The sequence below is a fragment of the Alnus glutinosa genome, chromosome 14, assembly GCF_958979055.1.
Source record: "Alnus glutinosa chromosome 14, dhAlnGlut1.1, whole genome shotgun sequence".
Classification (NCBI taxonomy): Eukaryota; Viridiplantae; Streptophyta; class Magnoliopsida; order Fagales; family Betulaceae; genus Alnus; species Alnus glutinosa.
In genome coordinates, this window is record NC_084899.1 from 25,327,882 (window position 1) to 25,384,321 (window position 56,440).

The 56,440-nt window shown below is 39.0% G+C and overlaps 3 protein-coding genes and 1 pseudogene across 3 annotated transcripts; 1 reads left to right on the forward strand and 3 right to left on the reverse strand.

Moving 5' to 3' along the window:
• Positions 1-11,552: 11,552 nt before the first annotated feature.
• LOC133858078 (uncharacterized) lies at positions 11,553-13,866 on the reverse strand. Its single transcript, XM_062293515.1, has 3 exons — positions 12,898-13,866; positions 12,635-12,827; positions 11,553-12,255 (listed from the first exon to the last, which is right to left on the reverse strand). The coding sequence occupies exons 1-3, from the start codon at positions 13,288-13,290 to the stop codon at positions 11,705-11,707; spliced, it is 1,137 nt and encodes a 378-aa protein (XP_062149499.1). The 5' UTR covers positions 13,291-13,866; the 3' UTR covers positions 11,553-11,704.
• Positions 13,867-38,997: 25,131 nt separating this feature from the next.
• LOC133857928 (pyruvate kinase isozyme A, chloroplastic-like) lies at positions 38,998-43,329 on the reverse strand (annotated as a pseudogene).
• A 240-nt stretch (positions 43,330-43,569) lies between these two features.
• Positions 43,570-44,229, reverse strand: LOC133856866 (uncharacterized). The gene has a single exon (XM_062291904.1). The coding sequence runs from the start codon at positions 44,227-44,229 to the stop codon at positions 43,570-43,572; it is 660 nt and encodes a 219-aa protein (XP_062147888.1).
• A 6,128-nt stretch (positions 44,230-50,357) lies between these two features.
• LOC133857289 (histone H2A variant 1) lies at positions 50,358-52,652 on the forward strand. The gene is made up of 3 exons (XM_062292497.1): positions 50,358-50,499; positions 50,953-51,079; positions 52,051-52,652. The coding sequence occupies exons 2-3, from the start codon at positions 50,960-50,962 to the stop codon at positions 52,345-52,347; spliced, it is 417 nt and encodes a 138-aa protein (XP_062148481.1). The 5' UTR covers positions 50,358-50,499; positions 50,953-50,959; the 3' UTR covers positions 52,348-52,652.
• Positions 52,653-56,440: the final 3,788 nt, after the last annotated feature.

A 56,440-nucleotide genomic window follows, 5' to 3' on the forward strand; every position in this document is an offset into this window, starting at 1 on the left:
TTTCATATAAATTATTTATACTTTATATTACATCAATCACATTTTACAACCATTCAAAAAAAATTTCCTCATACTTGGGAGGGAGGGGGTTACCAAACAGAGTAATGTTTCTTACACAACTTTAGCACAATTTTTACATAACTTTAACAACTCTTTTTGAAGATTAATTATTGAATATTTATGATTCAACGGTAGAAAAATAAATTCAATAATTAACCACTAAAAAAAATAGTTACAATCGTAAAAAAGTTATGAAAATAAATAAATAAATAAAACATTACTCTACTAAACGGGGGCCTTGACATGGCAATCTGGCAAGGTGTCATGTACGTCGGTACGTGTTTGGATCATCGGACGACGGACATGAAACGCAACTCTCTTGTCGTTTGCACCGACAACGGCAAAAAAACATGAAGGCAAAGCAAAGCAAAGCATTGAAAGTAGGATGTCAGCTGCCATATATGAGTGGTCCCCCTCTCCTCCTAGGTCGGGGTCCAGCCGTCCAGGGATCGATCATCGATCTGATAGTAAAACAATAATCATAAATGACAGATTTCATAGGCCAGGGTGGATTTATTATTATAGTTCTCCATCATATCCCTGCACATTTTGTCATATATATTAAAAAGCTTAAATTCTGTTTGCCTTTCAAATTATTATTATTATTATTATTTTTAGCTTTACTTTATTATTACCCAAGCAAGCATGATATTAATGTAAATATAAATACAGTATCGATATTATTTTTGGTGAAGTCAGAAAGAATTTTCAAGAACTAACCTTATTAAATTGAGAAGGCAAAAAAAATAAAATAAAATAAAATAAAGATGTTAATACGATAATTAAATTGATCGAGTACTCAAAAGCTGATAAAAAGATTTGTGTTTAATTAAGTAATGATGTTGGGGTGTGGCCTGCCAAAATAGCAGAATCCCAATGCATGGCAATTGAGCAACCCACTAAGTTAAAAAGCTGACTATTTTATAAAAGCCACTCTACAATATTTTAAAGAGACTCTTCTTTGTGAAAGTTAATTATTCCTTTCTTATTGAATCTCAGGTTTATGGAACATGTGATTAAACATGGAAAACATTCTTTAATACAACCAAAAATAAGCTTCTTCAATCTCGAGTTAACTTGAGGAGATAGATTTTACTGTCTTTTACCCTATGTTCTTCGCCAGGGTGTTTGCATATTCACTAATTAATGATATTACGTACGTTCTTGTCTCATTTTTATTTTTTTACGAAATATTTTGTTAGTGTCCATCAATTTTTAAATTTTTTTTTTATTTTTTTTAATATATAATATTACATACTACGCCCTCGTATTACTCTCATTTTATTGGGAGTACCCAATTAATCAACCCTAACTAGATCAATTGTTGTTATTAAAAAGATTAAAAAAAAAAAAAAGTGAGTAGTTAAAATGAGATAATATAAACAGTTTACTAAACTAGAGAACAAGATGTATAAGTGCTTTAAAAAAGTAAATAGTTAACATAGAGAAATATGATTTTTTTTTTTTAATTTTTTTTTTTAATAGTTAAAATGGACAATAAATTTGTTAGGCCGAACATCTCTTTCTTGGTTTCAAAAATTGCGGCAAAAATTTACTTTATTTTTTTAGATGATTTTTTAGTTAGAATCATCCACGTAATTTATTTGGAATGAAAAAGCTTGCTGAATTATAAAAGCTTCAAATATTTAAAAGAACCTAATTTTAATCTTAATCTTAACTTGTAAGGTTAGCAATACTGAATGTCCAATTTATATTTGCAAGTATTTGAAGAGTGTCATGGACAATTCCAAAGGGGAGAGAGATAGAGGGGCAAAGAGGGTTAATCAAAGTAGGTGGATCATGGATGGTCCCATTGGGAAAGTAGGTGGATGTTAATCTCATGCTTCTGGTACAGCTTAACATGTTTCCTGCTATAATATGATGAAGGCTGCCTCCCAAAACCGATTTTATTATCAACTCTGACCCCACCTTCTTTTTTTTCCTTTTTCAGAGGAGTAAATTAAAGGGAATTGGATATAACTGTAGCTCAGGATTTATTTAATAGATAATTATTTATAAATGCAATCATTGTAATGTGGACTAACAACAAATCTGCAATAAAGTAAGGAGAGCATCTATTTCACAATGTCCGAGATATCATGTGGACCCGGTTTGGTCCGAGGCGCAGAAACGACAATTCTGGCGCATGTTAGCAGGAACTAAATTTTTTTTTTTTTTTTTTTTTTTTTTTTTTAGGTACGTTAAGAAGAAATTACATTAAATTAGGGCTGGGCAACCCATAACGTTAAGAAAAAAACATTAAAACCTATGAATGAAAGTACGCTATTGGACCTTGACACGGATGCCAAGAACCTGGGCCACCATTAAAGGTGGTAAAGGGTGGTTGCAGAATCACAAGGATCCAAACACCACTGGGGTAACCATTACAGAGATTACAGTAGAATATACAACAGAAAATCCTACATAACAAAGAAATACAAAAAACACACCTAAACAAAACTGCCCAGAAATACAAAAAGAAAAAAAACACAACAACACAGCAGCAACCGGTCAGCAGAGGGGCGTGGGCTGGGAGTCCCCTGAGACAGCGCGTGGAGTCCACGCGCCTACACCAGAGGACCTCTCGCCATCGGCTAACACCACGCACGGCGCGAGACCACCAACAGAGGCGGGGGAAGGGGGAAAACCGGTTTAGTCCCTGGCGGCGCGTGCAAATCACGCTCCGGTTCGCGGGAGGCCGGTGGAACCGCTTCTGATGTCGATGGAGTCGGATGGTGGCGGCGAAGCTGATGGAGAGGCGCGTGCCCTGCAAATCATGGTGGAGGATCATAGATCTGGAAACAAAATTTCTAATCCAAGAACCCAACCAAAAGACACAGTGAGCACTATGGATGGAGGAAAAGACCGGTAGATGAGGAGTTGAGGAGCAGAGAAGCAAGAAACATAAGGCAAAATCAAGATCCAGCAAGAGAAAGGCTAGAGCATGTTGATGCAGGATAAAGGCTTCTTCAGAGGAAGAAGCAAGAGCCACAACGGAGGCGGCGGTAGAGGGGGATAAGGGGGAAAAAGGAAGAGGGGAAATAGTAAAGGGAGAGAAGAGGGAGGGAAGCCCAGAGAGCTTCCCTCCCTCAAGTTTACACCAATTTATAATCCTGGTATCAATGTTTCGATTGCGTCAATTGCACTCTAAAAAATTTTAAAAATTTGCAATTCACCCTATTCCGTCCAATTACTCCGTCTGAAGTGACGGAAGTCACACCACGTGCACGGCATGTGCATCTTTTGGTCAAAACTTATCAAAAATACCCTTATTTAAACGGCAACGTTTCTCATTCAAATTATTTTATGTTGAAAAAAAGGCACTACCAAAAATTGCCAAAAATAAAAAACAAAAAACTCAACTCCACGTCGTCGTCTTCTTCGTCGAGGACCGCCATGCGCTCCTGCGCATGCTTCACGTCTGCTCATCTCTCAGTCTCTTGAAATGATGCCCCTTCGCTTGAGATGAGCTAGTGAGGCTCTATTTAGGAGATGGGGACGTGGAAAAAGTTGACTCTATGTTGCACAAGGTAGCTCAGCAGAACCAGACCAGACCGCTGTTCAACACATACGTGGTTGTCATGGAACTCCATTTTGGCCTTCTGTATTTGTTTTTCACTTCATCTTTTTCCCGCTTGTTCTGTCTATATTGGGCGAGTGTCATGATATTACTGAGCAATCTGGACATGCTTTACTAAGGCTGTCCTTAAATGGCTTGAATATTCACTGATTACATATTTCGGAGTGTGTATGAATGATTAAAGAAAACTTGGTGAGTGTTGACAAATGTTTTCCCCAGACTGTAAACAAACCCGGTTGAAATTGATGTTGTACACCAAAAGGTTAATGAGATTTTTAGACGCTTCCTTATGGCTTTGTTCACCTCTGTTTTAGAACATGAAAACAGAGGTGAACAGAGGAGAGTGTCCCGATGAACCAAAAAAAAAAAAACTTTTGTTCTCTTTCATTTATAATAGTTCACACTCTATATTTTTGGCCTTGAATTTTTGTGGGGATTCTAATTACTCTCTTGACGGCTTGCCGGACTTGCGGTTTGAAACCATCCCAGATCGTCATTCTGTAGACAGTAATGCATCTTTTTGATCTCTTGTCATTCTGTAATATTTGTTTTTGTCACTTGGCGTACGGCTTAGCATTGTCCTCTTGTTTTACGTAAACACTTGACGGCCATGTGGAGCCCATTCTTACAAGGTACCTCTCTAGGGCCATATATTGCAACAATGACTTTAGTGTTGCCCATCTCAAACACAGCAAAACTGAAATTGAAAGGAAGAGTAAATTTAATTAAAAACATAACAAATTAAAATTAATTTGAAGAATTACTCATATATATGATTAGTACCCGACAGCTTTGGCCCGGGACCAATCTCTGCTCGAATTTGCAAACAGATAAAGCAGATCATAAGAGAATAGGTAAACAAAGAGACCATCTAAGCGAAGGCCTTTAGAGCTCACGTACTCCATATCTGCAAAAATCTGTCTATGGCGTGTGTTAAGACTAAGAGACACAGCAATGAATGACAGCGACACTGATGAATGCCTCACGGCGCCGTTTTGGTGCAACTGGATGGGAACACTCTGCACACCAAATTTCAAAACACTTTATTACCAACCCAAAAACAAAAATGAGAAGACGGTCTTGCACCCTGTGCTTGTCCTTTGGTGAGAAGATGGTCAACAGTCCATATCCATATACAAGAGGAAGCACGTAATTGAGAACATGGTCAACTTTTGTCATTCATTTCCCTCCCTAAAGATGAATGAGCCTGTAGTTCTTGCCCTTAACGTGACCAGTCTTTGAGCCCAGTACAGACCCGTGAGTCCCACACAGGCTAAGACAGAACTTCTCGACAGCTACATTTGAGGCTGTGAGAACGACGTTAATAGTGTTGCTTCCGCATGGCTTTAGCGCACAATCTTCACCCTCTGCACTGCCTCTCGCCGGATCGAAGCCGCCCTCTTGCAATCACCCAGCTTCGTTTCCAGCGAGTACAATGGCGTCTTCCCCACCCTCTTGCAACAGAGACGTGTATGTAAAGAACCAACCTAAACGCAGCGTTTTAAATTAGGGCATTTCAGTCCATTTTTGTTTCAAAACGAACGTGCCGTGCATGTGTCTGAGTTTCGTCGATTGAGAGGAGCAATTTGACGGAAGGGGGTGGATTGCAAATTTTTGGAACTTTCTAGAGTGCAATTAATACAATCGAAACATTGGTACCAATATTGTAAATTGGTGTAAATATTATGGGGTAAATTGTAGTTTTTCCTATTTTTAAATTAAATTTTAAAATAAAATGATGAAAAAAAAAGGAGACAAATATAGTAAATAGCATGGCCTTTAACTTACAAGTCTTGTCCCTTTTGGTCTTTCCTTACTTTAGGCGGTCATTTTCTGATCACATGGACATGGCCTTGCATGTTGTCTTCCAATTGGGTTGTGCATGAGTTGCCCATGATGTTTGGTCACTAACTTTGACATTCATAGTAGTCCTTTTGATGGTATGCAAAGTTCGTGTGACATTAAATGTCTCCTGTTATTGTGCTAGAAGGGGCATGATGCCTCTTTCAAAGGCTCCGTCGAACGGATTCGGATTTTCTCCGGTTTATTAAAACTAGAGAAGAGTCAGTACATGGTTGGAATTTGTTTTAAAAAAATCGAAGGTGTAAAATCTGCCACGTCAAAAGCAAAAAGAAAATTCTTTTTTCTTCTTCCGTTCTTCCATTGCTCAGACCAAAAAAAAAAATAAAAAAAAATAATCCCTTCTTCTATTCAAAGTTTCAGACCCAAATTCCCTCTTCCATACCCACTTCTTCAATCGGCTGCTCTGCCCATGTTAGGTTTCTCCACCGGTGGAGAGAGGGCGGCTCACCGACGGGAAGGGCGGATGCGTGGTGGCCGGAAGCTGGCCGCTGCGGCTGTGACGAAGAGGGAGAGAGAGAGAGAGAGAGAGAGAGAGAGGGAGAGAGAGAGAGACCGAGAACCGAGAACTGAGCAGAGAAAGGTGGAGAGAGGGCGTCTCACCGGCGGGAAGGGCTGATGCGCGGTGGCCGGAAGCTGGCCGGCGCGGCTGTGACGGAGAGGGAGAGAGAGAGAGAGAGAGAGAGAGGGAGAGAGAGAGAGAGAATTCAGATCGGAAATGGGTTTCTGCTACCCATTTCCGATCTATATATATATATATATATATATATATATATATATATATATATATATATACACACATATATAAGCGGGAAAAAACACATATAACCGGGAGAAAACACATATACACGTTCTGGCCAAACAATTGGGCACGTGTACTCAGTACACGTCCCCAATTGTTAAAATTCTATTTAATAAAAAAATTATATTTGAAAAAAATAACAATTTGACACGCGTATTTAATACGCGTGTCTAATTGTTGAAATTCTATTTAATAAAAAAAAAATTATATTTGGAAAAAAATAACAGTTTGACACGTGTATTGAATACACGTGTCCAACTGGACACGTGTATTAATACGCGTGTCTAATTGTTGAAATTCTATTTAATTAAAAAAAATTATATTTGGAAAAAAAATAACAGTTTGACACGTGTATTTAATACACGTGTCCAATTGGACACGTGTATTAAATACACGTGTCAAATTGGACGCGTGTATTTAATACGCGTGTCCAATTGTTGAAATTCTATTTAATTAAAAAAAAATTATATTTGAAAAAAACAGTTTCACACGTGTATTTAATACACGTGTCAATTTGTGACGGCTGTACAATTAGACACGTGTCTCCAAAGACACGTGTCAAATTGGACGCGTGTCTACAGTAACGGGTACTGTAGACACGCATCAAAATGCTTGTTTTTTTGGTGGTACCACCCCCTTTGTTGTTGTTGGCTTTTGGTGTTCCTCGTCAATGATCAAAGAACAAAGAAGAAGGCTCTCTTTGTGTTTTTATAAAAGTTATATAAATTAGAAAAAGTTAATGAAATCGGGAGTTTCAAACCCAAACCCTCTCTTCCATATCCTCTTCATCAAATCAAATGGGTTTGGACCGGTGGACCCTCATGAGAGACTATTGGAAAAGGTTGCTTTCTAGAAATACTGTGATTATGCAGGCAATTGGGCAGCTTGCAATATCATCAATAAGGAGTGTAAATAAACCAATATACTGAGAATGTTTTTTGCCTTGCTTAATCAAGCTTAGGCTCGTTGTATTTATAGAGAAGAATATGTTAAAGTATTTTCAAAATTAATATGTATATATATTTATTTTGTGTCTTGGGAATGATTTAAAAGGAAGGTGTTAAAGAGCATTAAATAAAGATAGTCTCACATGGGAAAAAGAGAAAATGAAGTTGGCATTTATAAGGACCAACACACTTTAAGAATTTAAAGTAATGCTTGGGTGTATACTCTAGTACGGTGCGAAGCACCGGACGCACACGCACACGCACACGCGCGCGTGGCAGTGGGCTGTAGGGCGCTAGTAACGTTTTGATGGCGCACTTGGAGCTCGGAGCGATCTAATCATGACCTTTCGATTTTGGATGGTCCTGATCAATCGATCTAGTGGTTTAATCTAAACCATAGGATGCTTCTTAGGTAAATCCAGTGGTTGGATTTACTGGACAATCAAATAAATAAACTGTAAGGTCAAATCACATTTGATCTAATGGTTAAGATTAATTAATAACGATCCAATGGTTATTATTAATCAATCATAAACAGTTATTTTGATCTAATGGTCAGATTTAAGTGTCTGTTAAAACAACAGTTTATGACTATTACTTAAGCAGTTATGGACGGTTGGATTAGCAGTTATTTCAATATTATACAGAAGTAACTGTTGTCCAGTTATCAGAAATATACAGAAATAACTGTTGTACAGTGTTTAATAAAAGAAATAACAAAATTTCTTTTATCTTCAATGCTTTTTCTGATACCTTCTGTATTTAAAATTAAAAAAGTCATTGTCTGTCTCTTGCTATAATAGAAAAATCTGAAAGTGTTCGGATTTAATTTTTCGTTAGTACAAAACGCAATTAAACAAACAGAGGTTTCTGGGCTCCATTGTATCCTGGAGAAATATTTGCTGTAACCTTTTTGCATACCTTTCTGGTGAGGGCAAATAATTTCTTAAGGAAAGCGACGTTGTAACGCGCCTTAGGAGTATTTCGTTTTTCTGCTTTCGTTTATCTTTTCTAACAGAATATAACAACTTAGAAACAATATACAAAGAGAAAGAGTTACACTTGAACTCTACTACTTAACCTAGATAGCTATGAATTTGAATGTGCATTATCTAGACTGATTTGATATACAGGATAATTCAAATAACATTTAGAGGCATATCATAGGCTATCTAGTGTTGCTGTTTAAATTCAAAACTTTAGGATAATAGTTATCCTTTATACGCCCCCTCAAGCTCGGAGGGGGTTAAACAACTCGGAGCTTGTCCCTTAGTGTAGCAAATCTAGAACAGGATAACGGTTTTGTGAATACATCTACAACTTGATCTTTGGTAGAAATGAACCGGATGTTTAGAGATTTAGAGGCAACCATTTCACGAACAAAGTGAAAGTCAATTGCTACAATAGCCCCTGGTTGAGCTGCAATCATCCCAAGAACTGGCCCAATTTGCATTGGAGAAAGCCTGCAATGAACAAGATGATGATTTCTGAATAAAAAGACCAAAGTTGATTGTCTGTTTAAAGTACCGCAACAGACGCTTAGCAGCCTGCCAATGTGGTAAAAGAGGTTTTTGCATGAACTGAGATAGTCGATTGACAGTAAATGCAATATCTGGGCGGGTGAGCTGCAGATATTGAAATGCCCCAATTGTACTTCAGTATAAAGTTGGATCATCAAAAATTTCACCATCAATAACTGATAGGGGAACAGAGGTTGCCATTGGAGTGCTAATTGGCTCAGCATCAGTCAGTTTGGTGCGCTGTAAAATATCAAGAATATACTTGCGTTGGCGAAGATTAATTCCATCTGATTGTTTGGATACTTCAACACCCAAGAAAAAGTTCAAATCACCGAGTTGCTTTACTGCAAACTCAGATTCCATCCTGTTAAGCAATTCAGTGATGGCAGCTGGTTGTGAACTGGTGATTATTATATCATCCACATATATTAAAATATATATGATGGCAGCTGCAGATTTGTATATAAATAATGAAGAATCCGACTGTGAAGCAGTGAAGCCAAAATCTAACAACTTGGAGCTCAACCGAGAGAACCATACACGGGGAGCTTGTTTCAAGCCATACAAAGCCTTTTGGAGGCGGCAGACATGGTTTGGAAATTGAGGGGAGTGAACCCCGGGGGTTGAGACATATAGACTTCCTCAGATAACAAACCATGTAAAAAGTCATTTTGAATATCTATTTGCTTAATAGACCAATGTTAAGAAAGAGCAATTGAGATGACCAAACGTACTGTGGTTGGCTTAATAACCGGACTATAAGTCTCTGAGTAATCAATGCCGGCTTGTTGGTGAAATCCCTTGGCTACCAAACGAGCTTTGCAGCAATCTATAGAACCGTATGGAGAAGAATTCTTTAAAAAAACATGCAGTTTGAAATGCATCATCATTGTTAAGATCACAGGACGATCTCTATTATATTCATTGTTAAGAAAGTTGGTATCAATGAAAAAGAAAGTTGTTTACTCTTGGACATGTGGCAGTTAGAGCAGCTCACAGGAGCTTTATTTCTAAAAACTGGTAAATTAAACCTAGATAGAACTTGAGAACAGACACATAGGGCTGGATGACCCAGTCGTGAATGCCAATTGCTGAGACTGGTGCGTTCTCCTACGAAGGCAAAGGATGCACGGGAAACAGGCGACACAGAGGAGCACGAAGGGCGAAGTGAATGAGGCGGAGATGAGCTACAAATTGGAGTGGATGGACTGGGCGACACGGAGGAAGGGAGCTTGTACAACCCATTGTCATTCAGGCCGTGAAGAAGAACTCTCCCCGAGCCCTGTTCCTTTAACTCAATGTAAGTGTTGGTTTCCAAAGTGAATTTATGAACGGAAATAAGATTTTTGGTGATTAATGGAACATGTAACACATTTTGTAGAAGAAATGATGTAGTGGGTGAGGAAAATTTTGTGGTACCAATGTGTTCAATAGGTAACCCATTACCATTACCCATGCGGATTTGATCACACCTGAGTAAGGAGGGGCACTGAGGTTGAGGTTGGCAAGGTCGGATGTCACAACAAAACTTTAGGATAATAGTGTTATCCTTTATAAGGAGCAACAAATACCCTCACAACTAATGCTCATCTTGCCTCTCTAGGTCTTGCATTTCAACCTGTTCATGGAAAATTTCACTCGATAACCTTGTAGTTGAAGATGAGAATTCTTGTCCACCACTTCCATGAGAGTGTACTCTCCCCGAATGTTTTAAGCCACTGACATCAGTATGGCCTGGAATGGTGGCACCTTCTGATGAGCTTTGCTGCCAGCTACCAAAGTATGCAGCACTTCAAGATCTCCTAGATGACGTTGTTCGCAAAAGATCCAAACCCAAAAGCTAAAATTCGTAGAAGGAGAAGGAACAAACCTGGGAGAACGAAAGGATTTTTTTTTTTTTTGTCTGAGCAATGGAAGAACCGAAGGAGGAGGGATTTTTTTTTGCTTTTGACGTGGCAGTTTTTACACTTTCGATTTTTTTAAAACAAATCCCAATCATGTACCGTCTCAGAACTGGAGAGGATCCGGATCCAAACATAGAGATTGAGATTTGATTCGAGCAAAAGAGGTGATACGAGGCTTTGCGGGTTTACTGATTTGCAGAGGGGGGGGGGGGGGGGGGGGGGGGGGGGGGGGGGGGGTCATTTCAGAACGGATTTGGGCCTCGATTAATTAGCCTTTCAATCCGCCAACCAGCCCAAATACTGAGGAGTGAAAAAAAAAAAATAATAAAATAAAAAATGAAATGCTATTGCCTATTGTGATACGTTTCTTGAAATTTGAATTGTGCGCTGTTTTTGGGCCAAGACAACCCACCCATATAAAACACGAAGAGAACCAGATATACACCTGGTTCAAGATACGTATCCGGCCATTTCTATATACAAAGAAATTAACTACACATAAACTGAACTCATTTTTTAATTCTCTTAAAAACATTTTCAAAGCATTTAGAGGAAACTTGCTTAGCCCACACCTCACGGCGATCGAGGCTGCACAAAGTCTGTTCTCCTTCATCATGAAATTCTGTTCTCCTCTCCCCCCTTGAAGCAAAGAATATTAATAAAACCAGCAACAAGATGATAAAAAAGTACGCCATTCATGCACCAGAATACTAAAGCAGATGCAGTACCACCTTCACCTTTTTCCCTTTCATCTGATTCCCCACTCTTTTTTACCGAGTGAAAAAATTGAATTTGAACTTCAAACGAAATTGGCGAGAAAGAATAATAAAATCAGATTACTGTCTCATATAAATCAAGAACAAAAAACTTCTGAGGAGGTTCTTCTAACTAACTATATTCCTTTAGAATTTTATTGATATTAGTAAAATCCGTCCCTTACATAAAAAAACAGAAAGGGATCAAGCGGTTATAACCATATACGATCTGTAAATCTCTCTGATAGTCCAAAAAAAAAAAAAAAACTCAAAATTTCACGGCCAGTCATCTTCGATAACTGAAGCCAAGCCAGTGACGATCCTAACCCCAACCAGTGCACCTTTTGGCTTGACCTCCGGAGGCTTCCATTCTTTCCCCACCGTCGCCTTATCTTCCTCTCCAGAACTTTCGCTCAGAGCGAAAACGGGCTCGGCCAACTCGGTCTCATCTGCAGAGTCTTCCTCTCCGCGACTCTGTCCGAACTCGTGGCTGGTCCCGATCATCAAAGGCTTTTCACGTTTGGCAGCCGTCCCTGAGGTGGGCGTGGAGCGCGGGTGTGGAGTGAGCCACTTGGCCTTGACGTACTCGGCTTTTCTCCACGGTGGAATGTGCATATCCTTCATTTTGAGACTCTGCTTTGCGGCCTCCGCTACGATGGTGATGATCCTCTGGAGACGATCGGCCTTGCCGACAAAGAGCTGCGGAAGGCTCTGGAGGATCGCCTTGTAGGCCTTGGTTGATCGAGCGATTTCGAATTCTGATCTGAAGTCGATATCGATCAGAAATCTGTCCCCTTCCATTATCACGTCTATGTATTCGTACTCTCCTAAATAAATACATTAGGATATATTATATCAATTTTCTCAGGAAATTGTAGAATGAAAGATTCTTAATTGAATAGACTAGGATGTTGGTGCTCGTTTGGATTTCCTTTCCTTTGATGATCTTTGATTTCTCGGCGAGCAAACGGAGAATAAACAGAAACATGCACCAAAAACTTAAAAATAGAAAGTCTTTCCCAGCGGAACACAGGTTTAATTGGCTCTCTTGTCATTTCCGAAATATTTTCGGTAGCGAAACAGAAGAATTAGATATTTTTGTTTTCCTTTTCGAGAATTTCAACATGTTTCCAGCAACCAAACAGAAGAGACAGATGTTTTGGGGACACAAAGAGGCAAAATTTCAGAGAGAGAGCGAGAGAGTACCGGCGGGATAGGAGGGAGATTTTTCCCAGTGAGATTTGCAGATAGAGGAGTCGTATCCCAGAGCCGACAGTCCATCAGTGACAACCTTCCTGCAAAACTCGTCTTTACGCTTACAGATCTTGTTCTTCTCTACGATCTTCGCCGTGTCCGCGAGCAGATTCCTCTCACATACACTCGCGCACGGCACCAGACCCTGCGTACACAAACAAAAACATTTTTCAAAACGCGTAAAACAAAAATTAGAAGTTAAATTATCTTTTTACCTTTAGTATTTCACAAGCTTCCGTGCAACAAGAATAATTAGAGTCGTTGTGAGAATCAAAATCGTCTTCGGAGCTATCGGTGCAGTTCCGATTGAAGCAGTTGCAGCGGTTACGGCCGCACCTCGACGCACCGGATTGCTTCTCATTGTTCTCTTCGATGAAGCTTTGCACCATCTTGGCCAAGCACGCGGAGCTCGGCTCAAACTCGACCGACGAGCCATTACAGCCGTCCTTGAAAAAATGCGGCTCCTCGACACCGACCTTCTCCGCGGCGGAATTCCTAAGAACATTCAGGAACTGGCGCTCGAAGAGCCGCTTGAGCCGCGACTTCACCACTGGCTTCACCGGCTTGCAGTCTTCAGGAGTGTGAGAATTGATCGGCTGGATCCTCATTGGGAAAGGCGTGATCAGCGTGATCAATATCACGAGAAAGTTCTCAGCAGTACCTCCGATGTTCAATTTTCCATTTTGTGCTCCATTTCCAAAAGTTTAACGGCCTACCTATACCTAAGTCTCTAACTCCTACAACTCATCGATCGAGCTCGGATCTTCGCCTTCGATTTCAAAATTTGAGGACGAAGAAACTTATAATATGGCCAAAAATCAAAGCGCTTTTTTACCAAATTTTGAGGCGTTTAAGCTAAAGCGGTTATTATATAGTTTTTAGGCTCTGATTGCGAGACAAAGCATGGAATAACTTCGAAACTCTGCTATGTTAAAAAAAAGAAAAGAAAAAAAAAAGTCGCTTTTGCTTAGGAGTTCCAAAATACGGTTATGGCTCCCGAAATACGCGACCGCACGTGACGTTTGTGCTTAGGCAACAAGGAGAACGATCGATCGTCGGAGCCACCATTTCCCGGCGACGAAGATGAATTTCCCAGCGAGGTGATCGCCGGCAACGGAACTGAGAGAGAGAGAGGGAAGAGTTACGATTGTTTGTGGTATTGCTTCTAGGCTACAAGGAGCGGAGAGGGCGGATGGTGTGGGGAATTTAAAGGGTAGGGTAAGGGGTGCTGACTATGACTGATTTGACACGTGGATATCCGACGTGGCGGGAGGTTGCGAGGTGCAGATGAGGGTACGTGTCGAGAAGTGAAGCTCGGTTGGTTTCGTGGTGCCGGTTAGACGATGCCACGTTATGGCTGGTGACAATAAGGGCGAGTTTCGAATGTCGAAAATGGCCCTCTACCTTTTACATGCCCCCCCTCCTCCGCTCTTGATACGGACGTTGTCAGAGCCACCACCTCGTGAGGAGGCATAGGGTAAAGTTTAGATAAGTGTGTTAGTTTCATCTTCTGGTTCTTATTGGACGAAATTGCCCTCGTCGAGGTGGATGGTGAGACTTTTAATTAGAGCGAACATCTTGTCCAGAAAGCTAGTGGACAATAAGGGTTGTATGGTCATTTGGTGCGCTCTAACTTCCAAGCTTCGAGTGGTGTGAGTGGAAATTCCCTGGGGCAATGAGGCAGTTGGAGTGGCCGGTTGGACGAAAATGTCCCTTTGTAGACCCAACAAATGAAGACGAGAGTATCGTGTTGGAGAAGCTAGAATGGACATAGCGTCGCGTCGACCTATCACTCGTATTGCTTTTTCGGTAAGCATCACCATCTGAGAACCGGCCCGGAATTCACTTTCCTGTACAAAAGCGCTGTTTGGCAAAAACATGAACGGAATAGAATAGTGCCTTTTATTGTTTTTGTATTTTTTTTTTTTTTTTTTTCACTTTTTCATATAAAATATTGTCATTTTTTTTTTATATCACATCAATAATTTTTTTATTACTATTCAAATAAAAAAATTTATTACAATACAAAATTTTTTCACTTTTCTATACAAATTATTTTTACTTTATATTACACCATCACTTTTTACTAATTTGAAAATTAGTAACTCACTACTCTGTTATGTATATTTCTTTGCCAAACAAGATCAAAGATTTGTTTGGGGTGCGATTTTTAAAAAATATTTAAAATTATGAATATTGAAAAAAATTATTTTTTTAAAATTATATTTGAATTGTTTAAAAAATCTGATATAAAATTAAAAAAAGTTAGATAAAATTTAAGTAGAATTTAAATTCTGAAGGCAGTGTTTGAAAAGTATTTGAAAAGCAAAAATCACCCAAATATGTTCTTAAACTTTGTTGCATACCACACAAATATTTTACTAAGGGTCCGTTAGGGTTTGCGATTTCAAAAAGTGCGATTTAAAATAACGATTTTAAAATGTGCGATTTGAAAAAAGTGATTTTTAAAAACGCAGTTAAGCGTTTGGCAAAATAGCAATTTAGCCTTTAAAATCGCGAATTTACCTTTAAAATTCTGCGTTTTCAAAAAAGAACCATCTTATTTGCGATTTGAAAAAGCAGATTTTCTGCGTTTTCAAATCGCAATTTTTAAAAATGCAGTTCCCAAACGATCTATGTTCTGCGATTTGGTTTAAAATCGCACTTATTGTTTACGAAATCGCAATCCCAAACGCACCCTAAATTGATGTGGTTTAAAAAATAAAACTCAATAATTATTAGATTTTGACGCATTAATTTTTTGATATATTTATGTAATATAAATTCAGGAGCAGTGGCTATATGGTAATTTAAAGAGTAGGACGTGGTGGAGGTTCCAAGTTTTATGAACGTTGAGTTGAATCGTGAGAAATCTTTCATTTTCTTCTAGTGGAATGCTACTTTACACGTGTATTTATTATGCTTATTTTATAGCAGTTAACCTGAGTTATCTTTTATTTTTTTAAATGACTAACCGTTGACGATAGTTTTCTCGGTGGGTACTGATTTGAGGCAGAAAGGAACGGAGGGCTATTTGGGAAAGTATGATATTTTCATTTTTTGAAGTGAAAGCGGTTGATTGTGTCGTTTAGCAAAGGCACGCGGCGCCAAGTTGACAGGGACGTTATGTCCTTGGGGTGATGCGATCAAGACACCTGTCAAGTACGTGGTGAGGGAAACCGTTGGATTGGGTAAAGAAGAATTATGTAGGGACAAATGAGAAATGATTATTTTAAGGGAATAACTTCAATTCGGTTGTGACAAAAACTAGGCTTTGTTTGCTCGCCAAGAAGAAGTTGACACATAAGCCTAGAGCAAGAAAATCAAATACAAGCAAAACACCCGATTTGTTTTGCTTTCTTTGCAGAGATCAAGGGAGAGAGATGGGTGTCTTCACACCGGAAACCAAGCCCCGACCATCGACCACCGACCCCAACCTAGATAAACAAAGCGGCGTAGCCAATGGAAGCCGCGCCACCACGTGGCAGACCCGAGTCCGACCCCGACCACATCGCCGTTCACCATCTCCAGTTGAACCAGAATGCTGAGAGCACCAAATCACCATACCAGATGTGATCACCGACCAAATTTGATCACCGAAAACCACCAGAAGGGGCGAGAGGGGAGAACGGCTGGCGAGAAGGAGAGATCTTGGGAGAGGACTAGGCTCAGGTCGGATCTATGTCGACGGTGTCAGGAGGTCGTGGAGAAGAGGATCTAGAAGCTAGCCAGTGGTCGTCGAGACTCTGTCGCCGGATCTCTGTGGTTGGAAGACCAACCGTTCGGTGACAAGGAAGAGGCAGTCGGCTGACGGGTTGGGTTGAGGAGCTTTAGTTTTTTTTAAAAAAAAAAAAAAATTTGTCATGAATTTGGTGTGATCAAGTGTTTTCAGCCTATATTGTTTTGATGTGTTCTGGTGTACTAAAGTGAATTGGCATGTTATTATTGGTGGGCATAAACCCCTTGTTCTCTACCATGACCGTATAGAAGGGGCACTCTTCTTTTAAATCTCTTGTAAATCTTTTTTCTAAATTAACCATTGGATTTATATGACTTACAAAAACATATAGAGTCCTGCAGATCTAATAGTTAATTTAGAAAAGAGATATACATAAAATGTATATGTAACATGTCTCAGAACAAAGTCCCATTAATAAGGGCAAATGATATTTGTACACAGTTTTTTATATATATTTTGTACACACATTCACATTTTGTGTGGAACCCATACATGTGGGACTCATCTCACTTGCATGGGTCCTACACCAAATGTGAGTATGTACAAATAACACATTTCTTAGTAAGGATAAGTAATGTTTGTTTGAGTAATGTTACATACACTATCACTTCTCTACACCCATTTCTCAACACTCTTATGTTACTTTTAAAACCACAATTGGATTAAAATTCAATAAAGCTAATTTTTTTTTTTTCTTGATTCAAAGATCCTTCCAATATATATAAAGGAGACCAAACGGCCAAATGTCCAGGATTACTAAGATTCCCTGATAAACCAAGTCAGAAGCACATGAATAAAGTTTCTTCTACCTATGTAAAGTCAGACTCAGACTATTACAAACCACAACTGCTACAAATTCTACCTAGACAATAGAATTGTGCCTCTACGTGACATAAACCTTTACTTGATCTAGGAGATAACACACATTCAGAGCTAAAAAACAGCTTTTACAAACCAGGTGATTTATAAAGATACTCATAGGTGCTAAGTCTCACATTACCTAGTTACTAGGTGAAATTGAGTTTTATAAGTGATTCGAGGGAAAGTTCCAAATTGACTAGTCATTTTGGGGTGATAGCGCAGCTGCGTAGATGTAGCTAACATTTTTTCTTAGGTCATTACATTACTATCAAACACAAACACAAAAATAGAAAAAACTACAACATCACGGGCCGGAACAAATGGAAGGGACCATAAACAATTTCCCCCACAAATAAATTACCACATGCGTCGAAAGCATGTAACGTCCAACTCCACATCGAAAACATGTAAATTGCCACAGGAACTCTGCGAATAGGAAGTTGACGGAAGACGTAAAAATTGGACTAACAAACACGGACCGACAATGCAGCAAACTGCTTTTGATGCAATCAACACGGACCAACAATGCATGCCTCTGGAAACCACAAAGCATGTAACCGTTCCTTCATAATCACCCCCACGTCATCATCCGAAACTGCTGGCCTGGAACCCAGATCCGTCCAAAATTGCTCCCTGCACAACCACTAGAGACCACCATCTGCAGTGACGCTTCCTGTCCAACCTCGGCCAGAGCCAGAGCGTTTGAAACGCTGGCTTAATCGTGGACCATTAAACTCCTTTGCACTCATTCTCGAAGAGCACCCTGCCACCCCGTGATAAAAACCACAGTAAAACATAAAACTACATCTCAATCCCAAAAAAGGATGATACAAAAGACTACCATCTCCACTAAGGGAACATGGCTTGCAACACCACCCTGGAACAAAAAACTAATTTCACATAGGACTGTGAATACATTCGTCTCAAATGTGGTGACCATCCCCAGAGAAAAGCCACAAAAGAAATAGAAAAACTACATCTCCATCCCATAAAAAGGATGAGAAAAAACTACCATAACTAAAAATACAAACACAAAGCACCATGGGAGGACAACAAACAAGGCTAATATCGTTGCTCTCTCTTCTGGAAATAACCGTTGCATTATATCCCTAAAAAAAAGATGTTGGAGCTAATTGTGGTTTTAATAGCCATATAAGGGTATAGAGAAATGATTGTAAAGAAGTGAGAGTGTGTGTAGCATTTTTTTTTTTTTTACATGTCCATACAAGAGCGGGGAGGGGGGTTCCCCTCCGCCTCCAGAGGTAGACAACGAGGGGGTGGAGACAATTTTGAGGACCACCTCGGCCTCACCCCAAACTGCCCAAGCCCAACAATTTTCTGGAGAAGGGATTTCGAGAGGTAGTCTGCTTATCCCCGAAGTAACCGTTAGAGATGTTGTTGGGGCTGAAGAGCCTCAAAGGTCCGAGCGCCCTCCAAATGTTGAAGCCAAAAGTGTTCCGGAAGCAAGTACAAGACATTCCGGGGTTGAGGCTGTTTCTTCTGAGGAGCAAATTGCAAATACCAAGGACCCCAGTACTTCAAGGCCGAGGTCGCCTTTTGAAATTCTTGGGCGAGGGCTTCGGGGATGTCCGATGGAGGCCATGCAAAATTTGATCCCCGAAGACTTTCTGGGTGATGCTTGGGTGACTTCGCCCGAAAAAATTGCACAGGATATCATGATTTCCCATTATCAAATAGTTTCCTCTTGCTTTAGGAATTTTCCACTAACTCGTACATTTATAAATTCTCACTTTATCTCTCTCTCTCTCTCTTTTTTTAGCTCTTGGTAAAAATGACTGCCCTATAGCGGAATTTCTAGAAGCATCGTGATGCTCAACAAGAAGCCTCCAATACCGCGGCACAAGCTCAAATCTCAATGCTTGAGAGGGAAGTGGCCGAGAAAAATGTCCTTCTTCAGGCCTAGGGTGAGGAAATAGCTTCGAAGGATCTCACTGCTTCACAAATGCAAAATCGAATTTCGGAGCTTGAGAAAGAAGTCGCTAATCATAAGGTTCTCCTCCAAACCCCGAGACAGTGACATTGCTTCTAAGGATTCCGCCATCTTCGAGAGCAGGTCGACCATCCTTAGACTAGAGAGAGAACTTAGGGCGGCTAATGAACAATGCACGCAATCGGTCGCAAGTCTATCCGCCGAGCTAAATGCCCGAGAAGCACTGGACGTCAGACTTCGGGCCGTTACAACTGAATCCTACGAGGCCAACAAGAATGCGATAGCTGCTGTGGCAGAGAAGGAAAAGCTTGCGGCTGAAGTGGAGAAGCTCGAGTCTGAAAAGTCGAAAGCCTTGAAAGCATAAGACCATGCCGAAAACCTTTTAATTATAATTCGGGGGCGTTATGACGCTAATCAAGAGAGAATCAAAAGACTTCTGAAATAGCTGAGTAACGTCCCCTATATCCAAGACTTTGGTTTTGGCCGGGGCTTCAACTGGGGTTTCGAAAACTTTCGAGCTCTCGTCTTAGACTTTCCTTCTGGCTTCGACCCTCGCACAGTTCAGTATGTTCCCAAAAGAATTCCCAAGGATGCAATGAGGGAGATGTCTGGGTTTGGTCCGTCATTCATGCCTGATGTACCTAATTGGACCGATTCTGCCCCGAGTCCTTTTGATGGTGATGAAAACCCCGAGGGTAATCAATAGGTCTTGAGATTCAAGATTGGGCTCGGGGTTCCGACCTGTAAATACTTCAAATTTTTGTTTCAAAATGTATCTTTTTGTACCAATTTTTGTAATGGAGAAGTTTTTAATGGTAAAAGAAACTCTTCGGATACTTTGACTTTTATCCTTCTTCTCTTACTAATTCTTAAATATTAGTTTCGAACAAGAGGAACTAATACTAGTAAAACGTGTATCCCCTTGGGGTTTTTGAACTATACCCCCAAGAGTTAAAAACTTGTAAAACTTAACTTCAAACTTGTACCCCCGAGGTTTATTGAACTTTACCCCCGAGGGACTTGAAATTTACTTGATGATTTTATATCTTGTTCCGAGACGCTTTCTTTAAGATTTGAGTCCGAGAGTTTGGTCTTTGTCTTGGTCCTATCCTTATCTTTATCCGTATCTTTATCCCTATCTTTTGCTGAGCTGCCACATTTAACTTAGGTGGGTAGTCAGGTACCCTGGGTATCCTTCCAATACTCGACCGAGTTTTTTGGGGAGGAAGTCGGGCAAATAGTCCCTTGGGTATCCCTCCAATACTCGACCGAATTTTTTAGGGAGAGAGTCAGGCAGATAGTCCCCTGGGTATTCCTCCAATACTCAACCGAGTTTTTTGGGGAGGAAGTCGGGTGAATAGTTGGTGCAGCACAATAAATTGAGAAGAAGATTTCTTTATTGATGATATGATTGCCGAGCTACAATGACTACATATAATACTTTTTCAAGTGCTCGCCGTTCCATGCTCTTGGGAGCATCTTTCCCGTTTCGGACTTCAAATGATAAGCCCCCTTTCCTTGACACTTTACTATCTGATAGGGGCCCTACCACTTTGGTGCCAGTTTCCCTTTAGTAGCCTCTTTGGTCATCAAGCTTACTTTCCTGAGGACCCAATCACCGATTTGAAACTTCCTGAGGTTTACTGCTTTGTTAAAGTACTGAACCGTTCTATCCTGATAGGCTGCCCAGGTGACTTGAGCATCGTCTCTTTTCTCCTGCAAGAGATCCAAGTTCAAGCTGATACCTTTATCGTTAAGCCCTGGGTTGTAGTATGCTACCCTGAAGCTAGGAGACCCCACTTCTACCGGGATGACCGCCTAAGTCCCATAAGTGAGGGAGAAGGGGGTATCGCTAGTTGGGGTTCTGACAATTGTCCGATATGACCAGAGCACTTCGAGGACGTACTCTACCTAGGCTCCTTTCTTCTTCTAGAGCTTCTTCTTCAACGTTCGCATCAAGGGTTTTGTTCGTTGCCTCTACTTGCCCATTTGCCTTGGGACGTAGTACACTGGAATAATAGTTCCGAATACGGAGCTCGAAGCACCACTTTTGGAACTGTTGGCAATCAAACTGTGTCCCATTATCGGTTACCAAAGCGTGTGGTATTCCGAATTGACATACCACGGATCTCCAGAGGAAGCTAATTACGTTTATAGTCATTATGGTCGCCATTGCCTCCGCCTCGGCCCATTTCGTAAAATAATCGACAGCCACAACAAAAAAATTTATGCTGCCTTTACCAGGGGGCATTGGCCCAATAATGTCTACCTCCCATTTTGCAAAGGGCCACAGAGACGTAATGGCTGTGAACTTCTCGAGGTACGAATTTACTACTCTGAAAAATCTCTAGCATTCATCACAATACTTCACGATTTGGGTTGCGTCCTTGCTCATCGAAGGTGATGAATGCCAAATATTGTGTATTTGGACCCCTTGATTTACATTAGTTAGACCTTTAGCCTTGTTATTTTCTGATGCTTTGGTTAGTTTTTGTGTTTTTATGTTTTATAGGTCAATAAGTGAGGAATGACAAAAATTCATGTGGAATTGCTTGAAAAATTCGAAAATTCTGAAGAAATCGATCGATCGAACTTAAATTCGATCGATCGAATTTTGCCCGAAGTCGATTGATCGAAATTTCTCAGAACTTACTTTTGCAGAAGCGCGCCAGAACACCCAATCAGGAGCTTCTCCATGACAAAAAGTTCTCCCTCTGATTTTCGCAGCAGAACACGCTGGTTTCGTGACCTTGGTTGTCTCTAGCAAGAGAGGAACCCTAGAGGGGGTTAGAGGAGTCATTTTACATGGGTTTCTAGCCCTAATTTGCTTCTATAAAAGCCATAGCCATGCCTCATTGTTGGAGAGTTCAGAGAACAGTAGCTAGGTTTAATTTCGTTCATTTCATAGTGTATTTCAGTAGCTTTTGTTCTTAGACACTTTCTCTTTGTAAAGCTTTTCCTTTACTTCCATGTTTGTTCTTCATTTTCTTGTGGTGTTCTTAGTCATGGAAGGCTAGTAACCTCAACTAAGGTTAAGGATGAACCATTTCCATTGATGACACTCACACTCTTGTTATACCATTTGCACATTTGATGATATATCATATTTGTTGTTCAAGTTCCATTCATTTAAATGCTTTATCTTTTGCAATGAATGTGATTGTTGGTAGATATAGAACATTTAATGTGTTTCAACCGATAGATACATTGTTTTATCGGTTTGAATGATGATATCCATTGTGATTTGTTCACTAAATGGATACATTGGATGATTTGATTTCAAATGGGTACTCTTTGTGATTTATCTTTGAGTTGGATTCATTTAATGGTTCTAGAGTATGTGGTTGAGAAACTTGAATAACACCCTAAGCTTAATGTTCTTTGGGTATTCAAGTGGGAACCAAGAGTGTGAGTTGTTGGATTTGGTTTGGTAGATTCCTTAGCCTTAGTTCATTTTAATTTGCATATTTCATTTCATCTATTTTATTTGGTCTTTTGTTCTTGAATCAATCCTCAAACCTTTGGAACTAGGTTTAAATGAGGTTGATTAATGATAATAGCTTAAAAGTGCTTATTTTTCCTATTAAAATAAGTATAATCATACTTTATTATAATTTAATTCTTACATTTTATATTTAATTGTGGAATATTGTTTAAATATTAATATTAAGATTAAATGATATATTAATGCGAGAAATTGTGTTATGTAGGAATTATAAAAGAAATCAAAGAGTAAAAGCCAAGATGTGGGTCAAAAGAAGAAGTCTATCATATGCCGAAGATAGAGTCCAATGTGTAAAACAAGAAGAGATGAAACCAAACTGCTGAACCCACGAATTGATAAACATTCTAATACTACATGACAAAACCAAGAAGAAAAATGTGTCTTTGACTCTTATAAAAAGAAGCGGAGTTTTATTTCAAGTGTAAGAGAGAGACATGGAATAAAGAGAAGACTGAGATTCTTATAGTAGTACGAATCCCAAAAGAAGAATGACTCTTATCTCTATAAGAGAAGCAACACGGCAACAAAGAAGGGAGCCGGAAAATTGCAGAAAAAAAGAAGAAGAAGACGTTCAGCTCAAGATCAAAGAAGACAGCGACGACGGTTCAAGATTTATTTTTATTTTCTTCTAAGTTATTTTATTTTGCTAGCACGATGTTTATGATTTTAACGTTGAAATTTATTTACATAATCATGTCTAGCTAAATTTCTAGCTGAGGCTAAAGGTGAAACTTTTAATAAGATTGTAGTATTTATTTTTCAACTCTTTTATGGTTTTTAATGTAAGATCTTTTTAATTGATTGCATGATTTATTCTTAGAAAAAGGTTTTTGTTCTGCAAAATTCCTTGATTCATTGTTAACTACGAGTACAGTGAATGCTTTGAATTCCTTGCGAATCAAATAACCAATTTTGCATAATAAAATCAATCAATTTTAAGATTAATCTTTCGATGATATTTTCTCTAGGTATTCACTGATCTATTCTTCGATTATCACATGAGTTGCAAAGTAAATATTATAATTTTGTTAAAAGTAAAATCCCAATGCCTTAGCGATCCCTTTTAATTGTTATTTTCATTATATATTTTATTTGCATCATTCTACTAAATCATCTATCATAAATTTTTCTTAATTTTATTTTTTTAGTGTTCTTTGTTTCCCAAATCCCTGTGGTTCGACACTCGACTTCCGAGAATTACTACTTCGCGACAACCTGCACTTGGGTACACACACTTAAGTTGTCAACAATTAAACAAAACACCAATATTTGACCATTTTCCTGTGGATTCGACCTCACATTTGCACACACTATATTGCAAACAATTCGTGCGCTTGCGAATACTCATTAAAACACACATCAGAAGGCCAATAGTAACCGGCCCGAGTCGCTTTGTGTGCCAACGTTCGAGCTCCAGAATGGTTCCCACAAATGCCTTCATGGATCTCTCTCATCACATACTCCGCCTCATCCTTTGGGAGACATTTCAGTAAAGGCTCGAAATATCCTGTTTTATAAAGGATTCCACCGAGAAGACTATACCGAGCTGCCTGTATCTTGACCTTCCGAGCTACCACATTGTCTTCAGGTAGGAGGCTGTTCTTCATATACTGAATGACATCTCTAGCCCATTCAGGTTCAGTTGGCACTGTCTCTAATTCCATAACATCGGACCTCGAGGCTATAGACGGCTCGGACAAAATGATAACTTTTTGGTCTGGGGCCTCAATCTCTTGCTCACTACTCGAGGCCAATTTTGAGAGCTCATCTGCTATCGTATTTGCTTCTCTTGGTATCTTGGTGATAACAACCCTGTCAAAACAAGATTGGAGTTCGCGTACCTTTTCTAGATACCTGCCCATTCTGGCTTCCAGAGTTTCGAACTGTCCTTAGACTTGGCCCACAACTACTTGAGAGTCGCTACAGATTTCTACATTGGTAGCACCCACTTCTCGGGATATAGGCAGGCCGGCGATAACTGTCTCATACTCTGCTTCGTTGTTGGTGGTGATGAAATCCAATTTGACTGCAAATCGAAAAACTTGGCCCTCAGGGTTTAGTAACATGATTCCGACCCCACTCCTTTTACTGGCCGAGGAACCATCAACATAAACAACCCAAGTAGATTCTTTGGGAAGTTCTTCATTTTCCAGAATGTTGCATAATTCCACTATGAAATCTGCCAAAACCTGTCCATTTATTGCTGTTCAATGGTGAAATTCGACGTCGAATTGTCCGAGCTCCACAGCCTAGTTAACTAACCTCCCATAGAGGTCGGGCTTCTGTAAGATTTTTCTCAAAGGGTACTCTGTAAGTACTCGGATCACATGAGCTTGGAAATAAGGTCTTAATCTCCGAGCCGAGACAACAAGGGCGAAAGCCAACTTATCGATCCTAGGATATCTCTCCTCTGCTCCACGAGGTGCCTTACTCGTGAAGTAGACAGGTCTTTGTACTCCTGCTTCCTCTCTCACCAATGCTGAGCTTCCTGCTAAGGGTGAAACTGCCATGTATAGGTATAGTATTTCCCCCTCTAAGGGTCGGCTTAGTAGAGGGGGTTCATCAAGTATTCCTTCAACTTGGCGAACGCCTCTTCACACTCTTTACTCCACATAAAGGCCTTCCTCAAGATCTTGAAGAAGGGAAGACACTTATCTGTGGACCGAGAGATGAATCGGTTGAGTACTGCGATTTTTCCTGTTAACTGCTGAAGCTGTTTAGTGGTCCTCGGAGGTTGCATTTCGAGGACTGCCTTTACTTTCTTGGGATTCTCCTCAATGCCTCAATGTGATACCAAAAATCCCAAGAACTTCTCTGATGATACACCGAAAGCACACTTGGTCGGATTGAGCTTCATCTAATGCTTCCGCAACATGTGGAAGGTCTCTTCAAGATTCGCGATGTGCTTGGTCGCCTGAATGCTCTTAACTAGCATATCATCTACATAAACTTCAACATTCCTACCAATTTGCTTTTGAAACATTTTATTTACTAACCTCTGATTCGTGGCTCCAGCATTTTTCAGGCCGAAGGGCATCATCTTGTAGTAGTAGAGTCTTCGGTCGATAATGAACGAAGTCTTCTCTTGATCAGTTTCATCCATGTGGATTTGATTGTACCTCGAGAAGGCATCCATAAAACTCAAGAGTTGATGCCCGAGCATTGAGTCCACAAGAAGATCAATCCGAGGTAATGGGAAACTATCATTCGGACAAGCCTTGTTCAGGTCTGTAAAATCCACACACATCCTCCATTTGCCGCTTGACTTATTTACTAGTACTACATTAGCTAGCCACTCGAGGTAATCCACTTCTTGGATAAATCCGACCTTTAGTAGCTTCTTGACTTACTCTGCAACAGCCTGATTCCACTATGCGGCGAAAGTCCTCCTTCTTTGCTTCACTGGTCTGTAGTTAGGATCCACATTCAGCTTGTGGACAATGACCGAGGGATCAATCCCTGGCATATCTTCGTAGCTCTAGGCAAATACATCATTGTTATGCCTTAAAAATGCCACTAGCTCTTCCTTTATTCGTCGGGGAAGTTGCGAGCCTACTCGTATTTTCCTTCCTGCGGCTCCGACCTCAAACTCTTCAAGGTCTTCGACATGCTCGCCCATCTGTGATTGTTATCTCTCCTCCTCTTTGGTTTTCTTCCCGAGGTTGTGAATCTCATGAGGATTCTTCAAAGAGAGGTTGTAGCATCTTCTTGCCTCTCTCTGGTATCCTTTCACAACCCCGACGCCTTCATTGGTCGGGAACTTCATACTCAAATGCGGAGTTGAAGTGACGACCTTCAGCTCATTAAGAGCGGTTCTTCCAAAAATTGCGTTATATGCTGAGGCTCTGTCCACTATCAGGAATTTCACCATGATGACCTTCTGCCTTGGGTAAGTCCCTGCTGTGACTGGAATCTAGATGGAACAGAGAGGCGAAACCTTATCGCCTGTAAAGCCCAACAAATGACATACAACCGGGACCACCCTTCCCCGGGGAATACTCATATGATCAAAAGCTGATTTAAATAGAATATCAGCCGAACTTCCTGTATCCACTAGTATCCGCCGAAGTTGAAAGTTGGCTATAGTCAGTGATACTACGAGTGCGTCGGTATGCGGGAGTGAAACTCCGGCATAATCTTCGTCCAAGAACCCAACAACCACAGGGTCACATCTTCGGGCTTTTGGAGGCATCTGCATCGAATACACCTCAAAATCGTCTAATTGTCTAGCATAAGCCTTCCGGGCCGTGACTCTCCTCCTCCGCCGAACCCACTTGAGATGGTATGGATTATAGGAATGTGGTCATTCTCTTGGGCCCTACTTCTGCTTCTTTCGAGCCTCTCTCCTCCTTCCCGAGGCCTAGGGGTGGGTTCCCTTATGGTCTGTTTGGGTATTAAATTTTTAGAATCAGAATTGAATTCTTATTCTCTTTACAAATTTATAGGCAAATAGAGTTTAGAGTTTTTTTTTGAAATTGTGTTTGGGTGTTGAATTTTTGAGATTGAAAAGTATTGTTTTTTAATGGTAGGAAATGATTAGAAATGATTGTAGGTATGAAAAGTTGTGTATAATGATTGGTGTTATGAAAAGTAGTGTGAAATTATGATTGAAATAAATATAATAATTAAAAAATAACTTTTAAAAGGAAAATTTCATACTTAATTTAAATTAATTATAAAATTTAAAAAATATGGGGAGTTATAGGGTGTGGGCACATGGACAATGTTTGAATCCATTGGACGGCTTGGATGAAAAATTGTCTACAATTTACACATCCAAAGGCTCATATTAAGTGAAACTAGAATATGGTGTACAAGTTTTACACCGTGTATTTATAAAAGCATAATAATGTCTGACGCAGTAGGTGGAAAAAGGAGAGCATTTGATGTAAAGGCCGTTTGAAAAGTAAATTTTAATAAAAAATAAATTATTCAAAAATAAATAAATATACATATTTTTTTAAAAAAAATTAAAATTAAAAAAAAAAGAAAAAGGAAAAAAGCAAGGATGGCGGCCCCGCACGCCACCCCCAATGGCCGTCCGGGGTGGCGCGCGGCCACCCCCAGTGGCCTTCGGGCCACCCCTGGACCAACTAGGGGTGGCCCAATGGCCACCCCCAGCCACTGGGGGTGGCCTCGCGCCACCCCTCGGCCACTGGGGGTGGCCGCACGCCACCCCCATAGGCTGGGAGTGGCCAGCCACCCCTTGCTTTTTTCTTCTTTTTTTTTTTAATTTTTTTTTTAATTTTAATTTTAATTTTTTTAAAAAAATAAGTATATTTATTTAATTTTTAATAATTTTGAAATGGAGAGTTATAGGGTGTGGGCACATGGACGATGTTTGAATCCATTGGACGGATCGGATGAAAAATAGTTTACAATTTACGCATCCAAAGGCTCAAATTAAGTGAAACTAGAATATGGTGTACAAGTTTTACACCGTGTATATCCCTGTGGCATCTTTACCTCTGATGCATCAGGTGGGAAAAGGTGAAAACTTGACGTAAATGATGTTTGACTTTCGTGGCATTTATGGCGTGGGAAGTCGAGAACTGAACATTGGTTTTCCATTCGTACTGCGGCATGGGCGAGATTTCTGACTCTCTTAAGTAATGGAATTCGGGTTTAAATTCGAGTTTTTGGCCGGTTGAATGCGGGTTTTCGGGTTTTGAAAAAAAAACCCGAAAAGAATAAGATTTCTTCTCTCTATCCAAACAGACCATTACCCTTTCTCTTCTTTCTTCTCGTCTCGGGGCATGATTCCTCATATGCCGCCTTTCTTCCTCTTCTTTTGGCCTCAGGGCCTGAGCCCGATGTTACTGATTTTTTTCACCGACAAGAAAGCGAACCAGCTTACCGTTCTCTATAAACTTCTCGATCAATTGTCGCAGTGATATACACTGCTCGGTGAGATGGCCATAGCAGTCGTGGAAGGCACAATACTTGTCCGCAAGACGGGCTGGAGGTACCCCTAAGAGGGGTTTTGGCCTTTGAAAAGCGGGGTCGTTCTCTATTGCCAACATAACTTCAGTGATTGTGGCATTTAGGGGGGTCCACTTGTAATCTCCGAAGTTCTTTCTTACCTTCTTATAATTCGAGGGGCTATTGTCCTGCACCACCTCGAATTTCTTCTTTTTGTAGGGCTTTCCAGGCGAAGAGGGTTTTGGCTGGGTTTCCTTGGGGCCCATAAAGGCCCGAAGCGTTTCTTCCTGGTTGATGTACCTATCAACCTTTATCATAAATGCGTGCAAGTCCTTTGGCGGTTTTAATGCCAATTCTGCCATGAGGGGACCATCCTTTTTCAGCCCTTTGAACATGGCACTGCAGATGAAATCGTCAGGAGCGCTCTCGATGTCCAACTTCTCCCGGTTGAACCTCCAGACGTAGTCCCCGAGAAACTCATTGGGACCTTAGCACATGGAGAGTAGGTACCCTCGGGGTTTTCGCCTAACCCTGCCTGACGTAAATTGTGTCAGGAACTTCTTCCCGAAGGTATCGAAGTTATCGATAGACCTCGGTAGAAGATTCATGAGCCAGTCTCGGGCCTTCCCCAACAGGGTGAGTGGAAAGGCTCGGCACGCAACCGCGTCAGGGGTCTTGTGCAGAGACGTATGCGACCGAAAGGTCATGAGGTGCTCCATCAGATCCTTGCTGCCCGTGAAGATAGGGATATCTGGAATCTTGAACTTATCGGGAAGAGCCGTGTTAGCTACTTCGTCTGTAAACATAGAATCAACATTCTAGAATATATTGGCTATAGGCTCCTTCCCGCCTTGCTTCTTAGCCACGGTCTTTGACAACATATCATACTTTGCACCCAAGTCCTGCACCATCCGCTGTAACTTTTTCTCCGCCTCGGTTGATGGGGGTGGTGGTGGATTACTCTGCAACTCACCCCGGGGATTGCCCTGCTCTGCAGACCCTTCCGGGTGTCCGCTCGAAACTATTCAGTCATCTTCGTTTCGACTGTTATCTTCTCCTTCTTTATGCTGTGAAGGTGCGGGCGTTCTGGTAGCTAGGAGCACTGCATTCTGAGCCAATAAATCCTCTACGTTCTTCTGTGCTTGAGCCAACTGTTGATTTAGATCGACTATCCGGGCCTCAGGGCCAACGGACTCTGCATCTTCATGGGTGTTGTTCTGACCCGGATTAGGCGCCAAACTGTTGGTACGGCGCGTATTCACCATGACGGATTTTATTTTTTTGAAGGAACAATGTCGTGCCCACAGACAGCACCAAATTGTTGGTACAGTTTTCGGGATGGTGACATGTTGCCTTGTGATTCGCCTGCAGTTACTCCTCGTCCTCCCAGCCTTTCTCTAGATCTGCAAAGATCAGTCGGGGGCACCGACTACGCCCACTTCGATAACTAATTCAGTACAAACTTTATGATTTTTTGGAAGAACTCAAAATCTCAAAAGCCTAGAAAGAGAACGTACCTCATGCCTGTTATGATCTCCTTATTTATAAACTTGCAGGAGTCTCTAAAGTATATCTGGAATTGGAGTCTTGGCCATAGATCGTGCAAATTTTTATCTTATCTTTAATAAGTTTGAATTGAGTAGGACTCTTCCTTTTTCAAATGAACTCCACGCTGATAGGGATCTGTTATCCTTTAAACTTGGGATACAGATCTGTTCCCCAAATCTTGGGATTTGGTATCCTAACAGAACCTCCATAAATCTTGGTCATAGAATCTTATCAGTTAACAAATGTTTACTCACTGAAGGTGAGGAGATAATCTTACAATGCACACACTACCCATAACTCCAAGGTAGAAACATCTGAGATATGTTGGCTCCGTACAGACTAGGAGATCTCGGTGTAACTGCACTCTGCGGGATCTTGAGTTCCAAAGTATCCACAAACTTGTTATGACCGAGGTGATATGACTGAGATGAACTGGTATGGTACCGACCGAGCCGAACCTGTCAGGTCGGGTCGGGTCTGTCCGGCTCGGGTACATGCTTTAACACCCGAGTAGAATAGAAGGTCACGTGGCTTCGGAGCTAATTATTTTCCCAACAGTAACTAATTACATCTGGTAAGTTTTTTTGTTTTATGAATCCATTACATCTAGTAAGTTAAAATATTGTTTAGATTCTGTTGCCTGGGCGGTTGGGCCTGATTTCTCTTTCGAAAAAAATTAATATATATATATATATATATATATATATATATATATATATATATATATATAGACACACACATACAACAATGCAGACATGATTTTTGTGAACGATATGTTAGTAGTGTTTTTTTTTTTTTGGGTAGTATTTAAAAGTATTTTGTGTTTTTAGATTGTTTAATAATATTTTTGCTTTAAAAACATAAAAAAGACAGGAAAAAAAATTTAATAAATATAGCCAAAACATAATAAAATTCTTAACAAACTAGAAATTATTGGTGTAGATTTTGAACTTAATAATATAATTAATAAGTCATATGAATGATTGAGGACATCCAATTACAATAATTAATCTCCACGAATAAAGGGACGGCTAATTCTTTTATGTATATATATATCTTGGCATGGCTATTAAGGGCAGCATATGCATAAACCTCTATTCCTAGACCCCCACCCACCCCCCCCCCCCCCCCCCCCCCCCCCCCCCCCGAATTTGGGAAAATAATTGGCGGTAGTAACATGCTCAAGCATCCAATTTTACGAGTTCAATATCAATGAGTATCATACACATCTTTTTATTTCTTTTTCTTTTCTTTTGTTTTTTAAATTTTGGCCAGAGACAATAATATTAAAAAATTTGCAAGTTCAAGGCTTTTTCATTTGAAGATTATATATAATTTTAGACTACTGATTCGTAATTTTATTTTATTTTTTTTTTATTTTTTTAATGATAAAATGGCATTGGGGTAGAAACAAATGCCATTTCTCTTAAAAAAGTAAAAACATGATATATGACCTTAGAAAATGTGAAGCCCAATTAGCCCAAAAGTAAAATAAGATAAGGCAGATGTCCCACCGACCTGATGGTATTGGCCCCCACTATTGACATTCCCACCCCATCTTTGGAGCGACGTTATTTACATCATCACACACTAACACTCTTCAGTGGTTACTTTTTCTCCAAGTCATAACCTCGGAAAAAAAGGGAAGAGTTTAGGAAATTACTTTGATGTGACAGGATAATTAATGTCCTAATTCCTTGTAATTATCTGACCCCCGAAAAAATAAAAAAAGGTAGGCTCCACAAATTTGCCTTTTATTTTAGTTAATTTAAAATAAAAGAAAGAAGTTGCCCTTGCATTGCAATTGAAGAAACAAGTTTAGTTTGGGGAGAGTTATCAAATAAGGGAATCTTGAATATATAATTAATTCAAAGAAACTACTAAACTGCAATTATCCTAACAAAGTTATTATATTGATTGCTGGGATTTCAATCACCGTTGTAATCTAGAGATGTGATTCTTATTTAAAGCTGAATTAAAAAGAAAAAGAAAAAGAAAAAAAGTTTTCTAATGAGTAATTATTGTGATTGGATAGGGTTTGGTCACCAGACGTTGATCAATCTCAATGGCACGGTTACAACTCTACATCTAATTCATGACTTCACAATTTGGATTTGTAATTCTTTACAAGGTTTAGGGACGGTTTGGTCATAACCCTTTAAGTCATTCTAGAAGTTTCCTTTGTCTCATCATTCCTATGAATGGGAAAATTAAATTCAATTGTAATAAAGTAAAATACGATGACCAAAGAGAGTGTTAATATGCATAGAAATATGGTGGTAAAGATGCCTAACAAGAAAAGGACACTCCAATAAAGAAAAAAAATATCAGAATATGGCTTACTTTAACAATTGTACAGGGAATAAAGTTTTCATCTAAATTGAGTTATAGAATAAATTCTTCTAATTTGATCTATTAAATTGACATTTATTTTTATACACGTTATAATCGCGTTATTTAAAAGTAAATTTCAATTTAATAAACTAGAATAAAGCTATGATGCAAATCGTGGGTAGACCTTACCATTGAAAATTGACTTGCAAATAATTAAGATTATATTTGAGCCATTTGAGACATTTATGATCGGAACATACCACTATGCTATGCAACCGGCGTCCACAACAGCTTACCCTATCGACACTAGTAGTCATTTCTCTTTTGGTGGTTCCACTCATCTATCAGTATTCAATAACTTAACACTATGCATATACATAATACCAATACATTTTAATCCAACATATAGGTCGCTCCCTCCGTGACTCGACCACAAAAGCCACAACACATTCAATCTCATATTTGATGTGGTGGTTGACTCTCTGATACTAAATAATATAAACTTTGGGTATAGTTGATATCTTTCATTACATGGGCCCTCAGGACACAGCGTTGGGCCTGGTTCCTTTTTTTTGTGGGCTCCAAGGAAAAGAACAAGAACGAACTGTACTATAACTGGGGCCCATACACGCGCCATAATGCCAACATCACAGAAACAATGCCGTTTTCACAGAAGACCCATTAACCCGACTCACTTTTTTCAGTCGGTCTTTGTATGATTGGAGATGCGTAGGCCCATGAACATAAAAGATTTTATGCACCCATCTTTTCCCTCATTCATGCAACTCTCTCTCTCCACCACATATATGAAAAAGCATAAAATGTATGTCAAATCAAAACAGTTGAGGTAGATAAAAGAATGATTTTGTGGGTCCTGCCTGCTATCACTACAATTAAGTTTTTTTTTTTTTTTTTAAAAAAAAAAAAAAAAAAATCCTTTGTCTAAAATAATGGAACTTAGTATGTTTTATTGTATGTTGTACAAGTATTTATGCATTGTATATCAAAGTCATCTCTCGGGCCAAAAGAATAATTCAAAAGTCGTAAATATGCCAAACTATATATAGAGAGAGAAAAGGGTTCTTGATGTATAATCTTTCAACAAAAAGTATATAAAAATGAAAAAGAATAAAAAAAACCATGGCGACAATCACAGTAGGATAATAGAATTAAAGAAAATTGGTCATGAAATTTTAATATACAGTAAGCTTTCATCAATGCACTAACAATCTACCCGAGTCTAAAAAGGCTTTATTTATTAGTCGCTATGATTAAGAAGGTATTTCTCTTCTCAATTAAGAATCGAGAGCTTAAATGCATACTATTGAATTTATAAAAAGAAAAAAAAAAAAAAAAAAAAAAAGAAAAATGCATTTGGGTCTTAAAGAACAAAAGAAAACAAAGCTAAATAAAAGGCTTTACCAACGACCCACAAAAGTTACAGGCTTTTTTGACTTCGTAAAAAGGAATAAAAGCTGATTTGTTCTCCCCATAGGTTAGGCCAGTTGATTTTTTTTTTTTTTTTTTTTGCAGTTTGAAGAATCTCTCTCTCTCGAAAACATTCAGGACCCACGTATGACCCATGTAATAAAACATCAATGTGAGTATGACACTTCTAAAACACAATCCCCTAAAATTTTCCACTAGCTTTGCTTTACCTTCTTTGAGCACTTCAATGCGAGACACCTTTTCACTTTCTTTTCCTCTTCTTTCTCTACTTTCTTTGAGCACTTCAATGACAATGCAAGAAAGCTTCACGCGTTTGTAACTATTGATTTAACAAAGCTGTCTCCATATTTTGTACCGACTTCGTTTAAAATTCATTTACTTTAGATGTCATCATTATATTCCCTCTCCCCTTTATTTTTATTATTATTAATTTGTGTTTGGTACGAGTAAGTTGTACCACTTATCTCTTTTCTGAATTTTCACAAAATTAGCTTTATAAACGGTAGGACAAATATATATATATATATATATATCAGGTATCAAACCTTTTATCAAGAGATTAGTACCAAAATGATGTAGAGCTTTTTTATTGAAGATGATCAAAATAATTAATAAAAAGAAATGCTACAGGTTTCAATGAATAAGCTCCACATCATCTTGATAACAATCTATTGGTAAAATATTTGGTACCTCTATCATTTCTTAAAAAAAATAAAGGTTTTAACTATATTTATAGGCTACAAAAAGAAACTAATTGTTTGATACCACTTTTTCTTTTTTCTTTTTGTTGTTTCTTTTCAAAACAAAAACATTAACAAACAAGACATAATACAAAACATTTAAAATTTCTTTCACATTTATATCATATCATATCATTTTCTTTAAAAATAAAAAAATAAAAAAAAAATAAAAAAAAATAAAAAAAAAACTCTAAAAAGCATCAACAATCAGAAGGAAGCGCATTCCTTTCTTTTGGGCAAAAAGAAAAAAGAAAACACATTATGTTTTCCATGGGCTGCCCATTGATTACCTTTTCTCTCCCACTAGGTATCACGGATCTTGTGGTACTCTCTCTCTCTCTCTCTCTCTCTCTCTCTCTCAAACATTTCAAACACGATCCCATTTTTCCTCTATAGGCTATAGGCTACAGGCTATAGGCTATAGGCTATAGGCTATGGCTTTGCATCATTTTGAATTTTATTGAACACGCCTCTACTCTTCCAGGAAACAACTTCCCACTTTCTTTTTCTATTTTATTTACTCATGACAATACAAGAAGGCTTGACGCGTTTCCACTCACAAAATTCGAAGAATCTTCCTCCTTCAGTCATAAATCATATAATTATATATATATATATATATATATATATATATATATATATATATATATATATATATATATGCACAAGGAAGATGAGTATTTTTAAGTCTCGTTTGGTTTACGAAAATAAGTATTCTATTGAAAAATAGAACAGTTATTACTGCAAATTAAAAAGAGAGTGGAATAGAATGGTTTTTTTTTTTTTTTTTAAGGGAGAATGGTTATTCATACTCTTTAATTTGGTAACAACTCATATACTTTAATTGGAATCCAATAAAAAATACTTAAAAACAAACCCTACATTAATTTTATTTTATTTTTTTTAAAAAAAAAACTCAAAAAAAATTATACCCCCCCCCCCATGTGAGTGCCATTAGTTGAGTTCTGTGTGTTTCATTAATGAGAATATTGGCAATTGAGTTGTGCAGAATCGAATTTCATATTTTGAGTATTATATGGTTTTTATAAAACATTAAGCTCTCGTTTGGTTCGCGGAATAAATATTTCATTAGGAAAATAAATAGTTATTATTGTGAATGAGGAATAGTGGAATTGAATAATTATTCAAATTTCTTAGTTTGATGACAACACATATACCACAATTGGAATTGACCTAAAATTACTAAAAAACATACATAATTTTTTATTTTTCAAAAAAACTCAAATCTAAAAAAAAAAAAAAAAAAAAAAATGTTGGACCTTAGATTTGTGGGTGAGCGGCCGCCCACAAATCTAATCTAAATTCTTTGTTTTTTTTTTTTTTTTTTTTCTATTTTTTAATTTTTTAATTGATTTTTAATTTTTTGATTTTTTTTAAGTTTAGTTTGGAAAAATTAAAGAAAATTATAATTTTTTTTTTTTTTTTTTTAGAAAATGTTGTTTATTCTCTCGATAATAGCTATTCATTTTCGTAAGGGAATAGTTATTCTCATGAAATAGCTATTCCAAGAAATAGGTCTCTACCAAATAAATGAATAGATTTTCTAATAGAATAGTCATTCCATTCCAATGACTTATTCCATGAACTAAGCGAGACGTAAGAATTTGTTTGATATTCTAAGGTTTGTTTTTTTGATGTTTGTCACTGTTTCTGGTTGGATTCAGTTTGGTTCCTAGAAAATTGTAACAAAGGGAAGGAAAAGGTCCTTAGGACATGAGACATTCTAAGTCTCATGCGGTTTCTATTTTAGTTGAGAATAGCTCAAATTATTTGGCATTAGTTGCATCTCTAATATTTTTTTTATGAATTTGTGTTTTGAATTGAGCTCTGTTTGATTAGCAGGAAAATTGAGGGAAAAGGGAAGGGAACGAAATGCATATTTTAAGGAAATTGAAAATTAGATTGATGTTTTTGAGGTACTGTAAAGGTTGGGTTTTTTTATTTTTTCTTAAATTAGAAGAAAATTAAAAATAATGAGTGGTTTTTTCTGGAAAATGTAGCATCTTCCTTTAAGAATAGTTATTCCTCTTTTTTTTTTTTTGAGGAATACACGTATTCCTCTTCATAAGAGAATAATTATTCCAATGAATAGATCCCTACCAAACAAAGTAATGATGACTATTCCTATGAATAGTCATTCCATTCTAGTGATCTATTCGGCGAACCAAACGAAGCATTAATCTCTCTCCTGCCCCATTTGTCTCGACCCCCTGAACATACCCAGCAAACATCTTTTCTTTTTTTTTTTCTTCTTTTTTTTAATGACGGTGAACCCCTCCAATAGAAAGGCCACTTTGTATACCCACCAGAGCCACCACTGTCGAGTAAACATCGAACTCATGCAAAGCACTCCTTCTATACAGATTAAGTAATACTCCAACTTTACCGGTGAGCGGATCCAAAGAATAGTTTGCATCCAAGGAAATTCAAACCTTAGACCTAATAAAAATGTCACCAAGATCAAGACCCTTACCACTTAAGCCAACCCATTTGGGTTACCTCCTGCATGCATTTTTAGAATGCCCTGTTGCTAGATCAATCTGGCGCAATACCCAGTGGCCTTTAAACACCTCTATCTTCAGCTCTCTTTCTATTGAAGAATGGTCCAAGGCTTTAATCCGCCCCCAACTGCATCTAGGCATAAGTCTCAAGGCTGTGCATGAATTTCAATTATCTGCTTTGGTAACTATGGATCACATTTGGCTAGCAAGGAACAAGCTAATCAATGATGAAGTGCCCCAAATAACCTTGAAGCTCATTAACTCCTCTCTTAACGCACATCTTTTTGCTTGGAAAGATAGGCTCTCCAGCAACTGAGGATTGGTCCCCCTTTTCCCAAAAGGCCAATTTTAATTTGGCTATCCGGCCCCTCTTTGCTGTTGCCGAACTGTTACAAGTGACGACTATAGAAATGTCATTGCTGCCTGCTCTCACATAGAAGCAAAATACTGGTGAAGCTCAAGCACCCTTGCTGGTTGCTAATCTAACCTCCTCACTGGGTTGTTCAACCCTAATCCTTGAAGGAGACTCCTTCTTGTGACTGTCCTTGCCATCAACAAGCCCCACCTCTTCTCGAACTGGGCTACAACTCCTCTCATTTTGGACGCCAAACAACAATTATCTCTTCTTCAAAATTGAATTGCCTTGAATATTTCTAGATGTGCAAATTACCGTGCACACTAAGTTGATAAATGAACCACTTCTCACATTGTGTTTGAAAACATTCCTGCGCACTCCTCCATCCTTTTCTCTATTAGAATAAGAAGTGGAAAGACCGCCCCTTTGTAATTGTTCCCTTTCCTTTATTGAAAAAAAAAAACACATAACCCCCTTAAACTATTAGTCTATTACCCAATTTCTGATGTCCATTCCAAACTAGAGATTGCAACAATGTCTCCACAAGCTATCAAAAATTTGCAATGTACCCCCCTAATGACAATATATATATATATATTAAAAAGATCTTAAAACTAAAGATTAAAAGAAAAAACTAAAAACTAAAAAAATTCTTCAAACTAAAAACTATAAATTGATGGGAGTGGCCGAACCACCCCCAATGGCTATAGGGGTGGTTTGGCCACCCTCATATATGTATTAGAAAGATCTTAAAACTAAAAATTAAAAGAAAAAACTAAAAACCAAAAAAAAAATTCTTCAAACCAAAAACTAAAAAATTGATAGGAGTGGCTGAACCACCCCCAATGACGATAGGGGTGGTTCGGCCACCCTTAGATATGGCCGAAATGGAGAACCACCCCCATTTGGTCAAAGGGGGTGCCTTGGCCACCTTCGACAACCCCTTTTTTTTTATTAAAAAAAAAAAATTGTTTAGTTTTCCTTTCCTTTGTTTTTTTTTTCATATATAAGGGTATTTTTGTTTTATAGAAAAAAAAAAATTAGGGTCATATTTGTCTTTTTACAGGGCAACGGGTGCATTGCAAATTTTTGATAGTTTGGAGATGACATTGATGCAATCTTTAGTTTGGAGAAAACATTGCAACTTAGGTGGTAATTTGAGGGCGGTGTATGTACTTTTGTCGAAAAAAAATAAAATCCATCCTAATATTTTTTTTATGTTATAACATTTTGATTGCGTCCTTCGGGACATCCGATAACATTTTGATTGCTTTATGCTGGCTTTCTACTAATAAATGCTAAATAAATTACGTCATATATGTAACCTATATACATTTCAACATGATTCACATAAGTTCATGCGTTCATTCTCACCAGATCAGCCAAAAATTAAAAATGAAAAATATATTTAAGAGTAAGCAATAGAGATGAGCCATACCTTCTGCCCATATGACTGTCAAGGAATGTTCAGTCAATCTGGGGCTTACATGAATGAGCCCTTTGTAGTACTCTCAATGTGCTATCATCCTACAATTAATGATAATATTCAAGCTAAATCTGCTAATGACCTAAAGACTTTCTGATTGACAAATAATAAGGTGACGAAACTGCAATAAGAAAAGGAAACAAAGAATCAAACAACTACACCTCTCTCGCTCCTATGGGGACAGCAGTGAAATGGTTTGCAGTAACAAACCTTTGTGACTTTGGTGAGAATTTCCTCAGCATGTTGATGAATGAGTCAACATTTACTTGTAACTTAATAAGATGATCACCTAATAAATCTGTCTCACCCAAGAATATGTCTCACCCAAGGCAAAGTCCTCCTCAGGGGACATTAATCACTTGAATGGATTGCAACATATCGGAGACAACAATGATAAGGTCACCAGACTTGATCATCCCTCTAGCTCTCAGCAAAAACAAACTTCTGTTCAGATTGCTCTCCATATCATCAGTGAAAGAAAGGCAAAAAGTTATCAAGCCCCACCGCAGGTTTAGGCGCCTCCTTACAGATGCTGTAGGTGTAAATGCAAAGATTGGGCAGTCAGGTCGCGTACCGGACAGAAGAGATGCCGTATGCCCTGTTTTTGTATAAACAAACACTGCATCTGCTTCCAGATTGTTGGCTGAAAAGTTCAATAACCAACCATGTTAACATCAAAAAAGAAGGGAACGTCATGTAACAACTGTCACAAACATCTTAGAAAAGCAAATCCCTTAGCACGATTAATCACTAGGAAAAGAAGCAGGAACACATCCATTAACTATCTATTAGAATTATATTGATATTGTTCCCTATTGTCGTAGCTAATTGTCCACCCTTTCCGAATGTGATTTCTATGAATAAATTTTGAGAATTCCACTGATTTGTTTAATTGATTACCACCACATAAGTGACAACAAGAGGAAATCATCATCAATCAAATATGAATATTGCATCAAAATTACCACGGATGATCAAGATACTATTTAGACAAGACGATTGCACATAGACAGTATAAGATTGGCAGTATTCACAAGCTGCAGAAGTGGTTTGGCTAAATTCAAAGACAAGGTTATTGTAGTTTCTGCTCATCCACTGTAACAATTAGAAGCCTCAAATTATAACTCAGGTAATCATGAAATCATATCTCACACATTTGTACTTCAAATCATTTGTCATAAATCTACAAAGAAGTCCAAATAACATTTTTAAGCATTGCCATGCCCTTAAAGCCAACTCTGAAACAGTATCAAAGCACATGTTTGATGTGTGATACAAAATCATAATGTTCACTGAATAAAACGTTGAATCATATTGTCACTGAATACAATGAATCATATCTTCTATGCCAGGAAAAATAACAATGGTGCAGCCCTCTTATTGCACAAAGTTACAACTCCAAGTTCCAAATATTGATGCATTCAGAACAAGCTTGGCTTGTTCACCCATATATTATAATTAGTAGGTTTCCAATTTTTATTGCGTTCAGTATCAGAGTTGAAAGTACAAATATGCTTACCCATCTTGGCAGCTGCAATACGTATCTCCTCTGATACATCTACAGAAAATGAAGAAGCAATAACTGGAAGTTCAATTGTGTCATGATGCTTCTCCTCCGTCCACCGCCTCTCAATTCTCAAACTGACACTTCTAAGCACAGCTAATGCTTTGTCAGGGTACTTACCCATGGCTGACTCACCAGAAAGCATTAAAGCATCTGCTCTCTGTGCAACTGCTTCAGAAACATCAGCAACTTCAGCTCTAGTTGGTATAGGATATTCAATCATGGATTCAAGTAGTTGCGAAGCAACAATAGCCGGTTTATTTAGCTGCCTGCATAGCTGAACTATCTTCTTCTGAATTGATGAGACTTGTTCCAGTGGTATTTGTGCACCCAGATCTCCTCTTGCTACCATAGCTCCATCAGATGCCTGTGTAAGCTCTTCCAAGTTCTTCAATGAGTCAATGCTCTCTATCTTTGCAATAACATCTATGTTTTTTTGATAAGTAAAACGAGGGGTGCAATACAAGGAATAACATCTATGTTGCTGCAGTAAGAAACCAAAATATACTTTGAATACTCATGAAGTATGTACAGTATTAACGCATTCAGAACCAGTATCATGACATCTTATACAAAAACAGATGTGGTGCTATTTAGACCTAATGCAGAGGAATTTTGGGACTCAACTAAGTCGAGTGGATAATTGTAAATCTACAATGTGCAAGACACTTCATTCTATCACTCATTGACATGCTAGACAGCATTCTGACATTAGTACCAAACCGAAACTATACACCAATAACTATCTAAATACCTATCGTGTGTCCACCCTGTCTTTTCATGGCTGAGAGGAGAAGGGCACATCAGCGTGTCTTCATGGTAATCTTGTTATAATCAGTAGTTTATTCAGTGTTTAGTTTCTTTCTTCAGCACACACCAAAAAACTTGAAAGGAAATCGTCTCTTTATTATGTAAAGTTCACAAATGTGCACATAGAAGCAGTGTTCTCATTTGTAGATTCTGCATAGTAGTCACGGCTGACAGCCCTTCTAAATAGGAACACAAGGCTTGTTTCCATCAATAAAAAATAAATAAATATTTTTAAAAAAATAAAAATAAAAACATTTAAAAAAGAATTGGAGCAAACGGTTGAATTATTAGCCTAAACTATCCAAAGTGGGGGGGGGAACTATGATGACATATAATGTATAACTAAATATTAGTAAGTTTAACATGCTTACTTGTTATGAGATCGTGCAGCAATGTAGCTCTTTAGATGGTTGATTACTTCAGCAGACTTGACAAAAGATACCGCAATAAAATCAACACCCTCTGCAATCCCAAAATCAATGTCCAGCCAATCCTGAAAGAAAAAGAAGAGGGGGGGAAAAAAAAATACTGAAAACAAGATATAAAAATGTATTTGCATCTTCTAAGCGGAAGTTAACACCGACCTTAGAAGACATAGTGGGAAGCATAGCATTACGCTCTTGGACCAGACTCCCATCCCTCCATAAAGTAAGATTAGCGCGTGGTAACAACAATCCGGGATCAATCCAACGGCACATGACATCTGGACCAATCTTCTCCGTCACCACAAACCTCACCATTCCCCCATCCACAACAACTTCATCCCCCGCGCGCACGTCTGTCAATGCCATTTCTAAAATCAGATACATATTTGCTTATCAACGCAATAGAGAGAAAGATAATTACTTTCAGCAAAACCATCGTAATTCACGCTAATAGTGCGTTCTGGACAAGGCGAATTGAAATCCCTCACGCTAAAGCTCCATATTTCACCGTCCTGGAGTATATGAGAAGACAACTTAAGCTCGCTTGGATTCGTCCACGTAGTCAAATTATACTATATTCATCACCCAAATAATAAATCGCATACAAAATTTCCCGCGCTTTCTCCGCAACCAAACTAAAGCTTCTCATTACCTCCACCTTGGCCGACGCGGCGCCGCCAAGATCGCCCATGTGAATCTCGCTCCCTTGGGTGTCCATCATGATAGCCACCGCGAATCCCTTCTCCTCTTTCAACCGCCTCACGCGCTCGATCACAGCGCGGTGCCACCCGCGGGTGCTGTGGCACATGTTGATGCGTGCGACGTTCATCCCTCCCGCCGCCAACGCCTCCAGCCGGTAGAACTCGCACGTGCAGGGCCCGATTGACGATTGTGCACACCACCTTCGTCCTCCGTGTGCTCCGAAACCCGTTCTCCTTCAGCTCCTACTCCGTTACCTTATCCACCTCGATCTCCGCCGCAAAAGGCGGATCCACCGGCTTCTGCGGCGGGATAACTGTTGAGGATCTCCGACACTCGTGGAGTAAGACTTTGGACTGGACGGCCGAGATTACTGGTCTTCGTATGGGCACGTGAATGTAGGGTCTGGAGTGGGGTGTTTTCGGTAAGGTACGGGATGAGATAAGTGATGACTTGGTCGCCGGAAAAGTTGAATTTGCCGTCGGCATTTTCTACCGACGGGGTCTGCGGAGTACGGAATATTGGTTAGGGTTCCGGCGAGGTTTCTTGTTTCGGTTTGGACGGAAAGGAAGGCTGAGTGAGGTAAGGATTACTGATGGACTTAGGGGGTAGTTTCGGGTTAGGGTTTGACCGGTTGCTAAAGGAGGACGATGAGACGAAAGCAATAGGACTGAACTGACCTTCTGTCTTCTACGTAATAACGATAACGCCCCTGTTCAATGGAATGATCCGAGACGGTGAGATTAATGCCTTGTTGTCCAAGTTCTCTATGCACAAATTAACAACCAAAAGGACACGGGGGAGTTAGCGGTCCACAATAATTACACATCTATTTATATTAGTGAGATTCATATGTATGGCTTTTACCAATGTGAGTAGTTTGTTTTTTTCTTTTTCTTTTTCTTTTTCTTTTTTTTTTTTTCTTTTTTTTTTAACAAATTTCCAATCTTATAAATACGATACCCAAAGGTCAAAAGTTAGGGGTCCAAATACTCCCTAAGAACAATATCAGAGACTGGAGGTGGAGTTTCCTCCAACCATATTGAGTCCCTGACAAAAAACACAGTTGCCTTAGTTAATACATAGGCAGCAGAAATTGCCTCTCTTTTTACATGAATTACACGAAAAAATCTAAGAGAGTGCCGTATTAATCTAATATCATCAGTGAAGTGTCCAATTTTGCTCAAAGAAGGAATGGCCAAATTAATCTCATTTACTACCTCCAAAGCATCTCCTTCCAAAATGATATCAAGCAAACCTGATTCTTTCGCCAAGACAATAGCATGAAGAGCAGCCCATGCCTCAGCAACAATAGAATCTGTATGACCATGTAATATAAGACTGCGTGCTGCCACTACTAGTCCCTGATAATCATGAGCAATAATCCCAACTCTCATCCTTCTGTTCTTCATGTCAATTGTAGCATCTTCGTTGATTTTATAAAGACCTAGAGAAGGGGCCTTCCATTGGACTGGGGGAACAGGTATAGCCTGAAAATCATTCTCCTTTTCAGTTGGTACATTAGCTCTTTTAAAATTCTCAATGGAAATAACTACTTCCCTCATTAGTTGATTTGGCGAGATAAAAACCCCACCAAACACTAAAGAATTTCTTCTCAGCCATAATTTCCTGGCCATAACTGCCCAAAGCTCAATATCTACAGAAGAGCATCTCCTCATCAAAGATTATAGAATGCTACTCAAACTGGCAGCTCCACCACTACATTGTTGCAAACTTCTGGGTCCCGAGCTCCACACATCCACCGCAGCCGGGCACTCCCATAAAATGTGCAAAACTGACTCAATCTCAATAATGCAAATAAGGCATATTTGGTCTCCCACAACTTGCTTATAGAAGAGATTTTCCTTAGTATAAAGTAAATTGTTGCAGGCTTTCCAAATAAACATTTTTGTAGCATTGGGAACATTAAGGCCCCAAATAACCTTCCATATTTCAGCCCCTGTGTTGATTTTGAACACCCACTTCTTTTGCTAGCTTGAATATCCTTCTCCATATAATAGGCACTCCGCACAGAAAAATGGCCATTCTTCGTACACCTCCATATCATCTTATCCGGTGGCTATAGAGGACTCAAAGGAATATTGCAGATGAGTCAAATGAGATGAGCTTCCTCCTCCATAAAGATATCAGAAATCAAAGATGTATTCCAACTTATTGTATCTGGATCAATGAGATTGGATACTGTTGCATTCACAGAGAGAATTCTACAAGGGGTCTGGACAGCAAAGGTGGAGGGGTTAGGTAACCACCTGTCACCCCATATTTTGATATTTCTCCCATTCCCCACTCGCCAGATCAAACCATTTAAAATCATAAACCGAGCACCCAAAATACTTCTCCATGCATAGGAGGGATTTCTCCCCAAACTGGCTTCCCCAATAACACCCTGATGGTAGTATTTGGCTTGATAGATCCGAGCTGTAAGGGAAGTTGGATTCTGTAAAAGCCTCAAAACTTGTTTAGTTAGGAGAGCTTGATTGAAAACTGTCAAATCTCTAAATCCAAAGCCTCCTTGGCTTTTAGAGAACCCCATTTTATCCCAACCCAACCAATGAATCTTTGAAGTATTCTCCTTGTGCCCCCACCAATGTGAGTAGTTGTGTAAATGTTATATACAATAATACTGTGCAATTCACATGCATAGATCCTACTAATATAAGTGATTGTATAAATATAAATGTTGTGAACAACAATATTATGCAAATATTATTTTTCAAATACATAATGCGAATACATTTGTTAATGAATTTGGGGTGTTTCTTAATTTTTTTTTTAATAATTTGATTTGTTCTAAATATAAAAATTGTTTGTGTTTGGAACAATATTTTATTCTTTGGGTTGTTAGTTAATATTTTTATTTTAAAAACATAAAACAAAAGATTCTAACAACTTTACAACTTTTGAGGAACATATATTTCAACGGGAAAATTATTTTTGTACAGTATTTGCATAATAAGACACATTGTTATGTAAATATTATGAATCTTTATATTGTGCAACTAACCTATCCCATTTCAACTTCTGAGGTGTGCGTGTGCACGAGCTTGTTTTCAATTCAAAGATGAATTCAGACAAGTGTAATGAGATCGAGGAAGAAACTTGGTAACTAATGCTCCGTTTATTTCGGCGTAAAATGATTTCTGAAAAATGATTTCGGCATTTTACTGTGTTTGGTATGAACGAAAATAATGGTCAACGAAAATCATTTTCTGTTTGATCGTAAAACCTTATTTAATTTTTGGAAATTAAACTCTTCGTCCTTGCACACACGTTTGATATTTAATTGCCGGAATCCGGCAACGGTCAGTCGTCGGAATACAGGCAGCACCGGAATCCGCCAACATTCGGCCACTGGAATATTGCCGGCGCCGAAATCCGACGACATCCGGCCACCGTCGTCGGATGCCGACGGACCAATCTGGCAAGAATCCGGCCATGGTCAGAAGCCGGCCGAATCTGGCTAAAATGGCTGGAATCCGGCTGAATCTGACCGGATTCTGCCATTGATCCGGCCGGATCTGACCAAAATGGCCGGGATTCAGCCGGATTTGGATAGATCCGGTCACTGATCCGGCTGGATCTAGATCGATCCGGCCACTGGTCTGGCCGAATCTGGATGGATCCGGCCACAGATTAGGTCGGATTTTGCCAAAATGGTTGGGATCCGGTCGGATTTGACTGGATCCAGAGGAGTCTGGCCGGATCCGGCCGAACGTGCTCGCTGGAATCTGGCAACGGCGACCGGACGTTGCCGGATTCCGGCGACAGTTGCATTTTCTCATTTCGTAATTTTTTTGTGCGAACCAAACGCCGAAAATTATTTTCGAGAAAATTATTTTTTTTGAAAATGATTTCGTCGAAAATATTTTACGACGGAAACCATTTTATGTCGAAACAAACGGAGCATAAATGATAAAAATAAATAAATAAAAGAAAAACCTCACAAATAAGTTCAAACGGATTTAAATCTTAAGAACTCTCATTAACGACCTTAAATCTTATACAAGTTATTCAAGAGTAGCTCATTTGTGAATGAAACTTACAACTCCCTTTTTTTTTTCTTTCTTTTTTTTTTTTTTCTTTTTTTTTTTTTCTCTTTTTCTACTATTGATGTGGCATCTTCATAATTATTTTAGAAAAAAATCTACATACCCCTCAAATTACACTTAATTAACAATGTCTCCCCAAACTTTCAATTGATACAATGTCCCTTCTCCAAATTACCAAAAAATTGTTAATGTCTCCCAAGCCTATAAAAAATACAAAAATCACCCTACATTTTTTTTCCAATAAAAGAAAAATACCCCTATAATTCTATAAATTAATATATATATATAAAAAAAATAAAAAATGTAAATTATTAATTTTTTTTTTTAAATGACAATTTTTTAATTTCTTTTAGAAAGAAATAATTTTTTCTAAAAAAAAAATGAGACTTTTAAATTTAAAAATGTGGCCACCCTTGTTTTTTATGTTTTTTTTTTTAGTATTTTTTATTTTATTTTATTAAGGATATTTTTGTCATTGTTGGAATATTGACAATTTTTATTTTTTTATTTATTTTTTATTTTTTATAGTTTGGAGGATATAGTCCAAATTGAAATTTTGGGTGAGACACTATGAATTATGTGGTAGTTTGAATAGAGTATGTGGACTATACCCATTACTTTAAGTTATCGGACATTTTATCGTTTCCAAATGTTTGCTTCTATCCATCACCTAAATTGGCCATGCATGCTACTAACTCTTCAACGAACTTTCTTAGTGTGTTCTTAGTAGTCTTACCAAATTTTACTAGTTAAAATATCTACAAACAACTTTTCTTTGTTTTAGCCATCCACTTTTTTAAAGCGCATTCAGCAGCCTTACCATTTTAGCTATCCACTATTAGGCGAGTATTGTTCACTCGCCAAATTGGCGAGACTGCTCGGGACTTATTTTGGACAATTTAAGCAAATGAGCTCATCAAAATAGCCATTGCTATTTTATTGAGTCTACTAAAAATGCTCTTACAAATGTTTAAATGTTGGTGGTCAAAAGAGCTTCAGCGATAGCGGTGGCTAGGCAGGGTTGTTTTGCTCGATCTCTCTATGTGACTTAGGACAAATGATGCTTGTAGAGGGAGTTTTTGAACAAGACATTTGTGTTGGAGTAATGATATTCGTCGCACCTATTTATTACACTCACGTCATACCAACTAACGTAGCGTATTTTAATGAGTAATTTTAAATATCAATCTTCCATTTTACTATGTTAATATGACAATACTCGTCAACAATTATATTAGCCTCTATTAATGACTAATGGGCACTTATGTAGCATTACTCTGTTTTAAGTGATTTACAATGTCAATCACTTTAAAAAAATAATAAATAATAATAAATAAACCATTTAAAACACATTATGTCAATTGGTGTGACCATTTGACATAGGTGTGAAATGTAACATTACTCTTTATGTTGTGTGACATAATTATGAAGTAAAACATTACTCTTTGTGTTGTGATCGTTCAGACCATTAACTGGGCGATGAATGAAGGAGTTGTTTTGCACCGGCTCAAGAGATCATACAAGTATGGTTTGCAAACTGTTCTTGTGGAAGAAGACGCTTCACTGTGAAGGAGCTGAAGGAAAAGATGTTAGGTAGGTGAAAGATTCAAACTAGAAAACTTGATCGAACGATTGTGTTCTCTGCCCTTTTGGTATGAGAAATGCTACACTTAGACCCATGTTTCACTCTTTGACATGGCAAGAGCCACATCACATTAATCGGAGGCAACAAGTGAAAAAGAAGAAGAAGAAGAAGAAGAAGAAAGAAATAAAGAAAACAAGAATCACAATTAGTACAAAATCCCTTTTACGACCCTCTCCTCTCTTAGGTACACGTCGAACCGGACCCCCTCGCTAGACCGAACCAACTCCCTGCTCCCGAACACCACCTCGCCCTCCCTCGTCCGAGACTTCATGCCTCAGTGCAGGGTCATGAATGCCAATGAGTTAGTTTGGACACTCGACCCATCCACGTTGAGCACCTGCTTGTTGATGCAAGGGAGGTAAAAGATAGTTGCCGAGTCGGGTAAGGGCTTTCGCATCGGGTCCATACTTGAGAAGCGGATAAAGAAGGCTCAGATTCTCAGTCGGCGATCTCTGCCATTTGATTGAAATTTGTGATAATCTGTCAACCTACAGATCTTCTTGATGAAAATGAGAGATCATGAACGGTGTTATAAATATATCGAGAGTGTGGGGGGTTTGGCAGGGCTTGTAATTATTGTAAGTTTTTGAAACTTATAGATTTCTGTACCAATTGTGATTCTTGGTGTAAGATGAGACGGATAGAGAAACGGTGGACTGGAGCTCGGGAGAGATGGACGGCCGACGAGAAGGGAGAGAGATAGAGTGGCGGAGACGGAGAGAGAGAGAGAGAGAGAGAGAGAGGGCTATAGATAGTTCATGTTTGGGGCTGTAGATTCGATGAAGAAAAAAAAAAAGAAAAAAAAGAAGAAGAAAGAAATAAAATAAAATATGAGGTGGAAATGCAACGTGAGGGTGTAGGTATTTGGGTGTAAGCCTAGCATTTTTCTTTTGGTATAAAGCAAAAGGCTCTAGCAAAAGGCTTTACCAAACTGATAAATTGTTATTTATTTGTTTTATGTTTTATGTTCTCAAAATAAACAGCCAAAAAATATAAAATACTGTTAAAAATATAAAAATAATTTTTATATTTATGGTCCATCAAAATATTTCTTGAAACTAAATACACACACACAAAAAAAAAAACTTCCATAATATATTAACAAACATATTGTCCACAAACTATTAAGAAGAGCATTGGCCTGTAGCGTAGTTTCTGCTTAGTTGCTATAATATATAGGATTAAATACGTCTGACTTCTTTGTGGTTTAATGACTTTATTTTTTATCCCAATGCCTTATGTGGTTCATTTTGTATCGTATATAATATATCGTTTATAGTTAAATATGGAGATGGTACATTTGTCTAAAAATTGATAGAAATCCACATCACATGCCTTAAAAATTGACATGTGTCCCTATGTATAATAATAACAAAAAAAACTAAAAAACTAAAAAAAAAAAAAAGGGTGGCTCAACCGGTCGGGAAATGGGATGGTCGAAACCACCCCTAAGAGCCTTGGGGGTGGGTCCGGCCACCCCCAAAGGCTAAAGCTTAACTCACGTTTTTATTTGTTTATTTTTATTTTTTTACCTTTTGAGGCTTGTGGGGTGGACTAACCACTCTAAAGGGTAATGTGGGTGGTTCGACCACCCCTATTTTGCTATTTGAGGTGGTTCAGTTATTCCCAAAGGTTGTGAGGATAGTTCGATCACCCCAAGTTGGTAAGGGGGTGCCTCAGCCACCCCTATAAAAAGTTTTTTTTTTTTTTTTAAATTTTTTTTTCTTAATTATATATAGGTATACATGTCGATTTTCATGCAATATGAACTTTCATAAATTTTTAAACGGAAGTATCGTTTTCGTGTTTAGCCATAAAGTAAATATTATATACAATATGAATGAACCACGTGGGATTAAAAAGTATTTAACCTTAATATATATAACAAACACAACTCAAAAAAAAAAAAAAACAAAAAAAAAAAGCACATGACCGGGATTGAATTTGAAGGAAAAGGAAAGGAAAGAAGGGTAAAAATGTCGGGGGTGGGAAAATTTTGAAATCCGAAAATGGGGTTTCCCACCCAAAAGAAACCGCCTTTCGTCTGACCTCATTCAAATCAAAATCTAAAATCCAATCCTGTGTACCCCTTTTAATAAATACAAATAAAAGCCCCCCAAAGCTTTCCCACCTCTTTTCATTTTTCCTTCTCTGCAGTCCCTTCCTCTGCAGTCTCCAGCACTCCGTCTCAGGTCTCTCTCTCTCTCTCTCTCTCTCTCTCTCTCTCTCTCTCTCTCTCAGATTTGTTTGTTTGGTGGCCGGGGGCTTCCTGGCACTCGTGGGTCATTTCAGATTCGGTTTCTCTTCATTTTCTTTCGATAAGTATTTTGAAAATTTTGTGTGAGTGGGTTTTATGAGCGAAGATTCTATTATTTGTCTTAGATAGGATTTTTGCTTTGCACTTGATGGGTTTCTCAGGCTTCAGTTGGGTTACAATGTGACAAAACTCTCTCCAAAGCTCGAAAGTCGGCGACAGACGGTCTTCTTTATTATTTGAATTTATCTAGTAGGGATAAATGAACCAGATCTGTTATACCCACAAGTCAAACCAGATCTAGTTTTGCTATAAATAATTTTAACGGATTTTTTTTTTTCATTTGATGTTTTGTTACACTGTAATTTGAAAAATGAAAAACAATTGATAGGTGAGAAATGGCGGGAAAAGGAGGGAAGGGGCTATTGGCGGCGAAGACCACGGCGGCTAACAAGGATAAGGACAAGGACAAGAACAAGAAGGCGCCCGTCTCCAAGTCATCTCGGGCCGGTATCCAGGTAACCCCAACCCCAACTTACCTTCCTCTTTTTTGGTTGTTGTTTGTTGTTTTAGGTATACTTCTCAGTAACAATTTTGACGGCTTGTTATTGTTGTTCTCACTAAATCTAAGAAACTTGTTCGGCTGTTTATGCTTTGTTCATTATTTACACATGCGCGAGTGGCGTGTGTTCTCTTTTTATGCAATTTTAGGAAACTTTCTTCACGATATTAAACAAGTAACAATTAATTTTGAATCAAATGGAGACGTATTTGCTCTTAAGAGGGACAGTTATGCACAATAGGGAAAGGCGTTTTGGCAGGGAGATAGCTTTAGTTTTATTTTTAGAAAGTGCTATGGTGTGCTTTAAAATATATTTAGCTTAAGAACGCCATTTAGTTTGAGGAAGTATGGCTATGTGTATTAGAGGTGAAAATTCATCTTCATGGGTTGGGTTTGGGTCTTGTTAGGCCACTATAATCTGATTCATTTAATTAAATTTGTTAAACTCTTCAACAATAACTTGTTAATTTTGTGTTAAATTTGCGAGTCGTATAAAAAGTTTTCACGTATTATGCTGTGTATCAGATTTGAATTGTGTCAAGGTATAAATATAAAATTATTTGGATCAATCATTATTTGACCCATTCAATTAAATGAGTCAAACTTGTCGACGTGTATTTCTGTTAATTTTGTGCTAAGTTTACGTCAGATTTTAGATTTGTAGATCGTATAAAAAATTGTTAGCCTCATTTGTACTTTTCTTTAACTCCAATGGAAGGCGTCTAAAATTGGTTGGGACCAGATAATAGTATATTGTATGGGGTTCTTGCATTTTGATTTGTAGTTACTGCGCCAAGGATATTTTTCCAGAACGAATGAAAAGCCGCATATTATTTTGCGACAACATTTGTATCAGGACTTCATTTTTTTTTCTTCCTGCTGTTAGTTATGATTCTGATTTTGTTCTTGGTGCATGGGGGTGTGCAGTTTCCTGTGGGAAGAATTCATCGGCACCTGAAAGCAAGGATATCTGCGAATGGACGAGTTGGGGCCACTGCTGCTGTTTACTTGGCTTCAATTCTTGAGTATCTGACAGCGGAGGTGCTTGAGCTGGCTGGAAATGCAAGCAAAGATTTGAAGGTGAAGAGAATCACACCCAGGCATCTGCAGCTTGCTATTAGGGGAGATGAGGAGCTTGACACACTGATCAAGGGAACCATTGCTGGAGGTGGAGTCATCCCTCACATTCACAAGTCCCTTATCAACAAAACCTCCAAAGATTAGCCTCTTTGTACCTGATTTCTCTAAGGCTGTTAACTGTAGGACCAACGTGTTTGACTTGTGACTCATCTCCTTATTTGGTAGTGTAGACTTTATTTCCTCGTACAAGTCTGTTCAGATGAGCTAGGTAGGTTTTAGTATATATTGGTAATCTTCTGTGTTCATTTTCTTTAAAGTGGTGTCTTTGTTTAAGGTAGGAGTGCTGTTTGTTGAATTGTTTTTAAATGTGGTCTCTTAGCTAGCCACCTTTAACTAATATCTATGGTTCTGTAATATGATGATTTGATGATGTTTAAATTGGTTGGTCAGTGATGAGCGAGGTAGCAGATGCTATATTGCTTGGTATATTTCTGTTAGTCACCCAAAAACTAGTCTTTACTCACATTTTTAGGGAGAAAGGATGGCAAATGTGACAATCAAAACTCTTTTCAGTCTTTTTTTTCCTTTCAGATTTTTTTGCTTGTTTATCGTTAAAAGGCACTGGGTTCGTTGGACAGTTTTTTAGAGCTCTCTTTTTGTAAAGAGCAAAAGCTATCCTAAAAATTATTGTCAAACTAGCCCAGCACTATTATTCGATCGTATGACTTTGTACTTGACCGTTTGATTTTCCTCTTCGATGAGTTTATTTTTATTTTTATTTTTTTAAAGCAATTTAAGAGAAATGGAAAGAAGATTGAAACAAACAAGAACACATAAAAAGGGGTGGACAACTCAATAATAAGCTCTAATACAATTGGACTGTACTGTATAAATCCCAAAACAAAAGGAAAGGGCCAAATGAAGAGAAATGATTCTTTACCACCTCTAAAGTTAGTAGGGGATCACCTTGTCACATAGACAAAGTGGTAAAAAGTTGTATATTTAGGTGGTAGTGAATCATTACTCCCAAATGAATGACTTGATCCTATAAATTTTTGATACAAACGCTAAGAAAGATACTTCACTGCCTGAAGCAGTTTGGAAAGGTGAGCAAGAGTCGGAATAGTTTTGACAACCGCTGTAGAGAAAGGGGCATTGTTGATGGTTGGATCGAACTGAAAGATGGCTTGGTGGACACCTCAAAAGGAACTGGAACCAGAGTTTTCCATATGCAAAAACAAGGGGGTATCAATTATGGAAATCCAGTTTATGAGAGGGAAAAGTCGAAGACCAGGTGCGTGGACCAAAAAGGAGCAGAAGAGGCGGTGGGGCGTGCACCACACTCGCGGTGGCAAAGACCGTTGATGGGAGTGGAGAAAGCCGGAGATGATGACAGGATGGCACCTTGGCAGTGGAGTCGACCTTTCCCAAGCCCAAACGGTGGCGTTTTGGAGGAGTCCAGCACTCTTGCGTTTTATGTTCTCATTAATGTCGTTTTATGCTTTCAGTAAGGGTTAGTCGTTTTGTTCAATTCCTTATGCGTTTCTGTAATACCTAATGGGCAGTATATAAGTCCAACAGGTAATAGACTGAGACAGCTTTTTGGTTAACAGAGATTATGTTTGGAGGCTCTGGCATCCTCGAAATTGCCAAATTATCTTAATATTCGGTAATATTCAGTATCAATTCCTTCTCAGAATTCATTGCATTTCATTTTCACCTTTACAATCCGCTCATCACTCCCAAAAATCCCTAAAACCCCAAAAACCTGTTACAAATTGGTATCAGCAGCCTCTTTTTCCCCTGCGCATGAAAACCCGTTCTATGACTATGGCTGAAGAAAATGCCCCAGTGTCTCGTGCAGAATTTATGGGCATGATACAGACCTTGCAAACCCAGATGGATCGGCTAGAGGCCTTGATCTTGAAGCAATCAGAAGCTGGGGGGGGGGGGGGGGGGTCCAAATCCCCGGCTCACAACTATGACTACATTCCTCCACCATTTGGGGGGGGCGAAATTTTTTTTCTGGGAGGAACGAGTGGCAGTGAGGGTTTCTTGAAACTCAAATTTGTTCGTTTGGATTTCCCGCGTTTTGATGGTGACGACGCCGAAACTTGGTGTTGTCGGGCTGAACAGTTCTTTGATTACTACAACACACCAGACGAACATCGCCTCTCACTATCTTCTTTTCATATGGATGGCAGAGCTCTCATCTGGTTTCGTGAGCTCCGTTCTAGCAACTCGATTCATGGTTGGGGAGATTTTGTCCGAGCTTTACAGATCCGCTTTGGTAGAGGGTCTTATGATGACCCTATGGAGACGCTGTCTAAGTTAAAGCAGGACGGCACACTCGAGGATTACAAAAACCAGTTTGACACACTGGCCTTGAAGGTGCAGCACTTCCCGGAATTTCACAAACTCAGCTGCTTCTTGGGCGGTCTTTAGGATGAGATCCGGCTTCCCGTTCAGATGTTGAATCCTAGAACCCTGGTGGATGCTTATTCTCTTGCCTGAATGCAAGAGGAATGCGTACTGACTACTAGAAGGTACCCACGTTCTTCTTTCCATTCTTCCCACTTCCATCAAACCACCCATGGACTTAGTGCTCAGATGCCGGCTGGTTTCACTAAAAGCCCTCTGTACCCACAGTCCTCTCGGACTACTGCCCCAAACACTTATTCCCAGCCTTTCACCCAGCCTACGGGAGGGAGTCTAACGAGTAAAGACGGGTCTAAACCTAGCCAAGCTTTGGTTCCGGTCCAGAAGATATCCCAGGCCCAAATGGAAGAACGGCGGCGTAAAGGGCTCTGTTATTCTTGTGATTCTAAACGGACGCGGGGACACGTCTGTGCCGTTCCCAAACTCTTTCTGCTTGAAGTTACGGATGAACCCCCTCCTGACCCAGACAAGCCTGCCGGACCTGTTGAGGAGGATTCGGGAGAATTTTTTCTAGATGAATTCCCAGAAATTTCCCTCAATGCCATTACTGGCACCCCCCATCCGAAGACTATGCGATTGGTTGGGTTCCTCAACTTGCACCCTATTGTCATTTTAATAGACTCGGGTAGTACCCATAATTTTATTCACACCACTGTAGCGGCTACACTGGGTATTCGGCCTATGGTGCAGGATCCTTTGAGGGTGAAAATTGCAAACGGCCCTGAGATTCCTAGCCCCAGTTGCTGTAAGGCGGTGGAGATCAAAATCCAGGGGTTTAGTTTTCGTACTGACTTCTTTATTCTTCCCCTAGCTGGTTGTGATGCTGTTTTGGGAGTTCAGTGGCTCCGCACTTTGGGGCCAATCATCTGGGATTTTTTACAGCTCAAGATGGAATTCCAGCATGCTGGGGACGCTTGCATTTTGTTGGGCCTACTTGAGCTTGGAGGGGAGTGAGTCTTTTCGGTTGCCCAAGCAGGAACAAAAGGGTCTGGTTTTACAACTCCTCAGTTGCCCTGCTCACTGTCTCTCCTTACAGGGACATCAGTCCTCACCCATCCAACAAGACCTCCCGCCTCCTGTAACCGCCCTCCTTCGGACTTTTGAGGATGTTTTCAAGGAACCTACTGCCCTCCCTCCAAGGAGACTTCAAGATCATTCTATTACTCTACAACCTGGGGCTCAACCGATGTCTGTCCGTCCCTACCGCTACCCATTTTATCAAAAGGCGGAAATTGAGAAGATTGTCAAGGAATTGCTGCACACGGGTGTGATCCGACCCAGCCATAGCCCTTTTTCCTCCCCTGTTTTGCTAGTTCAGAAGGCTGACGGCACTTGGCGCATGTGTATGGATTATAGGGCTCTGAATAGGGTCACTATTAAAGATAAGTTTCCTATCCCAGTAGTTGATGAACTGTTAGACGAGTTGTGGGGCTCCAAATTTTTTTCTAAACTCGACTTACGGTCCGGGTACCACCAAATTAGGGTTGTTGATGAGGACATCCCTAAGACAGCTTTCCGCACTCATGAAGGCCATTACGAATTCTTGGTTATGCCTTTTGGGTTGACCAATGCCCCCTCCACTTTTCAGAGCCTCATGAACCATGTCTTTCAACCTTACTTACGAAAATTCATCTTAGTCTTCTTCGATGATATTTTAGTTTATAGTACGGATTTGGAAACCCATCTTACTTATCTCTCCATAACACTTGAGACCCTGCGGCAGAATTCCTTATTTGCAAAATTGTCTAAGTGTAAATTTGCTTGTTTGGAGGTCGAGTATTTGGGACACATAGTCTCA

Coding starts and splice junctions, on each gene's coding strand:
- LOC133858078 (XM_062293515.1), bottom strand. CDS start 13,290: ATGAGGATCCAGCCGATCAATTCTCACACTCCTGAAGACTGCAAGCCG. Junction 12,828..12,897: donor AAGCTTGTGAAATACTAAAG/GTAAAAAGATAA, acceptor TTGTGTACGCAG/GGTCTGGTGCCGTGCGCGAG. Junction 12,256..12,634: donor ATCTCCCTCCTATCCCGCCG/GTACTCTCTCGC, acceptor GTATTTATTTAG/GAGAGTACGAATACATAGAC.
- LOC133856866 (XM_062291904.1), bottom strand. CDS start 44,229: ATGGCCAGGAAATTATGGCTGAGAAGAAATTCTTTAGTGTTTGGTGGG.
- LOC133857289 (XM_062292497.1), top strand. CDS start 50,960: ATGGCGGGAAAAGGAGGGAAGGGGCTATTGGCGGCGAAGACCACGGCG. Junction 51,080..52,050: donor CATCTCGGGCCGGTATCCAG/GTAACCCCAACC, acceptor GGGGGTGTGCAG/TTTCCTGTGGGAAGAATTCA.